The 72089-nt window shown below is 33.3% G+C and overlaps 4 protein-coding genes and 1 long non-coding RNA gene across 6 annotated transcripts in view; 3 read left to right on the top strand and 2 right to left on the bottom strand.

Annotated features, from left to right (window-relative positions):
• Nucleotides 1-34757: 34757 nt before the first annotated feature.
• On the top strand, nucleotides 34758-38422 carry HMT-1 (Homocysteine S-methyltransferase family protein). Its single transcript, XM_039037299.2, has 7 exons — nucleotides 34758-35221; nucleotides 35327-35383; nucleotides 36324-36529; nucleotides 36631-36760; nucleotides 37490-37693; nucleotides 37774-37845; nucleotides 37947-38422. Exons 1-7 carry the CDS (start codon nucleotides 35051-35053, stop codon nucleotides 38091-38093), a joined length of 987 nt encoding a protein of 328 aa, XP_038893227.1. The 5' UTR covers nucleotides 34758-35050; the 3' UTR covers nucleotides 38094-38422.
• Nucleotides 38423-39093: 671 nt separating this feature from the next.
• Nucleotides 39094-40850, top strand: LOC120082077 (zinc finger protein CONSTANS-LIKE 16-like). The gene is made up of 2 exons (XM_039037298.2): nucleotides 39094-40306; nucleotides 40426-40850. The coding sequence occupies exons 1-2, from the start codon at nucleotides 39362-39364 to the stop codon at nucleotides 40684-40686; spliced, it is 1206 nt and encodes a 401-aa protein (XP_038893226.1). The 5' UTR covers nucleotides 39094-39361; the 3' UTR covers nucleotides 40687-40850.
• Nucleotides 40851-45662: 4812 nt separating this feature from the next.
• On the bottom strand, nucleotides 45663-47316 carry LOC120082012 (LOB domain-containing protein 40-like). The gene is made up of 2 exons (XM_039037219.2): nucleotides 47047-47316; nucleotides 45663-46141 (listed from the first exon to the last, which is right to left on the bottom strand). Exons 1-2 carry the CDS (start codon nucleotides 47234-47236, stop codon nucleotides 45717-45719), a joined length of 615 nt encoding a protein of 204 aa, XP_038893147.1. The 5' UTR covers nucleotides 47237-47316; the 3' UTR covers nucleotides 45663-45716.
• Nucleotides 47317-54643: 7327 nt separating this feature from the next.
• Nucleotides 54644-59427, bottom strand: LOC120081288 (uncharacterized). 2 transcript variants are annotated; one of them, XR_016530604.1, is made up of 3 exons: nucleotides 59236-59427; nucleotides 55442-59145; nucleotides 54644-55332 (listed from the first exon to the last, which is right to left on the bottom strand). It is a non-coding gene; the product is annotated as an uncharacterized LOC120081288 (long non-coding RNA). The 2 variants fall into 2 exon arrangements; XR_016530603.1 differs by having other exon boundaries at nucleotides 54644-58011; nucleotides 58110-59145.
• An 11638-nt stretch (nucleotides 59428-71065) lies between these two features.
• Nucleotides 71066-72089, top strand: part of LOC120081663 (ribulose bisphosphate carboxylase small subunit, chloroplastic-like) — a 1098-nt gene continuing 74 nt past the window's right edge. The window contains exons 1-3 of the mRNA XM_039036712.2: nucleotides 71066-71346; nucleotides 71439-71573; nucleotides 71670-72089. The exon at nucleotides 71670-72089 is cut by the window's right edge and continues 74 nt beyond it. Of these exons, the coding sequence (XP_038892640.1) occupies nucleotides 71167-71346; nucleotides 71439-71573; nucleotides 71670-71909 (555 nt within the window). The 5' untranslated portion in view covers nucleotides 71066-71166 and the 3' untranslated portion in view covers nucleotides 71910-72089. The remainder of the gene's footprint in view (nucleotides 71347-71438; nucleotides 71574-71669) is intronic.

Raw genomic sequence — 72089 nt, 5'->3', positions numbered from 1 at the left:
ACGCATGCGGTGACTTGATTTTCTGCAAAACAGACTTGAAACAGTCTATTCTACCATCACAATGGTATCAGTGGGTGACGACAATTTATAATTCTCGCATTTCTTAGCCAATTTCCATACCATCGACGCAACTTTTCTTTTTTTTTTTTAGCCGCAATATCTAAATAAAACAGTATAAATAACTTGTATTTCTACAAGTTATCACACCCCCAAATTTAGATATATGCTTGTCCTCAAGCATATCTTCTACTAAGGCAATATTGATCAATTCTTATCCTAAATTTTGTGTCAATTGGTTGCTCCGAATGCTCCACTTAGGCAACATTACTCAACAACACAATTTCCTTCTATCCTTGATAATTCCTAACAAAGCCCTACTTTATTCTTCTATACAACAAATTTCTACTCAAAAATGTTTTTCTAGTTTTAAAAGGAATGTTTACCTCTTCTTGCAAAAACAACTTGATGTGTCTGGATGCGGTGGTCAAATTTGCGTCATTCATTTAGAGACTGTTGATCATGGTTACACCCGTCGTTTTGGCTTGTTCCCATGGGTGTCATGCGAACATCCGACTACGGTTATGTGCCAATCTCACTTTAACTCTTGAATTTCAGCTAAGTATAACTTTTACTGGTCAGAGGAGTTGTCTCTTATATTCTTTTATTTTTCTTCTTCTCATTTTTTTATCTTTTCATATTGCGCCGTTCTTGGAAACCCACCTTCGTTTTGGCTTGCTCCCACGGGTGTCATGCGAATATCCAACTACGAACAGGTTTCTTTCACGACTTAACTCTTATCATGTTGGGATTTTTTTGGGATTTCCCTTGCGCTGACATTGGAGTTTTGTATGAAAACAATTTTTTTTTTATGGAAATGAACGCATTTTTCTTAATGACCGCATCTACTTGATCGCATCTGCTCAGACTTCCCCACCCCCAAATTTAGAGATGCACAAGGTTCTCATTGCGTTGTTTGGACAGAATAGACAAATACTTAGACAAAATTTTGAAAAGAAGGTTTGAGCAGAATTTTGAAGGATAAAAGGTAAAATAGTGCTATAGCCACGAATTAACTAAGTGTTAGTCAGAAAATACAAAGTGTGGGAAATGCTACTAAGTGTATGCATATTAGTCATCATGGCAGTGCAATAAATAACACAAAATAAAAGATCAAGAATATCGTAAATAATGACAAAGGATGATAAAGAAGAGGCTAAGGCATAGGGAAAGAATTGCTACTTAGTTGTATTAAAAATTAACTAAGTATACAAAGAAATACAAATAATACAATACAAAGTTTTTATCATGTACAAAGAATCAAAGAATTAGCTTCTATACAAAGAAAACAATGAATGAAGTAAAAATAAAAGAATGACCGCAATAAAAAAATTGTAAAGTTATTGAGGAGGAAGAGGTTCTAGTGGAGAATTCTGAGGAGGTATGCGAGGAGCTTCTTCGAAATTTAGTCGCTGCTACAAATACGGAGGCACCATGGTACCATGAAGATAGGCTGTCAAGAAGTTGAAATATTCATGGTTACGCTCTACTACTTACCTTTGGTTCAGGTGGATCATATAGATGTTGTGTTGAATATTGATCATCACTTGCCTTGTCATAGCAGCATTGCTTTGCAAGTCTTCGACTCGCTCATTTACCTCATTTATTCTCTGGCAGAAAAAGTCTTGTTGTTAGGAGAAAAGGGACCGCATATCTGCTAGTTCAACAGCTAAGGAGGCGATGGTGGGTTGTGCCTGCAATGTTTCGCCATCATCGTTTTGGGGTTGGGCAGAAGTGCCTTCACCCAAATCGCGTGGTTCATCACCCTGCTTCGGGGAAAGAGTGAATTTCATCTGGTGTAAGTGAGTTCCCAGCTCCCAGATCAGACAAGTCCCCAAAAAGGTAAGCATGTTGAGTTGGCAATCTGACCACTCTCACCCATACTAATCAAAGGACCGCCCTCAAAAGCAGGAGTTCCCAAAATACTCAGGATTGAGGTCGCTATGGTCGTTTAGGTGAGATGTAATTCTCCAGTATCAACGGCACTATATACAGAGTCTAGTCATCTCGTGGTTCGATCTTATACAAACTCTTTGTATAGGACACCCACGCTCGCATGTCTCCACATGAGTGGTCAGGATCTACCATCTATAATAGTTTACAACACTTACAAACCTCTACAAAGCGGGTTATATCCATAGTGTCACCAGGATCAAATATGCCACCTTAATCCTTATACTACAGACCTATCTAAGTTATCACTTAAGGCATGATCCACTTGTATATCACATATATATGCTTAAGTTTACATAAGATAATCATGGAGCTTTGTTTATTGGATATGAGTAAATGCCATAATGAAATAACAGTTATTTTATTCATAAAACAATGTGTATAATTACAAACAACGAGACTCTGGGAGAATTAGGACAGCAATCCCAACAGTTATTAGGTATAATGTATACCCTAGTTTATTGTATTAGTGTACATTACTGTATTGTAATTGCTATATCTACTAGTTTGTACACCTCACTAGCTTTAGGACAAGTGGAAGATTGTTGGGGATTATGCCCTAAATCTCGTGGTTTGTAATGTATAAATGAAATTCATTTATTTAATAAAATAAGGAGTTATTATACTTGACATTTAGAATTGTATAACTCAATCTGAAAAACAAGATCTGAGATTATTTAATGTAACTTAAACATGTATGTGGTTGACATACAAGTGGATCGTGTTTAAGTAATAACCTAAATGGTCTGTGGTATATGAATAAGGTTTGGTGTCTTATTTTGGTAACACTACGGATACGACCCATTTTGTAATTGTTATAATAGTTGTAAAGTGTTACAAACGATTTGATCCTAATCGTTTATCTGGAGACATGTGAGTAAGGGTGTCCTAAATAAAGAGTTTGTATAAGACTGGACTGCGAAATGATTAGTCTTTCTTTATAACACCGTTACTTGAAAAAACTTATCCATTGATTTGTATAGGTGAAAATGGTCAGATTCACCAATTCAATATGTTTACCATCTTGGGGATTTCAGATTGGGGAGTTGGGAATACAGCTACACATAATGGAATTCAATCCTACCCGTCTTAAAAGAAAGTAGATGATTTTCTCCTTTAAGGGCTGATTCCCAGTCTTGAATAATGAGATGTCTATTGGGTTGTGTGTCCTAAAACTCGCAGTTTGTAAAGTTAAACACATTCTATTATCAATAAAGATGTTATTCAACATTTCTTTAATAAAGTTGTTATTGAGTCTTTAAATTGCATTCATAAAGTCAAAATCCAATAAACTAAGATCCATGGCTATTACATGAATACTTGAACTTTGTGTAGAAACATAAAGATGGTTCAAGTTTGAGTAAATAGCCAAAATGGTCTATAGTATACGAATAAGGATGGGTGCCTTATTCTGATAACACTATTGGATGCGGCCTACTCGGTAGCAGTTCAAGTTGTTGTAAAGGTGCTACAAACGAAGTAATCCTGATTTGTTCATGTATTGACATGAGGAGTGTGGGTGTCCTATGCAATGAGTTTGCATAAGATCAAATCAATAAATAAGTCACTCTTACTTTATAACGCTGTTTACTGTTTAAGACTGACTATTTTGCTTAGATGACCTAGATAACTCGATCTTAATTCTGAGCTAACTATGAACTTCTATTTATTCGAGATTATCCTTGGATTTAAATAGGTGAAGGTTGGCTCAACAGCACCAGCTCAATAAGCCTCCCATTTCAGGGGTAAGGCCGGGTAGATAGCTGGGGACATAGGGTGCAAGACGGAATTCACGCCTACCCGATTTATGGATAGGAGAAAGGTTGTTCTCTTAAGTACTGAATTCAGATATTGAATAAGGGGGGCCCTACCCTCTCATTGGCCCGAGAGGGATCCGGTTTAGTGATTGGATCATAAACCAATTGTTCATTAGAGGATTAGTAGGAACTCAAAGAATAAGACGTAATATCAGGGGTAAAACAACATATTGACCCAGCCGTTATTAAGAACAACCTGTGAAGGATCGACTTACTGGTTATGGTTAAATCATGTGGACACAAATATATCTATAGTGAGAAGAGTGCAACTATCGAGCTATAGTAGTGTGACTTGATAGTTAACGGATACTGATTAATTTAGACTAAAGAATTTTAGCCAATTAATCTTAAATTGTTGGAGCTCATGATTTGTAAATCCATAAGGTCCCTCTACTAGCTCGTAAAATATGAACACCTTGAATTAATAAACTTGGTGAATTTGGAATGATATCAATTTGAAATGTTCTAATTGAAATTGGGGTTTAAATTTAAATAAGTTCAAATTCAAATTAGGGTTTGTATAATTATATTTGATATAATTAATGTTTAATTTGTTGAAACTAAACAAAATTGAAGAGTTTATAATATTTAAATATTGATTTAAATATCAATTACATGAATAGGATTCATGTCTAAAATAGGTGTGTGATTAATTTAATATTTGATATTAAATTAATTAATTAATTAAATTTATTTAATTAATTAAAAATCAAATTAATTTTCAATTTCAATTCAATTTGAGAAATTAGATTTTGAAATTTAGAATTTGATTAATTATGAATTAATAAAAATTGGTTATAATTAATTTAGAATTAATTTAAAATGGAAATTAAGTTTTTGAAAATTGGAAATTTGGAAATTGGGGATTTAGTGGGTTTTTCCCACTTTTCTCCAAGTATGAGGTGTTTCTCATGCAAATTCACACAAATCCCACAATGAGCATGAAGCAGCTGCTGGCAAATGTTGTTGCTGGTGAGTGCCTGCATGGTGAAGGTTAATAAAACACTGAAAATTGAAGAAGAAAGGGAGATTTTTTAGCTGGAAAATAGTTTTTTCAGAGTTTTTCTTCTCCCTCTCCAAAACCCAGATTTCTTACTTAAGAACTCACTCAAACTCATTTGAAGGTGAATTAACGTGAAGAGCAACATGGATTGAAAGATTTCATCAAAGGTATGTGAAACTTGAAACCCACCGTTTGATTTTCTGAAATAATATGCTTTAGAACTCAAATTAAATGTAATTAGAGTGCTTATTGATTATATTTGCTTCCCTTGAATATCCTTTCAACGCCTCACCCTCTCACTAATTAAAGAGGAGTCTAGTTTATAGTTGGACTATAACTAATTGTTTATTAGAGAGATCAGTGGTACTTAAGAAGTTAGATATAACTATAGAGGTAAAACGATAATTTGACTCAACTGTAATACAAGCAATTCGTGAATGATCAACTTACTGTTGATTGGTTATATCTATGGACACAAAAATATATCTATTGTGCGAAGAGTGCAGTTGTTGGTCTTTGGAGTAATCGATAGTTAATGAATATTGATTAATTAATTAAAGAGTTTAATTAATTAACCTCATGTCGTTAGAGCTTCTAATCTGTAGATCCATTAGGTTCCCTTGTTAACTCATTAAAGATAAAACAAGGGATAAATAGTTTTGGAATAATTTAAATTGTTCAAATTATTTAAGAAAATTTTTATATTAATATGATTAATATAAAGTATAATTTATATATATACATTATAATACATAGTTAATTATGAATATGATTTATAATTAATACTATGTATAAGGGAATTAATATAATATATATTGATGCATTATAGTTAATTATATGTTTTATAATTACTAAGAGAGATAAATATCTAAATGAGATTCAAATTGATATAATGTATATTGATACATTATAATACATAGTTAATTATAAATATGATTTATAATTAATACTATATAGTAAATAAGAGTAATATATTTGAATAAAATTTAAATATTAATTATATGAATGTGATTCGTATAAATACTATAAGTTAAAATTAATATGAATAAGATCCATATTAAAACTATAGGTTATAAGAGAGATTTGCATTTTAATGTGATTAAAATACATATCAAATGGTTGATTAACTAAGAGTTAGTTAATTAATTATATGGTTATATATTATATTATTTATAATATGATATTATTATTTTAAAGTCCACATTACATAGGAATTACTGTTTTTCACGTGAGTGGGGAGTTAAATGTGAAAAAACTCTCTAGAAAATTAAACTCTCTAAAAAACATTCTGGCATTTTACTTTCCTTCTCCCAAAACAAAGGATCCCACAATCCTTATTTCTTGTCGGAAAATAGTAAGGAAGTCTTCTTGGTAGTATCTATTGTTCGTGATCAATATTGTTTGTGAGAAATTTTGTACGAGGGAGATCAAGTTCAAAGTTGTTCGTGACTTGGAAACGAAACACCCAGAAGAGAGTCTTCAAGGGTAAATTTCATACTGATCACTTCTCCTTCTTAAAAGCATGCTTTGATAGAATTGTTTATCCTGTACATTTATGTTCTTCTATATATTGATTTCGAAATTGAAATCCAATTACACGGCGTTCACACGCTTCCATGAGGAATTTGATTCCTTCGATACAGTGGCAACAAATGTATGTGTGCATTTTTTTTTTTTTTTTTATAGGGGACACTAGGACAAAATTAGGCTATAATGTCAATTGAAAACCAACATTAAATATCATTTGCCAACTAACATCATACATTTGTATTTATTTTTTTTCAATGACATGAAAGACTAAATTTCTAGTGAATTTGAGACGGTACTTTTAATTAATTTCCCATTAATTTCCCATTTATTTATTTGAACTTATTCTGTATGGGGTTGATCGGAGGGAGCACATGGGCCGGATGAGCCCTAGGCGCACAGGATAGTGAAAAGCTCTCTTTTCGATATAACAATAAATTAGGGCATCGAGGTATTTTAATGCATAGGGTATAACTCGACGGTATAGTCTATACAACATATCCCACCAAAACGTGCTCAATCAGATCTATGCATCAACAAAACTCTGCACAAAATAATTTAAAAGAAGATGGGAACATTTTTCTTAGAAATGAAATATAATACAAACACCTCCCATTACATAATTCTCTTTTCTCATTATGAAGTCCCACAATTTAATAAGGTCAGTGAACCACTGCACAGACATACACGATAAACTCCAATGTAAATCTTTCTTGAGTCTCTCTCAGAATTATTAATTAACATAACCAAAATCCATTTAAGACACATATTATAGCTTAAAAAATGATACATCAAACATATATGATTAGGACAACTGATCTCTATATATTATCATAATGATATAATATTATTTATTTTATACATAAACTCTCACAACTTTATTTTTAGAATTACTGAGAATGTCTCTCATATCAATGAATTACTCCCCTCACTAAGTAATATGAAATTTAGAAATCACAAAAAAAAAAAAAAAAAAAAAGAGAGAGACAGATGCGAGAAGCATGAAAGCTGAGAGAGAAGAGGCAAATAAAAAGAAAAAGAGATAATCAAGTATTCAGCGTTGAAGTTTGTCACCTAATGCATTCAAATAATTGGAACTTTCTCAACTTTAACAATGCATCTATTTCAAATATTAAATTGTTATAAATTTAAAAATACAAGAATCAAAACATTATCCTACTAAAATTTGGAGACTAAAATGATATTTCTATGAAAGTTCAGAGGCAAAAAAGTTTTTCAACCATATATATTTGGAAGTAAGAATATCGGCTTACAAACATACGAAGAAGGTCATTTTAACTAGTTGACAAATATACATATAAATATTTACATAAAACATAGAAATGATATAATGTAGATAAGAGAAGACGTGTGCTAAACGATATACTTCTTTTTCTTTTATGTGTTATTCTTTAAATGTGTTACTTGTTGGGATTTATACCCTAAAACTCGTAGGTAATAAATGTTATTAATTGACCGTCATCAATAAGGAGTTATAGATGTTAATTCAATAAATGTTATTGTTTGTGTTATTTGTCTATTTTGTCTTAATAACCCTAAATCCAACAAACTAACATCCAAGGCTGCCATATGAGTCTTAAATTGTATATGGAGACATACAGGAATCAATATTCAAGATACAGCCTACAAGGTCTATAGTATAGGGATAAGGTTCGGTACCTTATCCTAGTAACACTATAGATACGATCCACTTTGTATTTGATACAAATACAATGATCCAACATGTTCATATAGTTGACATGCGAGTATAGGTATCATATGCAATGAGTTTACTAAACTGCGAAATAGTAACCACTAGATGTAACACCGTTAACTAGTTAGGTTTCTATTTCAATAGAATGTCTTAGGCAACTTAGTCTTAATCCTGAGTATATTATGAACTCTTATTCACGAGGGATTGTCTTTTGATTTGTATGGGTGAGGGTGGTCACTTCACCAATCTAATATGCCTACCATTTTGGGACAAGACCGCGTGAGGAGCTGGGAACATAATAATACAATATGGAATTCACTTCTTCCCGCCTTAAGGGTAAGTAGATGAGTGTTTCCTTAAGTAGTGTCTTCGAGACTTGAACAAAGGGCCCTATCCTCTCATTGGCCTAAGAAGGTTTTTGTTTATTGGTTGTACCATAAATAGGCTGTTCATTAGAGGAGTACTAGTACTTAAGGAATCAGAGGTAATCCAAGGGTAAAATGGTAATTTGACCCAGTTGGAGTTACGAACACTCATGAAGGACTAACTTGTTATTTGTCTATATCCGTAGACACAGAAATATATCTGTAGTGAGAAGAGTGCAGTTATGGGTCTTTAGTAGAGTGTACCCATAGGTAATGAACATTGATTAACTTGGTTAATGAGTTTAGCCAATTAATTTTATATCATTAGAGTTTTTGATTTACACTTCCACTAAGTCCCCTTGTTAGCTCACTAGAGGATATTTAAGAGAGATGCTTTGAATTGTTCAAATTAATTTGAGGAAACCATATATTAATGTGATTAATATATAATTGATTATGGATATGATCTATAATTCAAATTAAATTAGAAAGTAATATTTGAATAAGATTCAATTAATTAATTCAAGTGAATTAGATTCACAAAGAATTAATTAATAGTGTAATATTGCACATATACATACGATGTTTATGATAATTAAATATATATATTAAATTAGATTTGATAGTTATTTAATTAATGTATAAATTAAATTAAATAAGTGATATTTAATTAATTAATTGTGGAAAAGAAAAATAGGAAAATGATTAGGAAAAAGGCTTGGTCTTTCTCTCTGTAAAGACTTCCCTACGACCCTTTGGGAGACAATGACACAAACAATACACAACGCACAAGCTTTTATTGTGCAAAATTTTTCCTAAGCCACAAAGAGAATCCTCTCTACTCTTCAAAACCTTTTTCTCCTCTCCCTCTCCCAATAATTAGATACCACATATCCCTCTATTGGAATCTAAGAGAATAACGAAGTTACTCCCGTGGTAGTATTCGAGATTATTCAAGAAATCGTTCATGATCAAGATTGTTAGAGGAGTTGTTCGTTGAAACTTCAAGTAGATTGTTCATGAAGATTGGGAATCTACAAAGGTAAGAATGATTCTAATCTTTTCCTAAAGTATACTAATTTATATGTTTATATTCTGTTTTAGTATAATGAATTTGTTTATATAAAAATCGAATTGCGGAATGCAAGGCGTTCTCACTCACAACGTTTTTGCCGTGAGGTTCAATCCCTTCCCTTTACTAACTTTCTATAACACAATCCTATATATAATTGTAGAAGTTACAGCCAAGTTTAAGTACGAAACGGGGGATAGAACTAACGGGTAAAGGACTTCAAAACTTTGGGCATATACATCCACCACGTTTAATTTCTAAATCTCTTTTTAGGTGTAATGTAGAGATTTATAACGAAACATGCATTTATTCATAGCCAAACTGGCATGAGTTATTTCACATTATATCATTTATGAGAGCAGGTATTTTGTTTCATATTTTGTTATGACATATATATATATATATATACCCCACTACCAAGGTGATACGGTATAGGAAATACCATATTTTTCTTGTTCATACTATAAATTTGCTTCATAAATATTCGTGTTTCCTACATTAATGTCAATGGATGTCACCTTATTTTTAGAAGCGTGTTGACGTGATACATAATTAAAAAAAAAAATTGATAATATGGAAAATTGTCTATACTAATCTAATATAGAAAATTTTCTCGTGTGGTGCACAAAAGGGCGCATTGCTAGAGGATTTAATGTATGCGTATATCTATTAATGTCTTCATGAACTTGGCCACTAAATTAGTTGCCCCATTTTGCCTCATATTCAGCGGTTTGGATTTAATGTCTTCAATAAAGTTATTACTAGATCTCAAAGAAATTGATTGTTATTACTAGATCTCAAAGAAATTGGATTTAAATTATTTGCACTTCTTCTTTTTCTCTTTTTTCTGTCTTTTTTTTTTTTTTTTTTTTTTTTTTTTTTTGCTTCTTATACTTATTTTATTTTGTGGCAAAAAATGAGGCACTAGAGATCGTCAAGTTGCGCCACTGCATTGCCTAAACTCTGCTTGATGCATGGTTGCCTGCCGCCATTGGTTAGGTGTCATCATGCATCGCCGGAGTCTCTAGTAGGGATATTCAAAAAATTTGATTATCCGAAAAAATCGATCAATTCAATTCAAATCGTGCATTTTGAGTTGGGTTATCAACTCATTTGGGTTGGGTCGGGTTCAAATAAATGAAAATTTTATTGGTTGGATTCATAGATTCACTTAATATAACTCAAATCAACCCGAATTTATTAATAATTTTAAAATATATTTTTTTTTATTTATAACACAATTATTTATACATATATTGATTTATTTTTAATTAATTCCAATATTTTTTGAATAATTTATTCTTCAACAACTCTTAAAAGTAGCTTCTTTAATTGAAATTGAGTTATTAATCTTAATTTAATATATGAAAATAATTCAATTAGATTTTTACGTATTTATGTTTGACTTCTTTTTAGAAAAAAAAAATCTAAATATTTCGTGGTTGGATTGAATTGGGTTCATTTTTTAATAAAGATTATTTGTATTGAAGAAATTTACAATTCAAATAATTGGGTTGGGTCTAAAAAGTCTTTCAACCCATAAATAACCCTAGTCTTAATGTCAGGAGGTAAGATAGTACGAGGAAATTATTAAAAGGTTGAAATGATTAAGACCTTAAAAACTTATTTAATCAATGATGGTAAAAGAAAAACAACAATCTTCTCATAGTTTACAATTATATTTCATATGGAAGCCTTCATTCTCTTCCCCATATTTCAAAACACGGCTTGAGAGAGACTTTTTCGGTCTTCGTCTTTGGTTAAAAATGTTTAGAAGTATTTAAATAATAATATGTTTAATTAAAGTAGGGCATATGTATGGGAATTATTAATTTATCATATTGGATTACTTTATTAGATTGAACCCTATTATGTGATTTAATTAATTAAGGCTCTAGATTTCTAATTGAATATGAACTTAAGGATAGAAACGCATTTTTAGTTAATTAGGATTTAATGGAAATCCTAATTGAAAGATACCTTACTATACTAAAACAATAAGGATTCAATCCTTCTTGAATCTCATCTAGAGAAAGTCTCACTCACGCATTTAGAGTTTTGGCTAAGGAAAACAATAGCCGTCTTATAATTGTTGTCAATTTTGCAATGGAATCTGATATGTTATTCTTGACAATTTAATATGAATGATCCTAGAGTTATATCTATTCAGTAGTATTTATGTTAACAAGTGGTATCAAAGCATGGATTTCATATTGGATTGTTGGTTTGTTATTCTGATTTAATTTTGGTTTCGGTAAAGATGATTAAGAAAATCATCTTCCTTCCGCCATGATTCCGACGTCAATAAAATCCATGGATGGTTTTGTTTTTTTCTTGTCACCAGAAATTATATATATATATTGGTAAACATTCCTCTTATCTACCATTGGAGTCGTTCATTATTTTTGAGATTGCGTTTCCACTGCCATTCAAACTTTGGAAGGAGGTTTGGTGTTGTTTTGGCTTTTAATACAGTCTGAATTCGATAACCTGTTTTTAATTTGATCGATGAAATTAAGTGCAATTTTGTGGAAGTTTGAGTAGGTTTTGATTTAATGAATTTTGTGAATTTAGATGGTTTTTATTTAATGAATTTTGTGAATTTAGATGGTTTTTATTTGATGATTTTTTTTTCTGTGGATTTAAAGTTAATTAAAAATCTTTATTAACAAACAATCCAATTTTGATGAATCTAATATTTATCGGAATAAACCAATCCGTTTGTTTTTTTGCCGATGTTTCTTGTTTGATCTTGCCGGTAGTTCATGATTTTGATAGTTGATAATTGAGTAAATTTAAATCTAGTTTTTAAATTAATCTTGTTGTGGATTTAAATTTAAATTTGATTGATATTTTGGTGATTTTAAATTTAAATTTGATTAATGATATTTGACGATATTCACATGTTTATATTGCTTTAATTGTATTATATGTATACAATTATTTGGTGAATTTTGGTAAAGACTATTTGGTGTTCTTTTCCCATTATTTTTTATACAATAATATTGTTATATTATTGTGTCTTGTATTTTAGATTGGATTGGTCAAAATAATATATTACTAAAGTAGCCTCAGTTATCTAGATTAATTTAATTATGAAATATAAGAAGTGCATATTCGTGAATTTATGCGGATAATTATCAACCCAAAGAAAGATAATTATTTGGCCAAATTGTGGGTATGCATGTGATAACGAGTATGTGACAATTATAAGTATTGTTCATGTAAAAAAATAGTCAATCCAAAGAAAGACGATTTTTTTACAGGGTTTATTATTAGTACTTTGATTACTACGTTGAGAGTACCATTTACAATTAGTGTTTTGCCCAAAGGCTGACTAGGTATCTTGTTAAAGGGGTCCACCACACCATATATGTGAAGTTATTTTGTTATATTTCAATTGTGGGTATATGTTCCATTGTTTATTGTTTCAGTTGGTCTTACTCAAATATCTGGAAATCTGAGTTCAATACTTAAGTTGAATAGATTGAACTTCAAGATTTGGAAAGAAAACCTCAAGATACTTCTCGGGTGTATGGATTTGGACCTTGCATAAGACCGATAAACCTACTTCTATTAAGGAACAACCAAATACGGCTAATATAGAGAAGTGAAAATGGTCAAATCGCATGTGTCTGATGATCATTAGGCACTCCATTCTGAAGTCTTTTCAGGACTCTATCACGGAAAGTGAAAATGTCAATAAGTTTCTTGCTCAAATTGAGAAATATTTTTCTAAAAATGAACAAGGGGAAGCAAGTAGTCTTTTGACTTCTTTAGCTTCTATGAGGTATAAGGGCAATCACTACTACAGAAATTAGATTACTTGACGTTTTTCCAATGTCAAGTAAAGGGTATACTTGACACTTATAAAAGCGTCAACTATTCAAGTGTCAAGTATAGTGTGATAACTTGACTCCGAAAAACTGTCAAGTAATATGTTTCTTGATACAATTTTCATGTCAAGAAAGATAATACATTTGACATTGGTGGTATGTCAAGTTTATTCGAGTATCAAGTATAGTGTGATACTCTTTGACGTTTTTTATGTGTCTAAGTATATGTCTTTTTGTTTTCAAATTAAATGCCACAATCGATATTCTCATTTTCTGCCTTGTATAAAAACAATACAATTACATCAAATAAATAAACATTATACATTTAAGATCTATCAACTCAATATATTCACTAAAAATCCATATGTTCAACTATGAACACTCCTCACAAATTACAACAATATTTCTCTTTCACATGTACATGCACAAAATAAAATCTCTCAACTATTGCTTTTGTATACAAAACTCAACTTTCAACAAACACAAAAGTGACAAATTGTTTAATAAATAACCTTTCAACAAAGTACATTATTTAATCTATACATTGAGCTTTGAAGTCTAAAGATCGAGAACTAAGGGTCAGGCAAGCCATGTTTGAGCAAGTTAACCTGCAAAATAGAATAAAGGGTGACAACATCAAATTTTAAAATATATAAATAAGTGTTAAAATACAACAACGTAATCCAACCTATGAAAAGTTCAATAATAATGGTTACAAAACGCAAATTCCAGCAACTATGTAACAATTCCAAAAGAGTGTCAAGGCCTTAATACCAATCAAAACATCCAAACATCGTTAACTTTGTTGGACAGTGACTCCAATCCCTTGAAATCTTTGAATTGAACATCAAAAATTGAAAATAACTCAATTATTAGACCAATACTTCAATGAGTAACAAATAAATATTAATACTAACCTCCAAACTTACCAAAACCTTGTCAAGATCGGTCTCAAACCTATTGGACAGCAACTCAACTCCTTCAAACACTTCAAAATCAATCTCATCATCAAACATTCAAACAAGCAAATCATTATAGAAGATGCTACATTAAAACCCAAATCACAAATTCATTCAAATACATCCAAAACACTTACCCGAAGTGTTTGCTCAAAATGATGCTTCACTCGATCCAAAACATTGATTTATTTGTCCAGTCTGAATATACATCAAACCAAAGTTTAATAACAAGTTACTAAAAGTTACCAAAATTTGCCAAAGTCAAAACCTTGCAACCCCGCACAACACACTTCCAATCTTCAAACTCCGCTACAACCTGAATCTATGACCCAAACATAATGGGTTTTTATCAGAACTAACCCAAAATCAAACAATAATCAAGATTATGCATATAAACCTACAAAATTACCAAACCTTGCCCAAATCTGGGCGGGGCTGAAGTGATGGAAGCGGTTAGAGGCGTTTGGCTACAGATCTGGGTGGGGCTGAAGCGATGGAAGCGGTTGGAGGCGTTTGGCTATAGATCTGGGCGGGGCTAAAGCGACGGAATCGTTCGACTACAGATCTGGGCACGGCTGAAGCGACGGAAGCGGTTGGGGGCATTTGGCTACAAATCTGGGCGGGGCTGAAGATTCGCGAACAACGTGCACAGCTGGCCAGCTGGCGCGACTAAGCAGACGACGAAGTAGCTGAGTAGACGATGAGGGAGCTGAGCAGACGATGAGGGAGCTAAGCAGACAATAAGGGAGCTGAGCAGACAACGAGGGAGAGGGCTGGCGCGGCTGAGCAGACGACGGAATGAAAAACTTAATAACAGCAACGCAAACGGAGGCAAGGGGAGAATGAAGGTTGACGATGGCTAGGGCTCTCGGGCGCACAGAAGAAGAAAAAAAAATTGGGGGGAAAGGAAAGGTCGTGAGTGAGATGGTGAAGGAGGAGAGAAAGAATTTTTAATTTGAGAGGAAAATGAAAATGGGTGAGGGAAATATTATTTTATTTGATAATTTTGGTAGGAGGAAAACCAAATTTAAGAGGGAAATGAAAATGGGAGAGGGAGGGAAACAAAAAATAAAGTCTCTACACGATCGTCGAGTAACACTCGACGATCGCCTACAAACACCCCGCGATCACTTACCCGGAACTACACGATCGCTTACAAAATATTACACAATTGCTTACCAGTTTCTATACGATCGCCTACCAAATGCTACATGATCACTGAGTAACACTAGACGATCGCCCACAAACTCCCCGTGATCGCTTACCCGGAACTACACGATTGCTTACAAAACATTACACAATCGCTTACCAGTTTCTATATGACCGCCTACAAATACTATACGATCGCCTACCAAATGCTACACAATCACTGAGTAACACTAGATAATCGTCCACAAACACCCCGCGATCGCTTACCCAGAACTACACGATCGCTTACCAGTTTCTATACAATTGCCTCCAAATGCTATACGATCACTTACCAAATGCTACACGATCACTGAGCTCTGTTACACGATCGCTTAGTAGAAGTAGACGATGAGCGGCACATAATTGAGGCCTATCAAATATTTGAAATATTCCATCAATCTTTGCTTTTTTAACCTTTTTACTTGACACGAAAAAAAAATGTCAAGTAAGAGCTTCTTATACTTGACACGTGAAACGTGTCAAGTAAGACCTTATATTACTTGATACGAAAATCGTGTCAAGTAAAGGTTCGTGTGAAAATATCTGAAATATTCCGTCAATCTCTGCTTTTTTAACCCTTTTACTTGACACGAAAAAAATATCAAGAGCTTCTTATACCTGACACGTGAAACGTGTCAAGTAAGACCTTATATTACTTGACACGAAAATCGTGTCAAGTAAAGGTTTGCATGAAAATATCCAAAATATTTCGTCAATCTCCATTTTTTTAAACCTTTTACTTGACCTTTTTTTGTCCAAATCATATTACTTGACATTTTTTCAACAAAAACGTCAAGTAGTTAAAAACTACATGTGTCAAGTAATGTAGATTTTGTAGTAGTGAATGGAAACATAAGGGAGTACATTATGGAAATGTCCAATCTCGCAAGTAAATTAAAGGCACTTGATATCGAGATAAATGAAAATTTACTCGTACATCTGGTACTTATCTCTCTTCCTGCACAATTCACTCAGTTTAAGATAAGCTAATACTCAAAAGGATATATGGAGTATTAATAAGTGAAGGAACAGTGAGTTCCAAGTGGAAGCAGGATCGTTCCCAATTTTATTTTTTACAGAATATAAATTTATGCATTATACAGAGAAATTACAGCATGCTAATTCAAGAAGGAAAATGAAATTAGGGTTAGAAAAGCCACTTACCTTTGAATATAAAATTCTTCGCATAATCTCTCAATTTGGATCATGAACTCTTCGATCTGGATCTCGATCTCCAAAATTCGAAATCACAAATGGCCAACACCACAAATGAACCTCTTGTATTCTCTTTAGGGATTGAGAATTCAGGAGTTGTGAGTTCTAAATATTTTGGGAAGAGGGAGAGAATTTGAGCGAAAAAAAGAAGGAAAAAAACCCTTTTTTTCTCTATGAAATCTTGGAATATTTTAGAGAGCTCTCTCTAACATTTAGATAGAAAAGGAAGAAAATGATCAGTCGTCAAAACTGAACACCACTAAACTGCACTTTTGGTTGAGAGAGAATTAAGGGGAGGGAGTTATTTAATTAAATTAAAATTAAAATTAAAATTATTTAATTTAATTAATAATTATATATATAATAACTAATATATATATATATATATTATATGTTATATGTTATATCAAATATAACACATAATCTATAGTTTTTATATTGTATCAAATACAATATAACCTATAGTTTTATTTTCTCTCAACAATGCATGGTATTTAATATAAATCATATTTATACTAAGTGTCAATTATATGAATCTCATCCATATAATTAATATTTGAGTCATATTCAAATATTTAATTTCTCTCTACCATTTATGGTATTTAACATAAATTATATTTATATTAAATTTAACTATATGAAATTCATTCATATAATTAGTATTTGAATCATATTCAAATATTTAATTCCTCTCAAAGTAAATTTTATGTTATAATGTATTGAATAAATTATATTAGTTATAACACATTAATTTAATTAATTATATCATATATAGTTAATTCTCTCAATTAATTTGAACAATTCAAGTTAATTCAAAATTAATTCTCAATAATCCATGTTGAGTTACAGAGAGGACCTTATGGACCTGTAACTTGAAGCTCCAATGATACTTGAATAACTAATTAAACTACTTTAATTAAATTATTCAACATTCATTAACTGTTTGACACTCACCTAAAGACCAACAACTGCATTCTTCGTACTTCAGATATAATTCTATGTCCATTAGATATAACCCGTTAATAGCACGATGACCCTTTACAAAATGCTTGTAAGTACAGTTGGGCCAAAATTATCGTTTTTCCCATGTAGTTACATCTAACTCCTTAAGTATGATCGATCCCTCTAATGAATAATAAGTCATAGTCCAACTATGACCAAATCCCTCTCAGGCCAAAAGAGGGTATGGTCACATTGTTCAAGCCCCAAAATCAGCCCTTAAAGGAGCAATTTATCTACTTACCTCAACATTAGGGAAAGGGTGAATTACGTTTTATGTGTCGTGTTCCCAGCTCCCCAATCAGACGAATCCCCAAAATGGTAGGCATATTGAGTTGGCAATCTGGCCACTCTCGTCCATGCAAATCAAAGGATCACTTCCATAGGCAGGAGTTCACAACTCACTCAAGATTCAGGTCATGTCACCTATGGTCATCCTAGTGAAATGTAAGTCTCTACTATTGATGGTGTTATATAATGAGACTAGTCATTTCATGGTTCGGTCTTATACAAACTCTTTATATAGGATACCCCCACTCACATGTCTCCATATAAATGATCAGGATCAGATTATTTGTAGCATTTTGTAATACTTGTACCATCTACAAAGCGAGTCATATCCGTAGTGTCACCAGGATAAGGTACCTAGCTTTATCCATCTACTACAGATCGTTTAGATTATCATTTAAACATGATCCACCTGTATATCTCTACATACATGTTTAAATTACATAAAATAACCTAAGATCTTAGTTTATTGGATTGAGTAAATGCTCATAAAATAAAAATTATTTAATTAATTACAATTTATTTATACAATGTTTACAAACTACGAGAATACAAAAGAGATTTAGGACACCAATCCTAACAATGAGCTTATCTCACAATATGTGCAAGAAGAAGATAGGATTAAGAGAGAAATGACAGAAAGTGCTCATTTGGAAACTGGTTCTCGTGATTAAAAAGAAAAAATAAAATTTGTGGATATTGCAGACGAGACATCTCAGCAAAATAAAAACAAGAAACAGGCTACTAAAAATACTTGTTTTTTCTGCAAAAAAAGAAGGTCACTTCAAAGTCTATGGTGTGCAAATTGAAGAAATCCATCTACGGTCTCAAGCAAGCCTCTCATTAATGGTATCACAAATTCCATGAAGTGATAACCTCCTTTGGTTTTGAGGTGATTATAGTGGAAGATTGTGAATATCACAAATTCAGTGGAAGTAAATCAATGTTTTTGGAGTTATATGTCGATGACATACTCATAGCAAGTAATGATGTAAGTTTATTGCATGACACTAGGAGATTTCTCAAAAAGAATTTTGAGATAAAGGATATTGGCGATACTTCTTTTGTATTAGGAATTGAAATACTATGAGATCGTTCTCGAGATATTTTGAGATTGTCACAAAAGAACTACATTGAAAATATTTTGAGTAGATTTGGCATGAAAGATGGTGTACTCGAAGATACCTTAGTCGCTAAAGGTGATAAATTTCATTTAGATCAATACCCCAAAACTACACTCGAGACTTAGGAGATGTAGAGGGTTCCCTATGCATCGGTTGTTGGAAGTCTAATGTACGCGTCCAAATATTGCATTCATAATTGGAGTGTTAGGAAGAATTTGAGCAACCTGGGGATAGATAATTGGAAAGCAGCCAAACAGTTTATGAGGTATTGATAGAGAACAAAAGAGTATATGCTCACTTATCGGAGATCAGAAGTTTTGGATATCATTGGGTATTCTGATTCCGATTATGTTGGATGCCAAGACACTTTGCGATCCACTTTAGGCTATATCTTCATCTTGGCTGGAAGAGTTGTACCCTGGAAAGTGTTAAACAAACACTTATAGTTTCTTCTACCATGGCTACGAGAGTTTATAGCATGTTATAATGTGTTCAATCATGGAATATGGTTGCGGAATTTTGTCACTGAGTTGCGGATAGTGGTTGGCTAGAAAGACCATTAAAATTATTTTGTGACCATAAGTCGACGGTGATGTATTCCAACTGTTGGGTTGTATGTCCTAAAACTCGTAGTTTTGTAAACAGTAAACATAGTTTATTCAGACAAGTGTTGTTGATTGTTTAATTACTCTAAATCCAATAAACTATGAACCCTTGGCTATTGTTATGAATACTTGGACTTTATGTGGAGACATAAACTAGATCAAGTTCGAGTAAAATAACCTAAACCGTCTATAGTACTTAGATTAGGTTGGGTACCTATTTCTAAAAATACTATCAAATACGACCCGCTTTATGATTGTTACAAATGTTATAAAGTGTCATAAACGATGCGATCAGTTCATTCATGTAGAGATACGTGAATGGGGGTGTTCTACACGATAAGATTGTGTAAGACAGATCATGAAATAATCATTATTATGTATTAACACTGATTACTATAAACATTAATTAATTTCACTTCTTGATGACCTAGATAACTTGATCTGAATCTTGAGCTATCTATGAACTCCTGTTTATTCACGCTTATCCCTTGATCTGCATAGATGAGGGTAACCCCAGCGTCGCTGCTCAATATGTCTCCCATTTCAGGGATAAGACCGGGTAGATGGCTGAGGATATAGAATTTGCAAGATGGAATTCACTCCTACCCATTTTAGGGATAGTAGAAAGGTTGTTCCCTTAAGGGTTGATCCCTAGTTTTGAACAAAGGGCCACATCCTCTCATTGGCCTGAAAGGAAATGGACTTAGTGATTATGATCCTAAATCAATTGTTCATTAGAAGGACAGTGGAACTTAAGGAGAAAAGATGCAACTCAAGGGTATTTGGGTATTTAACCTAGCTGAGGTTACAAATGACCTTTGAAGGATCAACTTATTGATGACGGTTATATCAAATAGACACACAATATCAGTGAGGGGCAACTACAAGCTATAGTAGACAGTCCTGTTAGTTAACGAATGTTGATTAATTAGGTTAAAGAATTTGATTGGTTAGTCTCAGATCGTTGGAGTCCATGATCTGTAGGTCCATCGAGTCTCCTTGCTAGCTCAATATGGACAAAATTGAAGAACTAGGTGAAGTAAGAATTTGAAATGTTCAAATTCGGGTTTTATGAAAAATTGTATTTTATATGAGATATAATTTGCAATTAAATAATTTATTTATTAATTAATTATTTTTTAGAGTATACTTGATCATTAGCATGATTAATGTGATTAATCAAAGCTAGGTGTCATAAACAATTTAATATGTGATATTAAATTTGTTTATTTTATTTAATTGAAATGGTTTAAATTAAATAATTTCTAAAATTTGAAAATTGTATTTCATTTTTTTAATAAAATATATTAGTTAGTGGAAAAATCCAATTGTTGGATTTTCCTACTAACTAAATGGACTTTGAAGTGGCATTTCTCAAGCTTGATACCTAGAGATTACATACTAGTGAAGTTTGAGGTGGAAGATATGCAAAATGGGATTTTGCACATGTTTTCTCTACAAAAGGCTTTATTTTTAAAATTTGCAAGACTAATGCTTCCTTGACTTTTTTCTTCCACCATAAATTTTCTTTACTCTCCTTCTTTCTATAGTGAAATTCCCTTATTTTCACTAACATCACGGTCCCATAATCGTGTTCTTTAATAGAAGAATAACGAGATTTACTATTGGTGGTGTCGATCGAGCTCAGGAGAGGAAGATTGCAGTGGAGTCTTCAAAGGTTGTATTTTCTATCCCTTTTATATGTTTATTCTTGTTTTTGTTGCAATTAGAATGTTATCGATTTCATCTCTTCCGCTGTGCATGCGTTCTTTATGTTCCATCATATGGTACATAGCATGCTTATAACGTTCTATTGCATTTTGGTGGTTGTTATTCATGTGATGAATGTTTGGTTGATTAAAGTGGATAGATTACGGTTTCAACATTAGTTTTCATTTAATTTATTGTTGAAATTTGTAATTGCTCACATGTATATGAGCTTTAATGGTGGCAAAGGGTCTGAATTTGCTAGAGTCGTTAAAGTCTGTAAATTTGCTAGTCATTAAAGTCGTTTTTAGGCTGTAATTGTTCAATTTCGAGAAAGAGGACAGCATCATTTGGGAGAAGAAATCTGTACAGACCCGATTTAAGCCTTCAAACCTAAGTTCTTCCTCCCAAACCCGAGACCGGCGACCCGACCCGATTCGATTCGGTGGAGTCCCTGCACGCGTCAGCTGTCTCTTCACGTCCGCGCCCGGCCCACTTGCTCTGTACCCCGACTCCGTTAATGCCCATTTGCGCGCCTTCCCGTCTGCGACCCAGCCCGTCCACGCGCTTCCACCCGTTGACCGCGCAAGCATGCATTGACCAGCCAATCTAGAAGGTCTGGACCGGTTTAGTTGACCTAGTTGAGCTAGTTTGATCGGTTCAACCTGGTTTTTGGCGTTTTCAAGCCGATCAAGTGGTTTTTTGCTGGTTTGGGTTGGTTCAAAGTGTTTGAAGCCGATTCAAGAGAGCTGCTTGCTGAATTATGTAATAATTTAGTTGTTTATTTGCTTTTAATGCCAAAATCAGTCCACTTTAGTGTTGTTTACTTATTATGCATGTGATGTATAATACTATTTGGTTATGTATGCATAGAGTATGCCATATAGTTTTTAAAAAATTCAACCTTAGGATAAGCATGTGGCATGCATTTGTTATATGTATATAGTATGCATGCTAGGTTTTTATATAAGTGTTATATTAAAGCATATTTGTTTAAGGAAGCATGTTATAGATGAATGTTCTAAGGTTATAAATGTTATAATTTATTTTATAATTGTTATAAAATAACCTAGACTTTTAAAATCTATAACAAAGATAAGATGCATGCTCACCTAGGGTTAACGGATGCAATTTAATCGCCTTTTTAAGAGTTAGAATAGGTCGATTACTTGTAAAACAAGAGTTGTTTACTTACCGGGGTGATCTTATCTAAGGTTTGGGTACTTAAATTAACGGTTTATGGAACACCTTATACCTAGAGATCAAACTAGCGTCTAAGTCAATAACCTTAGTTTTATAAGCATGCATGAGTGGTGTAAGGTAATAAAATTGGTTTATCACCTAGACATCATATGTTAATCCCGGTATAATAGTTATACTAGGAAAAATCACCTAGACTTAGGTTGTTAAATATTAGCCAATTATTAACCAAGTAAATACCCAATCTTTTATAAAATAGAACACTTCAGTGGGAGATTAATAGTATATGAGATATATGATTTCTAACTCTCACATCCCTAAGAGTTCACACTGTGAGATCCATGCTCGGCTTCAAATTGCTATTAGCGGCAACCTCCCTTCGGAAAATGTTTGCATGAGTCAATAACAAGGTGAATAGGGGAAGTAGTTCATAGTAAGTGGGTGAAGGGTGTGTGTCAACACGTCCTACGATCTCTTCCATTAGGTCATACTGTGAGATTCCTATGTTGCACCTGCTGGTTGGCTTTATGCGACCCTTTGATGGTCGTTTAGCGGCGGCTATCCCTTCGGAGGGTTGTAACATAGGATTCGGAACATCGTGAACTTCAGAAATGGATAGGGTTGCTTAGGTCCGATTTTAAACAATTGTTTCTCCTTCGAAGGCTTCTTTAATTCCGATCTCTATAATTCAAAAGTGGCGGGTATACACTTACAAGACTTACTAAGTGTTAGTAATGTTCTTGACTAAATAAACGGTAACTAAGTACTATAAGGATAATAGTTATTCTGGTATTAGTATTTAGTCAAGAAAAATAATAATGAGAATAGGTACATTACTTTTTCTAAATAAATTAGATTAAAAATAGTTAAAATCAATTCTCTAATAATTTGTTTACCTTTTCAACAATGTCAAAATCCATTATACAACTACTAGCTTCTGAAAAACTTAACGGTGATAATTATGGAATTTGGAAATCAAATATAAATACGATACTAGTAATAAATGATCTCCGATTCCTTTTAACGAAGGAGTGTCCTCCATCCCCCTGTCCCAATGCAAACTGAATAGTTCGGGATGCGTATGATAGATGGGTCAGAGCTAATGAGAAGGCTCGGGTTTATATTCTAGCCAGTATATCTAATGTATTGTCTAAGAAACACGAGAAGTTAGCTACTGCAAAAGAGATCCTAGACTTTTTGCAGGGCTTATTTGGACAACAATCTACATTTGTCAACGGACTCTAGATTTACAAATCTTATTGAAAAATAAAGGTTCAGAAGCAGAAGAAAATGTTACTTCCACCTTAAAAGGAAAACCCCATAATGAATCGTCTTCTGGGAGTAAATTTGGCCCTTCTTTCTCCAAGAATCGAGATATTCAAAAGACAAAGAAAACTGGGAAGGGGAAGGCTCCAACTGAACAGAAAGTTGAAAAAGAAAAACTAGGTAAATTAGATTTTCTAGTTATTGAAACATGTATAGTGGAGAATGAAGATTCAACCTTGATACTAGATTCAGAGGCCACTAATCATGTTTGTTTTTCTTCTCAGGAAACTAATTCTTGGAGGCAGCTTGAAAAAGATGAGATTACTCTCCGGGTTGGATCAGGGGAGCGCATCTCAGCTAAAGCAGTGGGAGTTGTTAAGTTAACTTTTGGAAATAGATATTGTATTTAGAAAATGGTCTTTATGTATCTTCTTGTAAAAGAAACTTGATATTTATTTCTTGTTTGTTGGAAGATTTGTACAAAGTAAAATTTTGTCTTAATAGAGCGTTCATTACAAAAAGAGGTATACAAATTTGTTCTGCAAACTTAGAAAGTAACTTATATAAGTTAAAACCATTTAAAGTTGAAGTTATATATAACACAGAAATTTCTAAAATAGTTGAAACTCAAAGAAAAAGGCAACGTATTTCTTAGAGTACCTATCTTTGGCACTTGAGACTTGGTCACATTAATCTCAATAGGATTGAGAGATTGGCTAAAAGTGGACTTCTAAACAAGTTAGAAGATGTCTCTTTACCGTCATGTGAGTCATGTCTTGAAGGAAAAATGACAAAAAGATCTTTTTCTGGAAAAGGTCGTCGAGCCAAAGAAACCTTAGAGCTCGTGTATTCGGACCTCTATGGACCGATGAGTGTTAAAGCATGGGGAGGTTATGAATATTTCATTAGCTTTATAAATGATTCTTTTAGGTACGGTTACATTTATCTAATTCATTTTAAGTCTGAAGCTCTTGAAAAGTTCAAGGAATTTAAGACCGAGGTTGAAAAACAATTAGGTAAATCTATTAAGACACTTCGATCAGATCGATGTGGAGAGTATTTGGACTTGAAATTCCAATACTATATGATAGAACATGGGATTCAGTCACAACTCTGCACCAGGAACGCCTCAGCAGAACGGTGTATCTGAACTGAGAAACAGAACCTTGTTAAACATGGTTCGGTCCATGATGAGTTATGCTCGATTATGAACTCATTCTAGGGGTATGCAGTAGAGACTACAGCTTACATTTTGAATAAAGTTCCCTCTAAGAGTGTTTCAGAAACACCTTATGAGTTATAGATAGAACGTAAAGCTAGTTTACGTCATTTTCAGATCTGGGGTTGCCCGACACACGTGTTGGTGCAAAATCCTAAGAAATTGGAACATCGTCCAAAACTATGCTTGTTTATAAGTTACCCTAAAGGCACGAGAGGTGGTCAGTTTTATGATCCTCAGGATGATAAGGTAATTATATCGACAAATTCCACGTTCCTAGAGGAAGACCACATTCGAGATCATAAACCCCGCAGTAAACTAGTATTGGAAAAGATTTCATATAATGTTATAGACGAATCAACAAAAGTTGTTTATCAGACTTGCTCATCAACAAGAGTTGTAGATAGATTAAGGACGTCTGGTCCATCACATCCTACTCAAGAATGGAGAGAGCCTCGACGTAGTAGAAGGGTTGTGAGACAACCTGATCGCTATTTGGGTTTAACTGAAACCGAAATCAACATACCTGATGATGTCTTAGAGGATCCATTAACATATAAACAAGCAATAGATGATGTTGATCGAGATCAGTAGATCAAAGCCATGGACCTTAAAATAGAGTCTATGTGCTTTAATTCAGTCTGGAAACTTGTTAGATAAACTTGATGAGGTAAGACCTATTGGTTGTAAGTGGATCTACAAGCGTAAAAGAGACCATACAGGGAAGGTACAGACCTATAAAGCCCGGTTAGTAGTAAAGGGTTATATCCAGGTTAAAGGGGTAGACTATGAAGAAACCTTCTCACCTGTTGCTATGATCAAATCAATCAGGACACTCTTGTCCATTGCCACTTTTTATAATTATGAAATTTGGCAAATGAATGTCAAGACTTCCTTTCTAAATGGAGATCTTGAAGAGAGTATTTATATGGTCCAACTAGAAGGGTTCATTAAATATGGTCAGGAGCAAAAGGTTTGCAAACTGAATAGATCTATTTATGGATTGAAACAGGCATCTAGATCTTGGAATATAAGATTTGATACTGTGGTCAAATCTTATGGCTTTAAACAGAACGTTGATGAATTGTGTGTATACAAAAGATCATCAACTCCACTGTAGCATTTCTAGTTTTGTACGTAGATGATATCCTACTTATTGGGAATAATGTAGGATACCTAACTGACATTAAAAATTGGCTAGTAATCCAATTTCAGATGAAATATCTGGGAGAGACGCAGTATGTTCTTGGGATTTAAATAGTTCAAAATCGAAAGAATAGAACGCTAGCCATGTCTCAAACATCTTATATAGACAAGGTGTTGTCTAGGTTCAAGATGCAGGATTCCAAAAGAGGTCTTTTACCTTTTAGGAATGGAATATATTTGTCAAATGAACAATGTCCTAAGACACCTCAAGAAGTTGAGGATATGAGACGGGTTCCCTATGCATCAGCAATCGGAAGTCTGATGTATGCAATATTATGTACTCGTCCAGACATATGCTTTGCAGTAGGGATTATCAGTAGGTATTAGTCCAATCCTAGTTATGAACATTGGATTACTATTAAGAATATCCTTAAGTATCTTATAAGAGCGAGTAACTATATGCTCGTATATGGAAATAAGGATTTGATCCTTACGGGATATACTGACTCCAGTTTTCAGACCGATATAGATTCTAGGAGATCTACTTCGAGATCAGTGTTCATTCTAAATGGAAGAGCAGTAATATGGAGAAGTATTAAGTAGAGTTGCATTGCAGACTCCACAATGGAAGTAGAATGTGTTGTTGCTTATGAAGCAACCAAGGAAGCAGTATTACTTAGGAAGTTCCTAAATGATTTGGAAGTTGTTTCAGACATGTGTCTACCAATCACTTTGTATTGCGATAATAGTAGGACAGTAGCAAACTCTTAAGCACCTAGAAGCCATAAGCGCGGAAAACATATTGAGCGCAAATATCATCTCATCAAAGAGATCCTGGTAAGAGGAGACGTTATTGTGAGACAAATAGCATCTGAGGACAATCTTGCTTATCTGTTTACTAAGGCCCTCTCGGCTAAGATTTTTTTAAGTCACCTGAAGAGTTTAGGACTATAAGTAGATTAAATAGGGTAAGTGGGAGAAATTGTGGGTATGGGATGCCCTAGTTTATTGTATTTAGTTTTCTCTCACAGCAATCAACTTTGTTGTAACCCATTAGCAGTTTTAGTCCAAGTGGGAGTTTGTTGGGTTGTATGTCCTAAAACTCATAGTTTTGTAAACAGTAAACATATATAAAGTTTATTTAGACAAGTGTTTTTTATTGTTTAATAACTCTAAATCCAATAAACTATGAACCCTTGGCTATTGTATGAATACTTGGACTTTATGTAGAGACATAAACTAGATCAAGTTCGAGTAAAATAGCCTAAACCGTCTATAGTACTTGGATTAGGTTGGGTACCTATTTTTAGAGATACTATCAAATACAACCTGTTTTATGATTATTACAAATGTTGTAAAGTGTCATAAACAATGTGATTAGTTCGTTCATGTAGAGATATGTGAGCGGGGGTGTTCTACACAATGAGATTGTGTAAGACAGACCATGAAATAATCACTGTTACGTATTAACATCGATTACTGTAAACAAAAATTAATTTCACTTCTTGATGACCTAGATAACTTAATCTGAATCCTAGGTTGTCCATGAACTCCTGTTTGTTCGCGATTGTCTCTTGATCTGCATAGGTGAGGATAAGCCCAGCGTCGTTGCTCAATATGCCTCCCATTTCAGGGATAAGACTAGGTAGATGGCTAGGGACATAGAATTTGCAAGATGAAATTCACTCCTACCCATTTTAAGGATAGTAGAAAGGTTGTTCCCTTAAGGACTGATCCCGGGTCTTGAACAAGGGGCCCCATCCTCTCGTTGGCCTGAAAAGGAATGGATTTAGTGATTCTAATTCTAAATCAATTGTTCATTAGAGAGACAGTTGTACTTAATGGGAAAAGATGTAACTCAGGGGTATTTCGGTATTTGACCTAGCTGAGGTTACAAACAACAGGTGAAGGATCAACTTATTGATGATGATTATATCAAATGGACACATAATATATCAACAGTGAGGCGAGTGCAACTACAGGCTATAATGGATAGTCCTGTCAATTAATGAATGGTGATTAACTAGGTTAAAGAGTTTAACCAGTTAGTCTCAGATCGTTGGAGTCCATGATCTGTAGGTCCATCGGGTCTCCTTGCTAGCTCAATATGGACAAAATTGAAGAACTAGGTGAAGCAAGAATTTGAAATGTTCAAATTTGGGTTTTAGGGAAAATTGTATTTTATATGAGATATAATTTATAATTAATTAATTTATTAATTAATTATTTATTTTTTAGAGTATACTTGATCATTAGCATGAAAGTGTTTTTTAAACTTGATTAAGGTGATTAAATGAAAGCTATGTGTCATAAACAATTTAATATTGATATTAAATTTATTTATTTTATTTAATTAAAATGGTTTTAATTAAATAATTTCTAAAATTTGAAAATTGTATTTCACTATTTTAATTAAAAAAAAAATTAGTTAGTGGAAAAATCCAATTATTAGATTTTCCCACTAACTAAGTGGACTTTGAAGTGGCATTTCCCAAGTTTGACACCTAGAGATTACATGCTAGTGGAGTTTGAGGTGGAAGACATGCAAAATAGGATTTTGTATGTGTTTTCTCTACAAAAGGCTTTGTTTTTTAAATTTGCAAGACTAATGTTTCCTTTACTTTTGACCTTTTCTTACACCACAAATTTTCTTTACTCTCCTTTTTTCTATAGTGAAATTCCCTTATTTTCACTAACATAACGGTCCCACAACCATGTTCTTCAATCGGAGAATAGCGGGATTTACCGTGGTGGTGTCGATCGAGCTCGGGAGAGGAAGATTGTGGTGGAGTCTTCAAAGGTTGTATTTTCTATCCCTTTTGCATGTTTATTCTTGTTTTTATTGCAATTAGAATATTGTTGATTTCATCACTTCCGCTATGCATGCGTTCTTTATGTTCCATCACTACCAACAACAACAAAAGCAATAAGAAGTCAAATCATGTACACGTGAAGTTTCTGATTGTTAAAGAAAGAGTTCAGAATGGTCAAATTTTGATAGAACACATAAGAACAAACTCTATAGTGGTAGATCCATTGACTACACGTTTACCACCTAAAGTTTTTCATGAGCATGTTGCTCACATAAGTGTTAGTCACTTTTCTGATTTCATGGTTTAGTGAGAGTTTTTTATTGAGGATGTTCTTTGACCTTATTTTGTTTATTTTTAATATAGAATAAAGTTGATGGTTTATGTTTTATTATCTGAACTTATTTATCATGCATGCAATTTAGCATAAAAGTTTTTAAGAATGGTCTCACTAAGGAATTTGGACCAGTTGGGAATAGGCATGATCTAGATCACTTTGCATGTAGTTTCAATGTTATCCATCCATACTTGATCTATGTCATTGAATGTATTGGAATTGGTGATCAAGGAAGGTTTAGTTATAGGGTAGTGACGAAAGCTGCCTTGATTCTATGTTAATACAAGAGATGGACCAGATTGAATTAAAGGGAAATATTATTGAAATAATATGTTTATGCGCGCTTAAGGTTTATGTGATTTAATTATATCAGGTACACAAACATAGCTCAAGTGAGAGATTATTAGACGTATTTAAATAATAATATGCTTAATTAAAGTATGTTCTATGTATGTGGGTTAATAATTTATCACATTAGGTTATTTTATTAGATTTGACCTTATTATATGATCTAATTAATAAAGGCCCTAGATTACTAATTGAGTATAGACTTAATGGGTAGAAACTAATTCCTAGTTAATTAGGGTTTAGTAGGAACCCTAATTGAACTAGTATATAAAGAGACCTTAGGGCTATGGTCCTCTATATACCAAAACAATAAGCACCCAGTCTTTCTTAAATCTAATCTAGAGAAAGATGCCACTTAGGGCAATTGAAGTTTTGGTTGAGGAAGACAATAGCCGCCTTATAATTGTCGTCAATTTTGCAATGGTATCCGGTATGTTATTCTTGACAATTTAGCATGAATGATTCTAGGGTTATATCTATTCAATATAGATCTAAAGTATTTATCTTAGCGGAAAATTCCATTGAGAAAGCAAAATTTAAAAAAATATAGTTAAAACACCCTAGTGAAAAGTGTTTTGTTTTTATTTTAAAAAATCTAATTGAATGACTAATATAAATTTAAAATATTGTGTACGTATAATTAATATTCACAGACTTTCAATGTTTAGATTGAACAATTTTTTTTAATAGTATTAGTAAAAACAGGCCTAAATGATCACATTGAATGGCATTTACTTCCTTGCCGACCAATTGTTGATTAAACCCATAAGGAACTTATTATCAATTAAAGTAAAAGTAAAAGGAAGCATGGATGAAGTATAAGGTCAAGAAAGATATTGATATGCCTAATTTTATTGTACTTTATTCCAAAAAAAATCATATTGAACTCAGAAAAATATGATTTCAATTTCAAGACACAAGTGAGAATTTATTAATTTGTGAAATTTAATTTTCCAATAATTTAATTTCATTTGTTTAATTAAAAAAAGAATGTTTACATCAATTTTAGGGATGAAAGTCAAATTTCTTCATTTTTTGTCCAACAATACATGAAGTTGAAAATTTGAACATCTAACATCTTAATCCAAAGTATACATATCAAGTTGAAGTATACTCACATTGATGAGTTTATATCAATTGTGACCCGTTGAGCCATTTTTAAGTTAGCAAATTTTTTTTAGTACAATAAATATGGAGTATGAAAATTTGAGCTTTCATTTAAAGATATAAATACGTACCAACTATCTCTAAGTTATGGTTGTATTTGCGAAGTAGCGTATCTATAACAAATATATAGGATAATCCTATTATTATCATTCTTTCAGATAAATGGCGCATCCACCCAAACTACGACACTAACTCTTAACTAATGATAGAGATGTTACAATAAGAAAAATTCTCCTTCCATACAAAAAAGTCCCTAAGAGATTATGTCAAAACTGGAATAGAGTGGCAACTTTATTATCCTCTTAAGAGAAACAAAATCGCCTAATTATAAGCCCATGAATTCTTTTCCCTCCACATGGGTTTAAAAATCACTAAATAATCATTGGAGTTAAGAACACTTAGTTGGAACACATGTTGAAATTTGGAAGGTAAAATTTTAGCTAAGTGTCTGAACTATGTTTTGGAGGAAGCATTAATACTTGAAAAAATTTCTAAGTGTTGGGAGCATGTGGTTGACTTAGGAATGGAATATGTGTTGGTTTAGAAGAGAAGAGGAGATGAAAAGTTTGGTCAAGTATTGAGAGAAAAATGTTGGGATTCAAGAGTTGGAAGCATAACTGGAATTGTAGGCTCACTTAGACACATACTAGGGCAAGAAGAACCGTTTTGGGATGTTTAGGTCTAGGTGAACGTATAGGAGAAGAAATGGTTAAGTGTTGGACAATCATGCGTTAAACTATGCACAACTAAGTGAAAACTAGGGTTGGACGCATAGCAAGGAGATAGTGAATGCATACGAGGTCCATGTTGGTGGTGTGTGTGTGTGTGAGGTTTCAAGCTAAATTTGGGCTAGTACAGGCCCGGGATCCGAGTAGGAACTAGGAAACCAAAAGCTTAGGGACAAGGAAAAAAACACTGCTGGCGAACTGTGAGTGATTTATTTTCAAAGGTTTTGATGCATCTATATACATATATGGTATGATATATATGTATGATTTAAAAACTTGGCATGATCTGAAAATGTGATTTCTTGGATTTTAATCACTAGTTTTTCGTAGTTTTACTTAGATTACTATTTTAATTTTGGTTTTGCTTGAAAGTATGTTTTATAATGATTTGACTGAAAACTGGAATTGTACCCTAGAAATGTTAGCATATCTCGTGGACATCTAGCTAGGATTGTGAATATGATCTAGCTAGGATTGTCAGTGTACCCGAGTATGTCTAGCGATAATTTTTTACATGTGCACATTCGGCACATTGTATTGGGTATTGGGATTGTTTCCTCGAACTTGTATTTGGTGGAATGGTTTACTTTGGAAAAGCTTATGAACATGCCAGTATTGTCTTAGTTAACATATTGAGATATTTACGTGTTTATACTCTGATATTGTTGTATGACTGATTGTCTATGCGAATGTTTTCAAAATGAATTTCAAAAGCAAAACCTATCTCTGTATAAAAGCATACTCACTAGGTTTCCTAGCTCATGCTTTTCAAATGCTTTGTTTTTCCTCCAAGTAGCGTAAGAGTGAAGTTTTAGGGTGTTGCTAAGGTCAAGATCTGCTACATTATAGCCATGCTTTTGGATTAAAGTATGCTCTTTATGAGTTATATAACCTAGGAGTTGAATTATCTAAGTTGTGTTTGGACGTTGTATAAACATTATATTGGTTGTAATAAAATAAGTTAGCCAGAGAGTTGTTGCTATGTTATACTTGGCTATAGGGTTGTTTGTAAAACATATGTAAGATGGGTAGTAGATATCGTAAAAGAATAGTATTTGTCGTCTTCACACCTCCTTTCAAGTATAAGAGGTAAGTTCAAGAGGAGGTGTGACACTAACAGAGGATACAATAAAAAGGATTTCACCAACAAAAATACTCAATTCATAAGATCAAACTCCTTAGAATTAAGTAAATTGATAAGAAAGAGCGTAGAAGTCTATGCAAAATAGTAGATTTTGAAGTACAACGAAATTCACTTAATCCTTCTAAAATCGTTTTAACTTAAGAAAAAGAATGGGCCGAACCTTTTTGTTTATAAAATTGCAACCACTTGAGACTGGATTGCCTAGGGAATCTCGGATAAGGCAACCCATTGATGGGTAGGCTGCCGAGCCATTGATAATTTCCCTTTGAACCCATTATTTTGACAGTCTACTTATTTACTACAGGTTGTAGGTGAGACTTAGGTGAATCTACCACATACAACTCAGGGATATTAAATTATTTTACAACTCTACTCTCTTATTCTTTTGCTTTAAATTCTATGCTAAAAAGTCCTTTTTACAACCATTCTTTATATATATATATATACACTTCAAAATCATGATTGGAATCTCTTAGTAGATGATATATGATTAAATTTACCTTTACCCACTAGTTTAAACTTTTGAGTCAATCGATAATTTAAGATGGTATGAGAGCATGTGATCTATAAAAGTCATGTGTTCGAACCCCTGCAATGTAATTTCATCTCCAATTAATATTGATTTCAGTTCAACATATATGCGTGAAAATAATTTTTTTATGTTCTACAGTATATCCATATTTCAAATTCAAAATTTTAAAATGCATAATTATATTAAAAATGATTAAAAAAACAATAACAACAAATGTAGTATTTCATGCCCAATTTTTTAAAAATAAATAGGTAAATATACAATATATAATATATTGTATGATATTACAAAATAATAATTATACAAAAAAAATCAATAGAAAAAAGTTCATAAATTAAGTAGTAATGGTTTATATTCAACTCATTATTTAGTGGATAACTACAATTAATTTTATAATTTTTAAATACATTTTAAAAAATTATTTAGATTTAAATTTAATTTCTAAATCTGCTATCAAATACAAATCTATTTTAAATAAATCTTTGGTTTTCAATATTTTCAAATTGCCTATCAAACAAATCTTTAACTTCTTAATTGAGAATATATAATTCATATGAGTTGAATAATACTTAATAAGAGATTAATTGTGTATATATATATAAAAGTCTTATTCACATTCTAACTTTGAAACAAACGGCAGCTGATCTGACAAATGAAATGAAAGTGAAACTATCATTTTCCTACCAAACCCCCATCTCCTGCGAGGCAGCCTTGATTTTTGGTTGAGTAAATTGATAGCTACTCCTTTTCCTTATGTAAAATAAAAGCATAATATATTCTTTGTGGGTTGGACTTTTTAATTAGCTCACATCTGCCCATTTGATTAATGTAACATGACATTCAATGTGCTTGTTGAGAAATTGCATTACATATTCGATTAATTAAATGAAACATTCACATCTACATAGACATGTTGATATAAATTATAATTTTCACCAAAATTAACTTTCTTGATTAATAATCAAATGAAACATTCACATCTAGATGAGCTTGTAGGTATGATTTAAAAAGGAATAACTCTCTTGCAAATTCCGTATACAAATAAAATATATCATATATACCCTTTTTTCCAAATCAATCATATTGATTTATTGGTGTAGTACCATTTCTTCTTAAATTAATATCCATGATCATTCCTTGGATTTTAAACTAATTTTCAAGTTATTGGAATCAATGTTTAAAATGTCGATAAAAATGTTGATAATGATAAGGATTGATATTGGTAGGAAAACTATAAATTTTTTTAAAAAATAGTAAAGGAATATTTTAAGTTTTATTTAAATAAATTCTCCAAAAATATCTATCGGCTTGGACTTTTTAAAACCTTGAAGGCAAGAATATGAATAAATAATATAAGAGGGCAAATATGAAAATATCGGGACGGTAAGGGTAGAACGAGAATAATAGAAAAGTGAATGGGCTTGAGCCCATGAATTTGAAACAGAAAAGAATGAAAATGGATTTGGGTTTCGATTCTCCACCAACCCCGAGGGCTACAAAACCGGTGATATTGGCGCGCATGACTTTAGAAAGCGACAAACCGACGGCCGGAGAATGTGAGTGAAAAAGGCGTCCATGTTCAGAGACAGAGCAACAATATTCATATTCATATTGACCTTGTCTCTCAATCCTGCCCCCCTCCCTCAATGCCGGTAATTGCGTATTGATTTTCAAACGAAGGAGAAGAAGAAGAAGAGAAACAGCGAGGCAGACAGAACGAGGAGATGGTGATGAAGAAGGCGACCACATTGTTGGATGATCTATTACAGAACGCTGGAGGTTGTGCGGTGATTGATGGAGGTTTCGCCACGCAACTTGAGAAACACGGCGCTGTCATTAACGATCCACTTTGGAGTGCTGTTTGCCTCATTAATGATCCTGACCTAATCAAGAAGGTCCTCTCTTACACTCTCTGTTATTGTTGTTTCTCTTTTCCTCCTTTGTTTTGGTGAATCACGTTTCATTCTCATTGGTGTTTATTGATTGGTTTAAATGTGTAGGTCCATTTGGAGTACTTAAAGGCTGGAGCAGATATTTTGGTTTCTTCATCTTATCAGGTTTGCTATTCGAATGGACCGAGCTTTCTTTGTTCTCTTTTCCACTGCATAAGTGGAAGTCTTTGGTGTGACCGGCTTTGGAGTACCTTTCTTTTAAATGTTTTACTGCTGTTTGTTCAAAACTTGATGATCCGAATTGGATATTTTAATGCTGATGAACAGAATGAATGAGGATCAAACTGATCACTCCTCTTGAATTGAAATTAAAGTACAAAATGAGCATTTCTATCCTGTCATGAAATGATGAACCAAGATGGAACGCTGTTAAATGAATTGGATTAAATTGGAGAATTTCAATAAAGTTAAATGAATTGGATTAAAGTGCTTCCCATGGAGTAACATTTCTAGACATTCAAGTTGTTATAATTAGTGGACCTAAATTATGCTACATTACAGTTTGTAATCGGATGTTGTAATAAGCGACTATACACAGGCAGGGCGACGTTATTTAGTATCTCAAAGGGTAATGTTTGTGTGCTAACTAATTTCTAACCACATGGGTTTAGTTCAATTGCCAAAAGTGCTATAAATCAGATTTTTTTTTTAACGGCATTTAAACTGATATTTAGTTTGTCATGCTATATGGCCATAACATCGTAAAAGAGCTTCATTTTGCCAATGAATTGAAATTCAGTTTTGTATAACTCAGGATTTGTATAGATCAATATATTGAATTTATATGCCTTTTTCAGAATTCTCTCTATTTTTTTGACCCGAAATAAAATTGGAGTGTGAAATACGACATCAGTTTGTGCCTTACAGTTTCTTAAGAATTCCAATAATCTTAAGGAATAAGATTGAAGTATTTTTTTTGCTTTATATCTCCGAAACTTCGTATAGAAATAATTCCTTCTGTTAGAAATTATAAACAGAAAACCAATAAATCAGTATTCAAGCCAGTTAATTACTCTCTCTTGTCACACATTTTATTCTATTACAGGCCACCATTCCTGGGTTTATATCAAAGGGGCTGTCCGTGGAAGAAGGGGAATTGCTTTTAGAAAAGAGTGTTAAATTGGCCATTGAAGCTCGTGATGGTTTCTGGGATTCTGTGAAGAGTATCCCAGGGCATAAGTACCATAGGGCTTTGGTTGCAGCATCCATTGGAAGCTATGGTGCCTATCTTGCTGATGGCTCAGAGTATAGGTGAATCATTCATATGAAATATTGAAATAAAGAGTCATAAGGAATTTGTAAATATATGGAATTGACAATCTGACCTAAACCTCTTTCCCCCCCCCTCCCAGTGGGCATTATGGGCCAGATGTGAATGTGGATAAGCTGAAGGACTTTCATCGACGCAGATTGCAGATTCTTGTTGATGCAAGCCCAGATTTGCTTGCATTTGAGACTATTCCCAATAAACTCGAAGCCCAGGTTTGTGTTATGCCAACTCTTATATCATCTAAATTGTGGTTTAATGATAGACCCACTCTTTCTGCCGCAGTGATGATACCACTGTAAATTATGTTGTTATGCTTTGGTCTGAGTGATAAAGTATTTGAGGAAACAGCTTACCCTGTATTTTATAATCTGTTCTGAATTTATGAGTAGTTCACTTCAAGGGATCAAGGTAATTTGATGACCATCATGGCGTGGTGTGAATGGGGGACCCATGCATCATTAGGTTAGTTTATGAATTGTGTAATTCATGATCAAAATTGTTTTATAATAAAATTTTGATTTCTTTTCAAATAATAATAATAATTATTATTATTATTATGGATATAAATCCTGTTCAAGTCTCTTGATTTAGAAATGATCCCATTTTACACTTCCAATTCCAGATAGAATCCCGAATTTACATATAGTAATGTCCCTCTCTTACCAAAAACAAGTCATTTATGGATATTATCAGGAGGTTCATGCGGATGCAGTGTACTCCCTTTTTCACTCTATTTTAATTCCTAAACCAGAATTCTGATTTAGTTAGTCTTTGTTATGAAATGGAAGAAAAATGTTGAATGTTTCTGATTATTGTCATGAGCATGTCAGGACACTTGTTTCAATTGTTTTTGCATTTTGTTTGGTTTCCTGTCCTCTCTATGATCTTGTTTCCAACCAATCTTACCTTTGTTCCTTCCACTCTGGTCTTAAAAAAAGTAGGCCTGTGTGGAGTTGCTCGAAGAAGAAAACATCCAAATTCCATCTTGGATCTGCTTTAGCTCCATAGATGGTGAGAATGCACCATCTGGAGAGAGCTTCGAGAAGTGCCTCCATGCAATTAATAAAAGTGACAAAGTAAATGCAGTAGGCATAAACTGTACACCTCCTCATTTTATCGAAGCCCTCATTACAAAGTTCAAAGAGGTAGGAAATAAATCTCTTATAGTTGAAATTTGATATTGCTTTCTTGTTCAATGGTTTTGAAACCGAAATGCTCGCTACAGTTAACAAACAAGCACATTGTTGTCTATCCCAATAGTGGCGAGGTATGGGATGGCAGATCCAAGAAATGGCTGGTGAGTCAACTTATTCTTCCTTCTCCCACTCTGATATTTCATGGTTTGTGGGCCTACATTGGGATATTTCCATTACTAATTTAGTGTTCTCGTTTTGTTAGCCATCAAATTGTTTTGGTGATGACAAATTCGAATCATTTAGTTCAAGATGGCGCAATTTGGGAGCAACATTCATTGGAGGCTGTTGTCGTACAACACCGTCTACCATCCGAGCTATATCAAAGGTTTTGAAAGAAAGCTCTCATTAGTGACAATTGATAAGTTGACTGTCTGTAGCTGGATGAGATTGTTGACTGAACGGAAAGATTGTACTAAATCAGGCAAGTTGGTCCTAAAGCGAGAGGCAAGTTGGTCGGTAACTTCAAAATACTTTCTTTGGAATAATTTTTTTAACCTTTTTTTAGTTCTTTTGTAACTACAAGATTGAGGTGTTACAGTATGTACTCCAGATGTACTTGTTACCTTTATAGATTTTACTGTATCAAACTCGAAAGACTAGTTAAAGAAAGTAGGCATTTTCTCCTATTTCTGATATTCAAATAAATTGAGAAAAGAAAACTATTACATTTTCGGAGCATATTTTATATTTTATTTCAAGGAATGATAAAAACTTAGAGAGTTGGTCAATCAGGACAATGCAAACTTTGGATGCTGAGGCAGAACTTGGAAGTTTATGAGCAGGAAAATAAGAACCGACAGAATTCAAATCCCTTACTGGATTAGGAAATCTACATATCAGAAATTTTCCCTATATTCCCAATCTTAGTTGCTTATAAAATAATTGCAAGTGTGCATATATATATATATATAATCTCGACTGATTTGATCAGCTCGAGCTGGGCTGAGAAAATCTTCTTTCTTCTGGGAAAAGATAAAAAGTGGAGGAACAATTGTTTATCCTTAACGTAGACTGAGAAGAAGAAGCCGAAAAGTATGGGATTAGACAGAAGGTAATGGATAATGCAAATTGGGACGGGGGGCCCTAAAACGAGATCTCAACTTTTAGTTGAACCAAAAGTAAAAGTGTCCCTTTCACAGGGAGAAAGGTGAGTGATGGGTTGGTTTCGGACTTTTCCTCATCCCCTCTTAATTAGGGTACCCCACAAATTTAGGCAGCCAATCAGAGAACAAGCCTTTGGATGAACTTTGTTCCTTCAACCAATGAAGAAGTGGATAAGGCCCTTCTAGGGACCCACACAAGCAAGTCCTTTTTTTAGTAAAAAAGTGCCTAAAAGTGCAATTCTTTCCCAGTTGAGACCCTTCTCTGTTGTGAATTTAACTGTAAAAGCGCAGTCTGTGGGGCATGCCCTTGGCCCCTCGATGGTGTCCTGTTAAAATATTTTCTCGTGAACTTTTATAAAAAAAGAAAGACGAACTCGTAGAAAATATCAGACTCGGACTCTATGTACAATGTCCAATTTGAAGCCTGCAAGTTGAGTTTTTAATACAAACTCACATTCTCACCTGAGTTTTCGAGTCTATTGACTCTTCTAACATTTCTGGTTATTTGAATTCAATGACGATGAGGAAAAGTGTGGAGAAAACAGTAGAGGGAGGTAAAACCGCCAGAGCCTGTGATAGCTGTATCAGCAAGCGGGCTCGGTGGTACTGTGCTGCCGATGATGCTTTTCTGTGCCAAGCTTGTGATGCTTCAGTTCACTCTGCCAATTCCTTGGCTCGTAGGCACGAGCGAGTTCGTCTTCAAACTGCCTCTTTCAGACCCTCTTCAGACAACTCCTCTGCTGCCTCATGGCACCAGGGCTTCACCAAAAAGCCACGGTCGCCTCGAATGGGAAAGACTGCTCCGGCAAGGAAGCCATTTGCTCAGGTTCCGGAGGTGAGTGCTAAAGAAGAAACTGAAGATCAAGAACAGCTTCTCCTTCATAGAGTTCCTGTATTGGGAGCCGATTCAAAAGATGGTAATTTGGCTAGTTTTGTTGGGGGAAAAGAAAGTTCAAATGGGTATCTCTCGTACGATATGGATCCTGCTGAATTCGCAGCTGATGTTGAGAGTTTGTTGGGGAACTCGCTTGATAATGAGTGCTTTGATATGGAAGAACTGGGGCTAGCAGCTTCCAAAGAGCACTCAATGACTAATGATGATTATTCTTTAAACAGCCGCGAACTTATTAAGATTGAACCAGATGAGATAGAGGAATTAACTCCGATGCTCAGCGCAGAAGCCGATACAATGAGGGAGCCATTTGAGCTGAACTTTATGGACTTCGGCAGCAATCCAACGACGTGCAGTGAGGAAGACAAGGTGATGATGGAAGTCAGGGCATTGGTGAAGAACGGTGAACTTGAGATGGAAGAGACGAATATTGTTGAAAACAAAAAGAAAGTATCATTGAGTTTGGATAGTGAAGCAGTGATAATAGCTTGGGGGAGCAGAGGAACTCCATGGACGTCCGGTGATCGACCGAATCTCGACCTCGATTATTACTGGCCGGACTACATGGTTTGCTCCCTTCCCTTCTTAATTGTGTCCTATGATATTTAGTAGCTTGTGTTATTGTTTTAAGAATGTATTTCATATAATAAATGCTGTCTCTGAAAGTGAAGTATGTTTTTATGAAGGGTGTGTGTGAGAGTGATTGTTATTATCAAACTTACGGGGAGCTTGGCGGCAGAATTGGCCGACAGGCGGTGGCCGGAGTCGAAGGAGAGAGAGAAGCACGAGTATCGAGATATAGAGAGAAGAGAAGGACGAGATTATTTGCAAAGAAAATAAGATATGAAGTTCGAAAATTGAATGCAGAGAAGAGACCGAGAATGAAAGGAAGGTTTGTGAAGAGATCCTCTTGCTTTCCACCACCACCTTTGCCTTTGTTTAATTAATGATTATTAACATCATATATTATATATATCATTTGTGCGTGTTCGGAATTTAATAGCCAATGTTGATTTTGTACCACTAATTTTATACAATAATGTCTTTTATCCAAAGTTAAGGTCGGTCACTATATTCATCGGAAAATTATAATTGAATTCTCTTTCTCCCACTTTTGATTCCTAGAAATGTCTAATGAAGTTTTGTATGTGAAACCTACACTCAGTGGCCTCTCTGGAAAGATTTAATTGAAAGCTAAACTAACTTAAAATATGTGATAATCAATATCAATCTTGAGATTAGATGTTCGATCATTTGATTTCACATATGGTAAAAAAACAAACAAATAAAATTTTGTTGATATGAAGAACCCATTAAATAATTAAATATTTAAAAAAATCATAACCTAACTTTCAATAATTAATAAAAATGTCAATTTATGTCCCTAAATTTTAAGGATTGTATCAATTAAAATCTTTGATTATTAATTTTATCAATTTAAACCTTTAATTTTCATAAATATATCAATTTACACCTTCTTCTAGTTTGCATTTGGCAAATTTTGTGTGAAATTTATAATTTATATCAATTAAACTTCTAAATTTTCATAAGTGAATAAATTAGGCCTTGTTTTACCATTATATTTGAAAATCATCCATGCATCAATTTTACATGTGTGTAGACTTCTTCAAACGTCGGTTTTACAAAACGAACGATTAGAGTTGATTCATGGACAATTGTCAAAGGAAATTTTAAACTTAAAAATCTAGATTGATTCTTTTTTTAAAGTTTAATAGTTTAATTGATACAAATATAAATATTCGAGACTTAAATTGATATAATTATTAATTCATGATTTTAATTGCTATAAAGTTTAGGAGTTTAAATTGATATTTTATTTTTTCTAAACTAAGCTTTGTTAGATTGTTGAGAATGAATGTATGGTCTTTAAATAGATACGATAAGTGTAAGTGGGCCCATGTAATAAACTTGTAAAGACTTGTACCTCTTTGGAAATTATGTCCCAATATCAATTCTTACGTTTCGTTTTCAAAGAAACAAAAATTCCAATATTATTTCAAATTTAGCGAAATGTGGACCTACCTTTATGTTTGTTCTCTGTATTGCCCTTCTTTTGTTATGTGCATTTTAATTTAGATGGATAAGGCACTCGATACTATTGGTTTCATTCTACTTATTGATTAATGTGGACAAACAAAAAAAACTATTTAGGGGTGTTTGATAAATGGGTATATGTTGTTGGGTTGGGTGGGTATTTATTAACATATTTGTTAAGCCCATAAAGAAAAACTGTGGTTATTAAAACCACATTTTTTACCCACTCAAAACTAATTCTAAAAACCAGTGATATTTTCATTTCTTTCTCTCTTCCCTCATCTTCGCCATTTGGATTATCCCCATATCTGGTTTTTTTTTTATCGTCAAGAGAATGATAACTTTTGCATACGTCACGACATGTAATTTTTGTGTTTGTATTATGACACGGATATTATAAGTATCGAAAAGAACATATATTTTGTGATTTTTTTTTTGAAACGATCACATGTTCAGTTGGTTCATATTATTTTTGTGATCTTATGAAAAATGTTACTGTACTACATCACATTCTCCTCATCATAATCAAATGAAAGGTAATTATCCTATGTATAATTTCAATTCCAAATATACTACTCATATTATATAAAAATAAACTATATGATATGTGAAATAATAATATTAAGTTAGCAAGATTCAATATATATACATACAATATACCAATTAGTAATTGGGATAATTACCTTCAATATATATACATACAATATACCAATTAATTGAGCAACAATATGAAATGTATTTTATTGGTATGTTTTATAGATGCAAGAGAATTAGAATTATTACAGTTTTTGAAAAGAATATATGAAAAATAATCTATTATGTTCTCAAATTGAAAAAAAAATGAAATTGTCCAGTTTATGTCATAAATGATTTGAAAAAATACGTGTATATTTAAAACTTAATCAACAATTGCAAAGCATAAAATTAAAAAAAAAAAAAAAAAAAAAAAAAAAAAAAAAAAAAACAAACAGAAAAAAATAGAACTAATCTCGTTCACAAGAAACTACATCAGATCCCTCAACTCAATTCAACTCAACACAACAAACGCAAATAATAATTACCAACTCAATTCAACTCTGCAAACAAATACATATGATTTAACTCTCCAGATAATAATTACCAACTCGACTCAACTCAACTATCTACTTTTATCCCCCACCAAACACACCCTTATTGAATCTTTTTATCTTTAGGCCCAAACTCTGTTTATCTTTAGGTTTAGTTTGGAGTCGATAGTAATGGACTTTTACAAAAATCACTTGTTAAATAAAGTAAATTGGTGTCTGATAAATTTTAACTTAAATTTGAAAAAGTAGATTATACTGTATGATAAATAAGTAAAAAAAAATCTTATTTTAAATATAATAACTAAAATAAATTTATAAATATTTTTTTTTAAGCCAACGTGAGCGTAACTCAAGTGATATAGTGCTCGTACTATCAATATTGAGGTCAGAGGTTTAGATGGATGTGTTCTGGATATGGTTAATTTGAATTTAACTTTTTGAAACTGTAGATCTAGCTTTTTATAATTTAAAAATGAAGGATAATTATTTTAAATAGTGAAATTATTGAAAAAATAGTTTCAAATATAGTAAAATATTACTGTCTATTACGAATGAATTGGTTCATTTTTTCTATATTTGAAAACTGTCTTAAACAAATTGAATTATTATTTTCAAATGAAACCAGAAGTACGCAGAATTTCATGACATACAAACCTATCATTTTCTCATTTACCATTGTTGAACTAGAAAAAATATATAAAGCAAAAAGTCAACGCTATTATATTCTTGACATTGTTTGGTTCTTCAACCAGAAAATGGATTTCCCTAACATTGTCCAATAATTTTCAGTTATTTGGTTCCTTTCTCATAATTTTAAGTCTTCCATTCCTTTGATTTTAACAATATTTCTTTCTCCCTATTTCTAAAAAACTTTATGCATTTTACGATAGGCAATACCCACATTTGATTTCTCATTAGAAACCAAACCATTTGTTTTTATGTGTTTTAAGCAATGATCAAACCTTGTTGAAGAAAAACTTAGGTAATGTTTACCAAATTATAATGAAAATTGGTGTAATCGGAATGAAATTTTATTGATAGATGAATTGTAATATGCTAGAATAAATCAAAATCAAATAAGGACAGGAAAATATACTCTTTCCCCACTTCAACTTATTGTTGTAAATAATCAAAAAGAGGGGGAAAGCTTGCTTGTTGTAGCCCTCTTTTTGTAGACTAGGCTTGGTAAGCGTAAGCTATTTAAGTAGGCTCGAGAAGGGTAGGCTCGCAGCTTCGCTCAGCGGAAGAGCATTTCGAAACTATTAGTCAAGCGGGAGCGCCCAACCTATGGGCTTTGAAAGGATAGGGGAAGGGAATAAAACAAATGAATTGCTTTTTATCGCGTTACATATGATTATGAATCTGTCACATTTTACCCGTTATCATTACTGTTTAACCCTAACTGTAATAGTAACAATAAAGGTAAAAATAAATGTAGTAAATACATAATTTTCATATTGTTACGGTAGCAATCAGATTTAAACATCTTTTATTCCTCAATTAAGTTACACGATTTGATTACAAATTTCATGACGGATCCCACATCTCATTATGACTATAAAAAAATAGTAAATAACAATAAAAGCAATTAACTGGGATACTTTTTATATTATTATTAATGGATTACTTTTCAACAAGTAAACGTGACCTTAATGCAAAATGAAAGACGGTGAAAGATAAGGATTTTGTTAAAAGAAAAATGAGATTTAATGTCGATCTCAATTGAAATACCGACGGGTATCTGAATTTTGTAGAAATATCAAACGGATATATCAGCCCATAGTTCAGGCCCATCAAGAATTTGAACTCGTTGCCCAATGATTTCATCCCTGGTTCTGGACCCAACCCATCCGGCCCAAAAATGATTTCATCCCTAGTTCGGGCCCATAAGAATTTAGGACAGTTATGCGTATGCCCTTTTTCGGTCTTATTTCATTCAATACAACTTATTTACATTTTTTTTAAGGAGATTTTCAAAATAAATTAATAAACTATTTATATAAAATAGTAAAATTTAATATTTTTTTTGATAGAGATTAATAGAAATCTATCAATATCTATTAATGTTTTTTTTTTTTGCTATTTATGTAAATAGTTTGACATTTTTCAATCTCCTTTTTTTTATTCCCCGTCCATTTAAAAAAAACACACACACAACCTTGAGTTATTCTAGAACTACTAATTTATATACATTATCTGAAAATATCTATAAACCAACTCTTTAGTTATCAAACAAATTTGAATAAATGGTCCAAGTCCAACCAATACTGGTAAATTCAATCGGAGTAGGTTTCGTTATCTACTAATGATATTTTAAACAAACTATGGACCCTCATTTTTTTTCTTTTTTGTTTTTTATAACATGTGACGTAGAAGAGTTGAGCCTCTAACTTCAAAGGTAATATTACAAACACTATGTAAGTCGAGCTACACTTATTTTGACAACTATAGATCCTCTTTATTATCTATTTATATATATACATTATCTACGCTATTACTTTTAAAATAGAGATTAAATATGAAAGTAACCAAAGCTTAAACTCTAGTCGAAAATTAAATATAAAAAAATGTATAGAAATTTATAAAGTCCAAAACTAAAAAGGACGAACGTTCATTAGTTCATTCAGACACTAAAACTATATAAGTTTAGTATTATTATTATTTTTACAATAAAAATTGGAGGGCACAGTAAATGGGAATAACTGCCTTGTGCATGGGATACACATACATAGGCCTCAACTTCTTCACATCAACATCTGTCCACAATCCAATGCTTTTTCCTAATTATATTTTTTTAACTCTTTTTTTTTTTTTTTTTTTTTTTTAATTTTCACCTCCCTTTTATTTTTCTTCCTTTACTGAGCCGATTTAAGAGTCAATTCCAGCTCAACGTTCACTTTCTCAACCCGGTTTCCATTGCTCAGAACCCGGCTCGATCCCTCAAAACTAGACCCAATTCCCAAGTCAGGAGCCGGTCCGATTTTGAGTTTGGTCCGGTTGTCAGGCTTCTTGAACCGGCTCCGAGCCTTGACCTTGAGAAGCTCGCCGGAAGCAGCCAAATTGGGTTCGTTACAAACATGGCGAATGTCGCAGCATTTGAGGGAAAGGTTACCGTTGTTTGACGGCGGCACATCGGGTTCGACGTTCATGGATCCGTTCAACACGGCGTCGACGGCGGCCTGACACCGTTCCCAGTCGCCGGAGTAGAGCAAACCGACAGAACCGTACACAGGATTCACCATCCGACCACACGCCTCGTACAGCAACGACTTGAAAATGGCTTTAAAAAAAACACAACAAGAAGAAGACAATTTCAATTCCATCAACCACTTTTCTTTTATTTCTCATTCTCGCTAAATCATCATTTAAATCTAAATTCTTAAACAAATGAGTTATTATAAATAATCCTACAAACTATTGATCATAGTAATTAAAGAATGAAATAGATTTTTCATGCAGTACAAATTACAATCCTTTAAGATAGGAGGTTCAACTCTCCAAACCATTTATTTGTTGTGTCGTATTAGGAAAAGGAAGAAAAACAGCATCAAAAGTGTTAAAAGTGTTAATACCATTAAATTAAGTTAAAATTTTGAGCCAATTCAGAATTTAACATGGTATAGAACAAAACTTTTATAATATTATTAATTTCTATTTATTGGGTTAAGCACAAAATTTCAAACTTGTAAGTGATTTTCAGAATAAATTTGAATTAATGGGTGGTTTAACAAAGAGTTATGAACCAACCATTCAAACATTTAAGTCAATATTATGATGTATTTAATTATATTAATATTGTAATTGAGAAATAATTTTGTCAAAGAGTTATGAACCAACCATTCAAACATTTAAGTCAATATTATGATGTATTTAATTATATTAATATTGTAATTGAGAAATAATTTTATTTTCGAAATCAACCTTATGAATTTGCTTAACTTCAACCTGCTTTCAAAAGGAGGCAAAAGAGGGGGGAAAAAGCTTCCAACCTCCAAAATAATAATCGTTAAGATATTACACTCTAATTGAATAATAATGAGTAAATAAATAAGAAGTAATCCCATCACCAGCTTGTTGTCCAACTGAGAATCTTTTGATTTTTTTGAGACAAAAAAAAGGAAAATTAATTAAATTATATATAAAAAAATGGAAATAAGATAGATGAATGAAAAAAAGGGAATAAACCAGGGCGGAGGGGTTGGGCGGCGGCGGAGATGAGGTTGAAGAGGCCGGCGCGGCCGTAAAATTTGGCGAGAAAAATGGTGGCGTTGGCTTGAGAATCAGCGGAGGGTATCCATTGAAGACAAGGTCTAATTATACAGTCATCGCTACATCCTTTACGAAGAATACGACACCCATTGCAACTCATTCTCATAATATATATATTTTGCCTTCAAAAACCCAAAAAAGGATATTTTTTCTGAAAGCTGATGGAGAACAAAGCAGAAGAGGGGTACCTATTTATGAATGTAAAGAAACCGAGGGCATTCAAGGAATTTCCACATCAGATCTTGTGTTTAAACTGCAATTTGGCAGCTACTTCAATGGGGCACTTGAATAATATGTAATTTTGGTGATGAGTAAGAAAAAAGAAAATGCCTAAAAGTGATTTGATGGAACTGAAAGTGGATTTTTGTCTTATTAAATATTTAAGATATATAATTGTAATTTGCTGATGGTTTTATGTATGTAATGTAATGTAATGTTATGTTATGCTATGCTATGCTATGCTATGCTATGTTATGCTATGTTATGTATGAGACAAAAGAGAAACAGCAAAGCAACTAGAAGTGTGGAGGGCATGCAGTGGCAGTGGTACTAAAGTATACAAAAAGAGAAATGCAAAGAAAGTACAAAGCTTAATGGGAATGTGATGGCTTCTATAACTACTACTCTTTGCCCCCACAAACCTTTTACACTTTTGACTTTAAGTTTACTTCTCTTTTTATTTTTCTTTATTTTTCTTACTACAATAATATATATATATATATATTACTAGGTAGCCCAATGGTAAATTTATTTTTTTAACTCCTTCTAAACTTAGGTTCAAGCTCCACTCATTACATTTGTAAAGACGAGTGGAGGTTTCGTTTTCCTTAACATATATATCTGATAGATTACTAGTGGTGTTTTGACAATGAAATTCATATAAATACAAAATACTTATCATATAATTTAGGTAGGTGAATCCATATGTATACAATTGTAAGCATGCGAGGTCATGCAATGCCTATAGGCGATCGTAAGCAATCGAGCATTTGTACACATTAGGTTGGTTTATTTAATTAGAAAAAGAAAATAATCCGAAAATTGCAAAATGCAGCCCTTGGAATTTTGAAACCACTAAAGTGCAAATGGTTTTTCAGGAAATGGATGGGTGAAGTTAATTAAGTATTAACTTAAGTGGTTTCCATTTTTTGGGCGAATTACTTTGATTCTCTAATTAATATGGGGATTTTGTTGTCTGATTAAACTTGATATTGTGACGTTGGTAGGAGAAAGCATAACAATCAATTTTTTGTTGGATTTGCTAATTGAAGCATATTATAGCTTCATGCCCTAAATGCATATTTCTATATAATTAGGTTGGGTTTTGGTTTAATTACCTTAGAATTATGTGAACAAACTAAATTTAGAAATTACTTATCACTTAATAAAGTAGAGATGATTTTTATATGGAGTTGTTTTATAAGGAAATAGGTTTTGGTTTCATTATTAGAAATCAAACATTTGGCAAAATAACCAAAAAAAAAAAAACGTATATAGGTTCCACCGACACTAGCGTGATACATGCATAAGCAACCCTAACGTTACATTATTTTAGACCTTTCTTTTGAAAAGTAAAGATGAGATCACTTTTTAACGTTACATTACTTTTAGAGTTGTCCGCACCTTAGTTGATGGTCTAGTATCCATATTTTTTTTAGTAATACTTGGGTGCTAAGCTTATGAAGCACAGACACGGACACGGATACGAGATACAGATACAATAAGATACGGCGATACACCAATATCTAAAAAACTAGGATATTGATATGTTGAAAATATATTTTTTAAATTAAAAAAAATCTATGATATAGATAAATTTAGCATACAAGTTAATGACAATAGTACAAAATACAATATGAAAAGCAACATTAAGATATTGAAGTACAATAGTCAATAAAATGCAATAGAAAAGTATCTCATATTGATCAAAGAAGAAGAAAAAGATTAGAGGAAAAAGTATGAAGATAAACGAAAAACTTATTCGTTAAATTGTCGAAAATATTCAAGTGGGTTATATTTCAGTGGACTTTGTGAGAACTCAAATGTGAAGATGAAGATTAGATGATTCTAGAGTTTGGTCTTTTATTTATTTATTTATTCTTTTAGTTTTGGACTCAAGTAAGAAGATTTTTAAATAGGTTACCTTGTTTTAGATTGGGAAAGATTAGATGAGTTAATTATCTTTTTTTTTTTTCCTTTTGAAAAAGGTAAGCTTAATAATAGATATGTCAAATCACATGTCAAATACGTATTTAAAAAATATCTAGAAGTATCGATATCTAATACGTGTCTGATATGGATTCTTTGTCTTACATGAAATATCTATGTTTCATAGCATCCAAGCATTGAGTCTTTTCTAGAGTTGTCTTCACTCTCATCACAAATAAAAAAATAAAAAATAGAATTAAAATACTTCAAAAAAGAAATAAGAAGAATTTACCACACGATAAATTATGATCGGATAATTTCGTGAAATGCAAAAATATGGGTGCTACTTAAGCAATTTTAATGTTCATACTTTTTTATGTATTTTTTTCATATATTTTATATGAGTCCTGATCATGACACAAGTATAGGTGTAGCTATATCATCTTCAAATGTAGCATTTTAATCGTTTTGAACATTTAGTTTTATCTTGTAAAGCTAGCAGCAAAATTATGACTATGGATTTCTATATATCCACGATAACCTTGGTATCAAAAAAGAATTTTTTTTAACCTCTTTCTTCCATTTTTGATAAATCACCTTAAAAGGGATTTTTTTTTTCCTTCATAAATTTTAAAATTAAAAATATAGTTAATTTCAATAAAGATGCCTATGAGTCAATAATTCTCTATCTCCATTATCACTCCCCCCTTGTTCAATTAAGACTTTCAGTTAATCATACCAAATTATATAATTAAAAATTTGATTAAATAAGAATAATAATAATAATAATAAGCTAAAAGACCAAAGAAACAAAGATAGTGAATATTCATTTAGTTTATAGAGTTTTTTTTTTTTTTTTTTTTAACATCTTCTCATTCCCCATCTAAAGGGAGATTCTCAATGTTCATGGAAAAAGTGAACATGCACATAAATGTTGTTTGGAAAAGCCTATTTCATCAATTTTGGGCCGTTAGTTGGTCCAATAATCGATCAAATGGGCCAGTAATATGGTCCATTGGTCTATGAATGGGTGGGTGAGATGGTCCAGTAATTCATCAGTGGGCCTGTGGGCTGGTCCACTAGCCTATCAATGGGCCGGCTACCCAAACCTCACGGTCCAAAGCTTTCTAAATCGGAAAAAGGTGATTCATACTCATACCTAGCATATTTTGGAATATATCAATATACTATACCTTGAAATACTATATTTAATATTCAACATTCCAACCAATATTAAATTTACATTCCTACCCATCATATTTCATAAATACACGTCAACATACAAAATTAATGATTTAACCATATTCATTGACATTCTTATCTATTCCTTGAATTTCAATTAAGAAAGTTCTTTTTTTTTTTTAAAAAAAAAAAAAAAAAAAAAAAAAAAAGAAAGTAAAATTTTAAAACATGAATGCAGAGACTGGGTGTTATCAGTTAGTTGATAAAAACTAGAAGACATTTATGTGTCTTTTATTATACAATAGTTTACTCATAATATGATATTAATTTTCTTAAAATAGAAGTGGTAGTTGAAATGAGAAGAAAGTAATTAAAATGTGGAGAAAGAGAGAGAGAAAGAGAGAAAGATGGTGTAAGTTGATTCCAAAATCCAAATTGCAAACAGACAAAGAAACACAAGCCGCTTGCAAAACTGCAGCTTTTCTCAACTTCTTCTTCGCGCAATACGCGCCGTATTCTCATATCTCGGTTTCTCTGTTTTTTTTTTTTTTCTTTTTCCTTTCTTTCTCCTTCTTCAACTTATAATTTCTTTTTTTTTTTTTTCAAATGGATTTGAAATAATTTTTCAAGTGTTTAATTAAAATTTTAAAAAAAATTTTATAAAATATGTTGGTATTTAATGATTACCTCTCTCTGATTCTTCACCTCCATTATATTGTCGTGGCTACTACTGCCCTCTGATACTACTCCTATCAACCACTGTTGACAACCAACTCTAACCACCACTATTGTCGTCCAACTTCAACACTACTTCTGAAAGATATTTTTTTTTTCTAAGTCATTCATTCACAAGGCATTTAATCTCTCAAACAAAATAGATTTTTCATAATTTTCTATGTTAAAATAGATCATTTCTAACACAGTTTCAATTTAAACGACAATTTTGTTTTTTTTAAAAGAATCTAATAAAAACAATAATATTTCATGTTTAAAAATATAACTAAAATGTTCAATACTCATTATTTTTAAATGTTAAAATTTCAAATATTACTATTACAACAACATACTCTTCAACTTAAATATTACTAACATTTATAACCTTAAATATGGTAGGGTGGTGATAGAGACTAAGAATACTATCCTCACTACCTCTCTCATTCTCATGTAATTGAGAATTTCGTGCCTCGTTTAAGATAAATCTTAACGGATTAAATGGATATCTCTAAATAAATTCACCAAAATGAAAATATAAAAATAGGAACGAATGGAATCATTTGAAATGTCACCATTTTATAGTACTAATGGTTTGTACTCACTCCTACATTTGTGTTTTTTCTTTTAATTGCTGGGCCTCCCAAGTCCCAATATTTTGTTTTTCTTTTATCCCTTTTTATGTTAATTAAATTATACCACATACCAACAACCCCAAAGATCTCCATATCTCCATTTTCCTAAACCAAACAAACACTAAAATCCAACTTCCAATCTACTTCTTACTTCTTCCCCCCAACTATTTATATCTCTCCTTTTAACCTTACCTTTGTCCCCTTCAAACCCTTCCCTTTTTTTCATGAATTCCTCTCTCCAAAATCCTTTAAAAAATTCAATTCAATTATTTTTCAATCCAAAATTTGTTTTTTCTTCACTAAGAGGATGATGAAGTGAATGCTGCAGCATAATTCGAATTCCGAACTAAACGGCATCTCATTTATTTGGGTTGGGCCTGTTGATTCGGTGATGAAGGCCCAGTAGGCCCAACTAGGAGACAGCTTCAGCCTTCGGCTACACAACCGAAATGGACGAAGAATAATAAACAGATATTTCTGCAAATGCCAGATCATTCAGATTCGACATTGAAATGACATATTACACACCAGAGATTAATTTTAATTTTAATTTAATACAACCTTTTTTTTTCCCCACTTTTTTTACCTTCTCTCTTCGGATTCAGTTACGGACAATGGATTGGCCTTTTTTGAAATTGAACCCTCCAAATTTTTGTACAGACACAAGACCGACCTTCTGGCCTCTACTTCTTTCTTTTTTTGCAGTACAAAATTTGGTATTTCCATTCATGTCCAAAAAAAAAAAAAAAAGAAAAGAAAAGAAAAGAAACCCAGAAAAACATGAAGAAAGAAGTTGCTTGACATTCTACACATTGTTTTCTGTACTGGAATGAATTAAAAAGAAGGAATTTATGATTTCATATATAACAAAGTGAAGTACCAAAATAACCCCGGTTTTCTCTGTTGCATCAGAGAAAAACGCGTTATAATGTAACAAAAAAGAGAAAAAATGAAAGAGAAAAACGGGGGTATTTTGGACGAAGAAAAATAGTGACAAGGAGTGTAAAATTGAATTATTAATTCTACTAATTATGAAGAGGATCCGGACAACTGGGTATTTTCCTTTTGCTGTCTTCGAATCCTTCATCATGGTGGTGGCGATCGAAGGCTCTGCCGTTGAAGTATTTTTGGAGAAGTTCATTTCTGGCGGTGTCTTTTTCTTCGCCGGTGAGTGATTTATCCGCCGTATGCGGCGGCGGCGGAGGAAAAACTCGTGATGCTCTAGCTTGGCAGTGACAACAAACCCAAATCTGTGACACCCACAGGATCAAAATTAGTATAGCAAAAGCAGGGGAGGAGGAGGAAGTGGCGATTCTTCTGGTAAACATGGCTTGCCGGCGGCCAGAAGGGGAAAAAAATCCACATAAAAAGAAAGAATGAAACTTGAAATATTTCAATAGCTCTCAAATCCCTCCTCTATCTAGGTCAACACGTATAAATGTCATAGTAAATTGAGTTTGGTGTAAAAAGAAGAAAACAGAGCTATTTCTTTCTCTATATATTTTTTTTTTTCTCTCTTCAGATGGATTTGAGGCTTAAGTTTGAGATATAAGAGCAAAGAAAAGACGGCTATAATGGGACTCGGAGAGAAGAGAGAAAGAGAGTCGATAGTGGCCCACGTGATGAGGGAATAGCAGGCTGAAATGGTCCACCTTCGTATAATATGATAATGGGAAGTTAGGTTTGACTCCTGTTTTCCCTATTTATTACTTCAATTTCATCACTCTACAACTTAACAATAACAAAAGAAAAAACCTGGTAATTTAGCATGGTTTTGCGCCCCGTATTTCAAAATCCTAACTATGTCGGTGACATTTTAAAATTTTTTTTAAATGACCAAGATTCCAATAATGTGAGACATTGAAGCCACGTAAGGTTTTGCCATTGGACGCCTCGAGTAATCAGAAGACAATTACAGGAGAACTCTTTCTTCCTTGATGAATGAATTGGCATCTCTATGATTTTTGATGATACAACAGTCATGTGAGTTCTTTGGGAGCTCCCAATTGGTCTCATTTCTACCAAACATTTTAATTTATGGCCTATATAAAATATTATAAAACTGAAGCCTTTTGTACTATTTGATAGTATCAAAATATAAGATTATAATTAAAGGAGAATTTGCCAAGCTATCTGCCTTGAATTATTTTTGTAGAAAAGAGTTGTTGAACGTTCCCTCTTCTCCATAGAGGGGGCCACATAAAAGTGCCATTCTCAAAATTTTCAAAAACATGTTTTGAAATGGGAAGACTTTTGATTTTGAAGTAGTAATTATTATAACTTGTAGGTTTCGAAGAAAAGGAAAAGGAAAAAGAAAAACCCTTGCACACCCTACTAGTATGATTCATTGTTATGTCGATTAAGCAGAGTAGATTAGCAGGGTTAAAGATAATTAATTACGCATGCGTTGTGTTAATTACTATCTACTTTTTTAAACGACAGGTTATTAATGAAATTGTTTATTGGGTTACGTAAAGAGATGGACTCCTGACTGGAAAATAAAGAAAAGAAGAGAAATGGAGATGGGTAGCGCTGGATTGAAAAGGAAAACATTTCTACTATCCATGGCAGAGGAGGGAGGGAGGGTAGGCATGAGATGAATAAAGAACAGAACATCCAAAAGGAAAGGGACCCATTTATCAATTTCAGAAAGCCTATCTTGAATTCTGAGCCCCATGCAGGCATTAAAGTTGAGCAACTTTTGCTTCCTATTTAGACTTTGTACTCTTCTTCTGTCCTATGACCTTTAATCCTCTTGGGGTGTCTTTTATTACATTTGCCTTTTTTTTCCTTTTGGCCCTTTGCTCTCATCTCATCACTCTTCTTCTTCTGCAAGAGAAAAAGCAATTTGTAATAAAAAGGGTAAAAACAGAAAAGCAAATGACTTGGTCAATATTGGATTTTCAACTTCTTCAGACTTGACAGCTTCTAAAATTCCAAATACATTCTTTTCTTTCTTTTCCTATTCACATGAAATTACATATACAAGGTAACGAGCTTAATTTTCTTTTATACTGAACCAAAACTACACGCTGCCTCTGACTCCAAAAAGTAGCAAACTGGCTGAAATATTCTTTGCTTAAATTTTAATCAACATATTCCCTCCAACCACCACCAACAAAGTTAGCCTCTCCTTTGGTAATCAATATATGACAGACTACTGTAGTTATATTGCAATGTAAATGATAGATTTCGTTGATGTATTACAGCCTTCTGAATTTGGCTTAATTACCACTTCAAAAGCTCTTGGGAACACCATCAATTTACACGCGACCTGATCATACTTCATTAATATAGCGCTGTATCATATATCATTAGGGACACAATGTCTACAAATTCAATTAAAGCACCAACAGAGATATGAATCATTAATATACTCAGGAGTGGAGATGATACGATGGATTCTAAGCATAGATTGCCACATTCTGACCACTGGATTTGTACGACTTGCGTTAGAAGATAAATTTGCCACTGTAACCTTTGTGAAGTACGTGTAATAGTAGATTTTTCAGAAGCATAGCTGCAACTGCAATTGCAACCATGAACCAAGCCCCCATCAATAAAAACACCTTTCTGCAGTAAATCGCTGTCTGGCACTTGGTAGATTAGATACGAATAATTTATTGTATCTGTACCTGCAATTACTCAAGCTTCTACAACCAGATAAGTCATCCTGAAAGAAGAATTCAATACAAAACTCGAACTTCTTCACGAGTTGGTTGAAGTTTGTATTCAACGACTGACTTCAATGGTGCACCCAAAAGATTCTCAACTCTCAGGGAGGTTTTAATTTCCTCAAGTGTTAGCTTGACAACGTCACCAGGATGAAGTAAAACGAAGTATGTATCAGAGATTAATTTTTTTCAAGGAAAAGGATTCTGCCAAAAGATATGCCCATTGTAGCATTCCATAAGTAGTGATATTCACTTGCGATGAGAGTTAAGGAAGAAACCATTACATCACGGATAGCAACATCAGAAATTCAGAATCTTACGTAAAATGGGTCCTGTTTGCCTTTTCATGTTTATACCTGGGTGCCCCGAATCAGATACGAATATATGAAACTGATGCTGTGCCCAAACTTAAAAGGAAATATTGGAAGTTTCAACCCGAGTGATTTTGTAGATATATTTATTTTGCAAGCAATTGATAAAATTAACATTTCGTCAGTTAAAACCGAACGGAACTTTATTATACTTGGAGGGGGCCATATCACACGGAAGAATTTATCATCACTCCCCAAAAATTTCAATATGGAAGATGCCTTTATTAATTTATATAAAATCTTCGAATTTTTACAAGTTTGGGCATCGTTTCTAAACCATGGTTACAGCTGATTATAGAAGTTTGAGGAAGATGGAAGGCCTAACTTGTACATACACACAGGAACAGAGACAAAAAGAGGGGACATTTATCCTTTAATATCACTCTTCTAATCACGTGATACTGTCCAGGCCATCAGCCTCTCTAACAAAGGCAGGGTCACATATGAAGCACAGTGGGGGGCCTTCCTAGTACAACTCTCGAACCGAACAGAGAAGCAACAAAAGAAATCAGATAACAAAATGCCAATTGAAACACTTTTGCTTACCAAAACTTTAAGTTCAACTTTAACTGTCAATTTTCTGAAGAACCCTTGAACGATCTTAAATCATTGAGGGTTGATTATCTTATTAGGACACTTTTGCTCCATCCAAAGCCGGAGTATTGTGTTTATTTATTTGTAATAAGGAAAGATTATACCGTTTACCTTCTTATCAATACCAGCACCTAGATCCACAAGGATCGACCCAATGAATTCCTGGGTCCTGAGGTTCAAGCCCAAAAGCATACCCCCATTATACAAAGAAAATATTCATTAGAACGTAGCGTACTATTAAAGCCAAACCTAAACTCAAGATGGACTCACCACTACGCAGGTGCTCTTCCCAGTCACAAAATTGGAATTCCTTGGTGGTGCTAAATCAATCGCCTAACCAAAAGATGGTATCCAAATTTTTTTGCATTTTTAAGTAATGAGAGATCTTATTCTTTCCCAACTTCCTTTTAACTGAATGAGTGAGTTTGGAGACAATTTCCTCATTCTCCTAAGAAAGAAGACGATGATGTAATGTAACTAGTTAAGACTCACTTATAATGAGTAGGTTCCAAATTAATTTTAGCGCAAACTATTCTAAAGGACCAGGCCTCTCCTCTGCATTTTCTTTTCTTGGAATTGTGAAAATTAAGAGACTGGTGGAAGATGTTGGATTTAACATGCTATTCCTCATACCTACGGAAAGAAAAACGAGGAAAGAAAAAAGAGTTCCATGGGAAGCCATCAACATTAACAAGGATATGGCAAGATGAAAGGCAATTGCCCATCAGTTATATTTTTGTTTTTCCTTTTCTTTTTCTGCTTCGTATTGGGACAAATTGGATTTCTTAAAAGAAATCTTTTCATCAAGATCAGAGAGAAAGGATTAGTAGGTGAGAATCCTCCACAAAAGATATTGTATTTTTCCTCATGCATCAGAGTGATTTACAGCGCTTTTAAAAATAGAGAGAAGAAAACGCTAACAGCCATGACAAACTAATACAACTTGAGCAACAGAGTCCTTAACGATAAAACTAATCTTCATTCAGAATCAGATGGGTTACATAATAGTAGGTTCTAAGTTTTTGGAAAAAGATGCCAACAGGTCTGTGTATTCTTTGCGCGAGTTTTCTCCTAATCCTTTCTATCTGATCTATGAGCTTCAGTTTACTCAAAGGCAGACACGACAGTAGTAAAAGTTAACACAGGTTTTGAGTGTTTAATAAGCTGATCTTCGTGTCCCAGTTACATTTATAAGCAACAATTAAGTGATTTGGGGAAGGAAATTTAAAATAATAATAAATAAATTATTTAAGAATGATGAGGAAATTATCAAAGAAGCCTAGAAATCTATTAGATCGCCTAGAGAAGGAAGCTACAAAAAGCTTGCAATTAGGCACAAACATAATAAACTTTCCATGCGGAAATCTAGTTAGATAAACGTCAAACGTGGCCTAACTTTCACGCCTCCACCAAAACTCTCTTGTCAACAAAAATTCTCGTATTCCTCTCTTTCATTTGAACATCCCAAAATTTGCCAAAGTTGGTGTGATCTAGTCTAATTCGGTCTCAATTTGTGTCTGAACCAAGAGCCACATCAATGAAATTGAAAGAACGGCCTTCAGAATCCTGAAACATGACTCAACTAAGACCACATTTCTAAAAGTTCTGCCTAAATTTTCATAAATAAAGAAGTCTGTTGGCACGTGAAAAAAAAAAAAATTAACCCCGAGTGTTAATGTTGGTGATGGATATACAAAGGTCAAAGACCAGGTCCATTATTAGCTCAATTCTCATCTGCACGAGGAAAAAGAGTGCTTGATCATTTATTACTAATTACGAATAACGATAAATAGAGATCTTCGATAAATAGAGTGCCAGCAAGTGCCTGAACAGAAAAGAGTCGGCGAGATTTAATTGATTAATTGTAGTAGTGAGTTGGCCTAGTTTATTACATCTACACTCCACCTAAACACTAGAGTGTATAAATGAGTCCTATTCAAACGTTGTCTCTATTATTTCAATTATGTAGTCATATATTACAGGGAAACTAGTTAATAGAATGAAGATTTCTATCACTGTAATCTTTCTCCTTTTCTCCCTACCACAAAGTCGGCTGATCCAAATATTTGTATAGAGAAGTTCGAGAATGTTAAGCTAGTTATGGTTCCCGTTTCCCTAGGTCAGGTGATCTCTACAGCAGCGATTTGTGTATACTGGGATATCCTCGCACACTGACATGATTCCGTTAAAGAATTGTAAAGGACTACTAACAAATTTAGACACGAGTCGTTATCCAAGGCTCCTGCTCTTACAAAACATGAAGAATTTGGTACAAGCGAAACATATTCTCAACATACGTTACTCAAAATTTAATTTATTAAACCGAAGCTTAATAAACTAATGCGGTCACAAACACTATATGATGAACTCCAAGACTAACTATATCACAAAATTCAAAACGTGAAACATCTAGAATGAATATTGCACGAATATAAACTTGAAACCGATCGTTCTCATATATATTAAATCAACAGGAAACCTACGATAAACTTTAGATTAGAGTAAATTTAACAAGAAATTCACAGACAGACAATGCTATTCTAAAACAGAGAATGAGAACATTTCGTTAGAGTAAATAAAATGGAGAATGTGCTACTTACACGGTTTTCAATCCTTTGACGTCGTTTTAGTTCAAAGGTTAAGTGAAGGACATGAGTGCGGAAAGCAGTTCTCCTTGAGTGGACCAGTAATGGCGAACCACTACGTAAAAGGTAAGACAGGTAAGCGAGTGAGAAATGTGAAGCAGGATAACAATGCTATCACCTAGCAACTTTTGGATTAGAACTGTACCTTCAACGAAGAAACGGAAACAGCGAATGCTGTAGAAAACGAAAGCGATAGAGAAATTGTAGTCCGATTCCGAATTGCAGAGCCTGCTTTGTTTCGGGAGCTTCGGAAGTCCAATAAGTTTGGACCCTTCAATGGCGTTCGTCGTTTCAACTGGACCAGGCGTGACCCCATCATTTCAAATAGACCCGAATATACATTTTGGCCCACATTTTTAAATAATATCGTTTGAAATGAATAGAGCTTCTTTTTTTTTTTTTTCTCTTTTTCCTTTTTTTTTTTTTTTCCTTTTTAAATAGAAGGTTTGATTTCATACGTTTCTTGAGGATGAATCATCAATTATAAAAAATTCTTTTGAAAGGATCATCCGTATAAAGAACTCAAATTAAGAGGTGTGGACTTTTTTTTTTTTTTTTTTTTGAGTTTATAAAAGTGGATGAAATGATGTAATGCATATTTGAATTGTATAAAGAGATAAATTCTGAAAATTTAACTTATATAATCTATATGTAATGATCCGACTTGCTAAGACATCTCATACTTACTATATGCATGCATAAATACTTACATTGAGAATGAGAAAATTGGACAATTTTATTAAATAAAGAATTCAACAAAATTTCAATTCAAGACTTCGTATGTTTGACTCAAGGTGCCACTAAAACATAAATTTTTTTAAGGGTTATTTTCAAATATAGGAAAGTGAACCAAAATACTTACAAATAATGGTCTCATATATGCACTAATCGGAGAAGGATTGGAATCAAGGGTTAATTCTTCTCATCCTTTTCTCTAAGTATATTGTAATTTATAAATATTTATCCTATTCTTCTCATAATTCCTCCCATTGAAATGGAACAACAAGAACGCAAGATCTCCCTCGAACTAGAAAAAAATCTCTCATGAACAAACAAGTCATAAACAAGGGACACCACCACTTAGATTCCTTGCTATTCTCAAAACAAAAATCAAGGACTTGTGGGCTCCTTAATTTGGTAGGGAGAGATTTGTGTGAGAAAGGTTTGGGGAAGAATATCAAATTCACATAGAGATCTCTTCTCTTTGCTTGTCTGTCATTTATGCGTTGGAAAAATATTAATAAAAAAACAACACTTCTCATATTCTTTTATGTGAGAGTGAGTTGGTTAGAGAATGAGTTACTCTCCTCCACCAACTCACAATAACTCCGGCTCCCACCCGGAGTTATTATTTTAAATTTAAATAATTTATATATTAAATTAAAATTTATTATATAAATAAATAAATAAATATTGATTAATTAATAAATTAAATATCATATATTTAATTTAATTTGAATCATATTCAAATAATATCCTCTCACATAACATATAGTTTTAATACGAATCTCATTCATATTAATTATAGCCTATAGTTGTAGTTCTAATATTAGGGATTTTTATTATTATAGATATTTTGTTATATTTTCTTTTTATGGTATTTTCTATACTTTCCTTCCTTGGTCACTATTGTATACTTGTACATATTCATATTTTAGTGAATGAATAGAGAATTCTAATTCCCTCAAACGTAAGAGTTCTTACATAGAACCAGAGCTCTAGAAAATTAGTTTAGTTTAGTTTTTTTTTTTTTTTGTTGTTGTTGTAAACTTTAGGGTTTGAGGATTTATAACCTGTTTATATTATATCTAGGATTTTGTGGAGGGGTGGGTTCATCGTCGTCTACCGAAAAAAAGGTGTGTCATTTTTCTTCGCTATTTTTCGACACCGCCTAGTCCATCAAGGAGCCTAACCACTTATCTACAAAACCCCAAAGTCCCACATCCATCTGACCAGTGTGTGAGGCTCACCCGCGACCACCACCCTCCGCCATCGATCAATGCATCGGTGCATGTAGGCACATGCACTGCCGGTTTTTTCTCGTTTTCTGTGGATGTCATCGATGTTGCTTCCTTTCTTTGGTGATGTGCTTGTTTGGCCTATATACTCATTGGTTGTGATTCATTAAAGGAAAATAAAATCTCTTTGGTAAATTAAGGTTTGTTTCTCTTTTGTCCAATGTTTTTTTTTTAGGTAATGGCTGACAAAAACCAATAGTCATATATGAGATGATCCTATAATGTCAAAAATAACTAAACACAAGTTGAATAGATCAAATTACCGTTCATGGAGCCAGATGTTTGCAACTTTATTAGGAGCATTGAGATGGAATATCACATCACAGAAGAGTCATTGACTAATGCTACTAAAAAAATTAGTGGCGCGAGGATTCAATAATGCTTCTCAAATCAAGAATTCTATTGACCGTGAAATGTTGAGTTAGTAAATCACTGCGAACTAGTCGATGAATTATTAGAATATTTAGATTTTCTTTATTCTAGGAAAGAGAACATTAATAGAGCATTTATTGTTTATTAGACTCTATATCAACCCGATCAAGAGAGAAATCTCTTACAAGTTACTTTATGGAGTTGAAAAATACATGTGCGAAATTCAATACCTCGATGCCAATTAGCACTGATCTAAAAGTTCTAATGGCTCAACGTGAAAAGTTGTTTATGATGCATTTCTTAGTTGGTCTTGGACCTAAATATGAGATGGCCAAAAATCAAGTGTTGTCAAGCTCAAACATCTCTCATTGGAATAAGCTTCTACTCGAATACTCCGTACAGAAAAGCCACAAGCAGTTATGCAATCTGATTCTAGTCGTGCTTTAATTGGGCGAACAAATGATTATAGATGTAACAAGGGTGTTATAGTTCCTAGCTACAAAGGTTATCCCAATAACCAATGATCAAATTTAGGAGATGTTGTTTGTTATTACTATCGTAAACCTAGCCATACAAAATGTGAATGCATAAGATTGTTGAATAAGGGTCAGAGGGTTCCATCTGCACATGTCATTTCTACTCTTGAAAATCTTGACAAATCAATTACATTTTTGCAGATAAGTTTTCTAAATTCCAACAGTATCTAGAGTCATTGATGAGATCATCTTCTACTCCCATTACTGCCATCGCAAAAACGGGTAACATTCTAAATGCCTTTTTTCCTCCACTTTAAAATAGATCATTCAATCTGGTGTACAGACTATATGACAGGTAATCCCAGTTATTCTCTAACATTTGTACATCTATCTATTCACTTAATGTCACTCAATGGAACCTCCACTCTTGTTTTAGGATTAGGAACTGCTCATCTTACTGAATCAATTTCTTTGTCATTAGTTTTAAATTTACCATATTTCTCTTTTAATTTTATTTTGGTCAGTAAACTCACTTGTGATTTTCATTGTCATATCTTTTTTTTTTTCCTGGTTATTGCTTATTTTAGGATCTTACGAAGAAGCAGAATATTGATAAAGGGTGTGGATTTTGAGGTATTTACATCTTTGAACCACAAATGCCTATGGCCATCACATGCTCTAGTGTGTCGTCTCCTTTTGAAGAACATTGTGGTTTGGGTCATCCGTCTATCTATGTGTTGAAGAGTCTTCGTCCCCAGCCTCAACATTTGTCTTCTTTAGATTGTGAGTCATGTTAATTTACTAAGTTTCATCATTTGAGTTTGTATCCTTGAGTCAATAAACGAGTAGTACTCCATTTGAATTACTCCAGTCTGATATTCGGAGTCCATGTCTTATTGAGTCTAAAGAGAAGTTTTAGTACTTTATTATATTTGTCAATGACCATTCTCGTGTAGTGTAGTTATATTTAATAAAAAAATCGTTATAAGTTACTTTCTCATTTTCGTAACTTTCATGCTAAAATTCAAACTCAATTTAATGGTGCTTTAAAATCTTATAGAGTGACAATGTTAAAGAATATTTCTCTCATGCACTCAAGTATTATTTAGATGCCTATGGTATTCTTCATCAATCTTCTTGTGTCGATACTCCATCTCAAAATAGAGTTACAAAACGAAAACATCATCGTCTTCTTGAGACAGCCAGAGCCTTGATGTTCCAGATGCATGTTCCAAAATTCTTTTGGGTCGATCTTGTTTCCTCAACTTGTTTCTTAGTAAATCACATGCCCTCTTCCATTCTTAAGGGTGAGATAACTTTTTGTACTTTATGCCCCAAACAACATACGCCGTTCCTCCCAAAATATTTAGTTATATCTGCTTTGTTTGGGATGTTTGGCCTCAACGTGCCAAGATGGATCCAAAGTCCTTAAAATGTATTTTCTTTGGTTATTCCCGTGTTCAAAAGGGGTATCGGTGCTATTGTCCCAATCTAAGTAAATATCTTGTCTCTCCCGATGTCACATTTTTTTTTAACATTTCTCATTCTTTTCCTCACCTTTTTTCTTTTCGAATAAAAATCATGAGAGCATAAGAAGTTAGAGGATGATTTCCTTGTTCACACAATTGTTTCCCTTTATGATCCTCTTCCTGATTCATCTCTACCTGTGACTACCTATATTCTTCCACCCATCAATAAGGTCTTCATAAACAATAACCTCCTTTAGTTCCATGTCCTGTACCATAGGCTTCTTCATCTCCTTCAGTTTCATGCCTTATACCAGAGTCTTCTCCGTCATTGTATCTCGAAACGGGTGATGATCTTCTTATTGCTCTTCGTAAAGGTAAACGTAAGTGCGCTCATCCTACTTCCTCTTTTGTTTCATATAATCATTTGTTGTCTTCTACATGTTCATTCATTGCATCCTTAGAGTTTGTATCCATCCTGAAAACTGTTCATGAAGCTTTGTCTCATCCTGGTTGGTGTATTGCAATGGTGGATGAGATGACTGCCTTATATGACAATTGTACTTGGGATTTAGTTTCTCTCCCTGCAGGAAAGAAAACAATGTAGGGATAAAAACCCTAACGTAGTAGAAGAACCAAGATCCAACTCAAAATTAATTAGAATCCAAAATATCAATACACTAGCAACACATACAGAATAAAACAAAGATTAAAAAAAGAAAAACTCAACCTATTGGATAAATTAGGTTAAGCATGCATTGCCTTTTTGGGATTTTAATCTTACAAAGAATTAAAAATGTCACTTTCGTCGACGACTCAGATGAAAAGACCAAATCTCATTGGGATGGAATACACGAACACCACCACTTGGGAACCTCCATATTCTCTGAGAAATTGGGGTTAATGGTTTGTAGGAACCAATCTCAAATTGGGAAAGTAAAATCACAAGGATTATGTGATTTTTCTTGAGAAAATTTTGATAGAGTTTTTCACTAGAACATTTTTGTGATAAATTTGTGATCCCATCTATTTGTTTTCATCTCCCATCTCCTATTTTTAGGCGTAAGAGACTGATAGTTAAAGCATAGGAAGTGATCCACATTCTTTTTTATAGCTCCCACATATGGGATTTTTTTTTATAAAAAAAATAATAAATTAAATTAAATTAATAATAATTCATTTAATTAATTAATTTAATTAATTATTAATTAAATCCATATAAATCATATTTAAATGAACATCTCTCACATAACCTATAATATTAACTCAATTAATTAAATTAAATTAAATTATTAATTAGTATTCTAATTATTTAATTACTAAATTAAATATCACATCTTTAATTTAACCTACATTTGAATCATTAATTGTATTTCTCTCATAACCTGTAGTTTTAATGTTCATCTAATACACATTAATTTTAACCTATAATTTTAACATGAATTAAATTCATATTAAATTAATATTTGAACTTTTTCAAATATTTAATTCTCTCATAAATTACTTTTATATCATATCCAAAATTAAATATATTATAAAGTTTAATTAAAATATAAAATTTATATTATAATGTATCATTATGCATTATACTATTTCCATGAGTGAATTTGAACATTTCAAACTCTATTCAAGACATAATTAGCTCAATACCCTTTACGAGCTATGAATGGGACTTAATGGACTCACAAATCAGAAGCTCCAACAATATGAGATTAATTGGCTAAACTCATTAACCACATTAAACAATATTCGTTAACTGTTGGTATGCTCCAGTAAAAACCCACAACTGCACTTTTCTCATTGCAGATATATTTTTGTGCCCACAAATATAGACCAATAACAACAAATTAGTCATTCACAAATGTTTGTAACATCAGTTGGGTCAAAATTATCATTTTACCTATGAGTTACCTCTGTATCCTTAATACCAGTGTTCCTCTAATGAACAACCTATTAATGGTCCAACCATTAAATAGAAACCCCTCTCGGGCTAGTGAGATAGTAGGACCCTTTGTTCAAGTCCCAGAGACACCAATCAAGGGGGAATAGTTATCTACTTACCCTATAGTCGGGAAGGAGTGAAATTCATCTTGTATTATTATGTTCCTAACTCCCCACTCGGTTTTGTCCCCAAAATGGTTGGCATATTGAGTCGGAGAACTGGTCATTCTCACTCAAATCACATGTCACCTACACGAACACGTCGGATAGGATACCCCACTCACATGTCACCTACACGAACATATTGGATCATTGCGTTTGTATCAAACACAAAGTGAATCGTATCCATGGTGTTACTAGGATAAAGACTCATAAGACAATCTAGGATGTTAGTTTATTGGATTTAGGGTTATTAAGACAAAAAAAAATACAATATAATTAATAACACCCATTGAAATAACATCGATAACACTTTATTGATGACAGTCAATTATTTATATTTTCTATCTACGAGTTTTATGGCATAAAAACTAATAGGCTATCGGTTGCAAATAGCTGTTTACGGTTAAAGTCAATCCTGATGGTTATGTCGCTCGATTAAAAGCACACCTTGCAGATAAAGGCTATGCACAAACTTATAACGTTGACTATGATGATACTTTTTCTCTAGTAGTAAAAATGGCATCCGTGAGGTTGTTTATTTTATTAGTTTCAATTAATAATTGGCCTTTACACCAATTTGATATTGAAAATGCATTACTTGATGGTGATCTTCAAGAAGAAGTGTATATGGAGCAACCACCAAGATTTGTTGCTCAAGGGGAGAATGGAAAGGTGTGTCGCCTTCACAAATCTTTGTATGGATTAAAGCAGAGTCTGCGGGCTTAGCTTGGTAAATTTAGTCAGGTGATTGAAAGCTTTGAAATGTAGAAGAGCACACCAGATCATTCGGTCTTTTTTAAGATATTTGAGAGTGGTGTCATTTTGTTAGTCGTATATGTTAATGATATTGTGACTACTGGTGATGATGCTTTAGGTACCCAGTACCTAAAGACCTTTCTTCACAGTCAATTCCATACAAAAGATTTTGGCATGTTGAATACTTCTTAGGAATTGAGGTAATAAGAAGCAAGAAATGAATAATATTATCATAGAGAAAATATGTACTTGACTTATTGACTGAAACAAAGAAGCTACGAGCTAAACCATGTAGTACCCCAATGATGTCCAACTTACAACTCACAAAATATGGAGAATTGCTAAAATATCCTGAAAGATATAGGAGGTTAGTGGAAAACTTAATTACCTTATAGTGACTCGACCCGACATAGTCTGTTAGGTGAGTATTGTGAATCAGTATATGCCATGTCCTACAGTTGATCATTAGGCTGCATTAGAATATATTTTTTGTTATCTGAAAGCTGCTTGCAGGTGTGGTTTATTATATAAGGATTATGGTCATACTACTATTCAATGTTTTTCAGAAGCTGATTGGGCAGGATCTATAGTAGACAGAAAATCAAATTCAGGATATTGTAATTTTGTTAGTGGTAACTTGATTTTTTGGAAGAATAAGAAGCAAAATGTGGTGTCACGTTCAAGTGCAGAATCAGAATATAGAGCAATGGAATAATTTATGTGTGAATTGATTTGGATATATCAACTTTTTGTTGAGTTGGGATTTGAAATCACCACACCGATAAAATTGTGGTGTGGTAATGAAGCAACGTGTCATATCCCATCTAATCCAGTATTCTATGGAAGGACTAAACATATTGACGTTGATTATAATTTTGTATGTGAGAAAATTAAAAAAAATTGGTATCTACAGGATATGTGAAGACTGAAGAACGATTGAAAGATATCTCTAAGAAAGCATTGAATGGAACACATATAGATTATCTATGTAACAAGTTGGCCGTGATTAATATATATACTCCAACTTGAGGGAGAGTGTTATAGTTCTAATATTCGGGATTTTTATAACTGTAAATATCTTTGTTATATTTTCTTTTTTGGTCTTTTCTATGCTCTCCTTCTTTGGTCACTCTTGTACACTTGTATATATTCATATCTTTAGTAAATTGAATAAAGAATTTTGATTCTCTCAAACCTAAGAGTTCTACAGTTTTAGTATGAATCTTATTCATATAATTAATATTTGAATCTTATTTAAATATTTCTCTCACATGCTATAAAGTATAATTTTGAATCTCATTCAAAATTAACTTTATGTTATAATGTATCTATATACATTATATTAATTGTATCTTATACAATTAATTTCCTTAATTAATTTGGACAATTCAAATTAATCCAAACTTAATTGATTCTTGTTTTACCCTAATGAGCTAATAAGAGGACCTTATGGACATACAGATTAAAAGCTCCAATGATACGAGATAATTAAACTCTTTAATTAAATTAATCAACATTTATTAACTGCAGATAACTCTACTAAAGACCCATAGCCGCACCTTCGAATTGTAGATATATTTTTGTATCTATGGATATAACCAATCAACAGTAAGTTGACCTTTCACGAATTGCCCGTAGCTACAGCTTGGTCAAATTATCGTTTTACCCCTATAGTTACATATAACACCTTAAGTACCACTTATATCTCTAATAAATAAACAATTTATTGTTCAACTATGAACTAATCCTCTGGCCAGTGAGAAGGTGAGGCTTCAATGTTGAAAACTCGGAATCAACCCTCAAGGGAGAAATTCATCTACTTACCTTAAAGACGGGAGAATCAAATTTCATCTTGTGTAACTATATTCTCAACTCCTTACTCAGACACATCTCCAAAATGGTAGGGCTTATTGAGTCGGCGAATCTTGCCACTCTCAAAGAGATCAAATGATTGCCCTCATAGACAGAAGTTCATAACTCACTTAGGATTAAGGTCGAGTCACTTATGGTCATCTTATGAAATGTTAATCTCTTCAATTAACGGCGTTATAAAGAGAGATTAATCATTTTGCGGTCAAATTTTATATAAACTCTTTGTATAGGATACCTTCACTCGCATGTCTGCACTTGAATGATTATGATCGAATCGTTTGTAACATTTTACAACTCTTGTAATAATTACAAAGTGGGTCATATCTGTAATATCACCAAGATAAGACAGCTAACCTTATTTATATACTACATACCATTTAGGTTATTATTTGAACATGATTCACTCGTATGTCTATCACATATTGTTTAAGTTTCATAAAACAACCTTGGATCTTTCTTTAATAGATAATAGCATATAAAATAATCAACCATTATTTCAAATAATATATTAACTATGAGGCTTTAGGGCATACATCCCAACACCCCTCATCTCTAAGATTATCATTGTTTTTCACTTTAATTTCTTTAGTTGAACCTACCTCTTATCATGAGGCAAGTACCAATCCTTTATGATAGTAAGCAATGAGGGTGGAACTTCGAGCTCTTGAAAAGACACACATCTGGGACTATGTTGATTTACCACCTCATAAAAGATCCATTGGATGCAAGTAAATCTATAAAATAAAGACACATTATGATGTTTTATTAAGCAATATAAAGCTCACTTATAGCAAAATGATACTCTTAAGAATATAGTATAGATAACTAAGAGATTTTTGCTCTTGTTGCTCAGATCACATCTATTCGAAGTCTATTAGCAGTTGTTGCTACCAAACAGTGCCCCCTTCTCCATATGGATGTCAAAAATGCATTCTTTAATGGGATATTATCAAAGGAAGTATACGTGAAGTCACCTTCGGGTACTTCTCTCCCACCCCTAAAAGTGTGTCTTTTACGTCGTGCATCATATAGTTTGAAATAAGCCCCACGAGCTTGGTTTGCCACCTTCAATTCTACCATCTCTCAACTTGGATTTAATTCAAGTCCTCGTGATACAACACTCTTTAAGCGACAAACACCTCATGGTATTGTTCTTCTTCTTTTATATGTTGATGATATGATTATTACTGGTGATGATCCTCAGACTATATCAGACTTGCAACATTATCTTGGTGAACACTTTGAGATGAAAGACCTAGGAGCTCTCGATTAATTTCTTGATCTTGAGGTCTCAATGCATTCTGAAGGTTACTTGTTGTCTCGAGTAAAATATGCCTTTGACCTTTTAGCCCGTTTAGGCATCATTGACTCCATTACAGCACCACCACCTCTTGATCCCAATATTCACTTAACCTCTTGAAGATGTCAGACTGTATCGGCAACTTGTCGGCTCTGACAGTGACTCGTCCTAACATTATGTATGTTGTTCATATTATTAATCAGTTCATGGCTGCTCTATGGACCATTCATTTTACCGTTGTTCTTCGCATCCTTCGTTATACCAAGGATACTTTAGGACATGGACTACATTTCTTTTCTTAGTCACCCCTAGTGTTATCTGGATACTTTGATGCTACTACCATGGTGACCACTTCTGCCTAGGTGATTCCATCATTTCTTGATGGAGTAAGAAACAAAGTTTTGTCTCCCATTCCAACATTGAATCTGAATATCATGTTCTTGCTTATGCCACCTCATAACTTTTGGGGTTTCACTGGCTTCTTGTTGATATGGGAGTACCTTAACAATCTGCCACTATACTTCATTGTGACAATCACATTGCTATCAAGATTGCTCATAACGACGTCTTCCATGGGGTACTAAGCATATTGAAAATGATTGTGCATTATCATCTCCTGAACGATATCTTTACAAAGACTTTACCATCCGGTCGCTTCAGTCAATTGATTACCAAACTCAAGTTGGTTGCTATTCAACCACCTTGAGTTTGAGGGAGGGTGTGAACATAATATGTGTAATTAGGAGAAATTAGATCCTTTAATTTTGTCTTTCCTTATTTGTGTAATTTTTGTATATTTAACTCCCATTCTATTGTGTAAAGAATATATCATTATTAATAAACATATTCAACATTGATATATATACTGGGATAGTATCGAGAAGAATAAGTGGAAAAATAAAAGTATTAGATAGCATAGCACAACACTGCATAAACAATTTCAAAATATACCTTTGTGGTTTTTATATGCGAAAATGGGCCTGTTTGTTTCCAAAGGAGGGCGAGTATGGGCCTTAAAATTCAAAGCCCAGCGGTAATGTAGATCTTGGCCATCTTCCATAATGTCAGTGGTCCACTAAGTTATCGACGTGGCCAGTATCATTGATTAGTCTGGATTTAGTTTAATTTAAACCCACTCCATGAATTATCTTCACATTAAACAGAGACGAAACTGTAACAGTTGGAGCTCGTACATTCATCGTCCATCTCAAAGGAAAATAGAATTGCACCAAAAGGATGATGTCAAACACCTCCAAAGTAAACAGCAATTAGTGTGAAGGTTTGGATTAATTAAGTAAATTAAGAGTGGAGGCGCAACGTAACAAGGAATAATGTGAGGACAAAAGGAATGGAGCGGGGAGGAGGGAACGGCGGTGTGGGAAGAAAAATGTCAGCCCCATTCCGTTGATAGAGATAAGGTAATGGGTTGTTGCCACGTGTCAAAAGGAAATGGTGGTAGGAAGTGATAAGGTTTGAGATCCCAACTATGTGATCATAAATCCAAGTTTTTTACCAATTAAAATTACAACCACTAAATGGGTTTGTGTGTGGATAAAATAGGCATAGTAAAGGCCTTATAAATACACCACCATTTCACAGTGCAATACCTCTCAGACCAAACAGCAAGAGCTTTCAAGTACTCTACTAGCTAGCTTCTAGTAAATCCCTCTAACCCTTCAAAAAAAAAAAAAAAAGGCAAGGGAAAGGGCATCAATGGCTTCCTCCATTGTCTCATCCGCCGCTGTTGCCTCTGTGAACAGAGCCTCCCCTGCTCAAGCTAGCATGGTAGCACCCTTCACTGGCCTCAAATCCGCCGCTGCCTTCCCTATCACTCGCAAGAACAACGACATCACCACTTTGGCCAGCAATGGTGGAAGAGTTCAGTGCATGAAGGTAATTAAATTAAATTAACTTCAAATTCTAATTCCCATTTCTTGGTTTAATGAATAAATTCTAACAAAAGTTTTTTTTTGTGGAATTGAAAGGTGTGGCCACCACTTGGATTGAAGAAGTTCGAGACTCTGTCTTACCTGCCTGATCTGGATGAAGCCCAATTGGCTAAGGAAGTAGAGTACCTTCTGAGGAAGGGATGGGTTCCTTGCCTTGAATTTGACATCCATGTAATGGTTTTTGGTGTTTTTGATTTTATGGGATTGAAATGGGAAGGGAAAAAGAATTAATATGAAAAAAATTGTATGAATTTGTGAATTTTGCAGGATGGATTCGTGTACCGTGAGAACCACAGGTCACCAGGATACTACGATGGACGCTACTGGACCATGTGGAAGCTGCCTATGTTTGGTTGCACTGATGCGGCTCAGGTGATTAAGGAGATCAACGAAGCTAAGAAGGAATACCCCGACGCATTCATCAGGGTTATTGGTTTCGACAACGTGCGTCAAGTCCAGTGCATCAGTTTCATCGTCTACAAGCCCCCCAAATTCTACTCTAGCTAGATCAATGCGTGGCTTTCTTGAGGCGAATTCCATTATTTGCCTTTTTTCAGCTCGCTTCATCAGTTGGGTTTCAACCAAATTTCCCATTTTTTTACTCTTTTTTTTTCCCTTTTTCTTTTACGTTTTGGTCTGTCTTCTTCAATCCCTATGTTTATTTTCCTCGACTTTCCAATTCGAATT

This window comes from Benincasa hispida, chromosome 7 (assembly GCF_027475165.1).
Source record: "Benincasa hispida cultivar pf3 chromosome 7, pf3_genome.v1.1, whole genome shotgun sequence".
NCBI classification, from domain to species: Eukaryota; Viridiplantae; Streptophyta; class Magnoliopsida; order Cucurbitales; family Cucurbitaceae; genus Benincasa; species Benincasa hispida.
This window is presented reverse-complemented; position numbering and strand designations above follow the sequence as displayed.

What these genes read in the sequence shown, in the direction of transcription:
- LOC120082012 (XM_039037219.2), bottom strand. Translation starts at nt 47,236, where the DNA reads ATGAGAATGAGTTGCAATGGGTGTCGTATTCTTCGTAAAGGATGTAGC. An exon ending in CGCCCAACCCCTCCGCCCTG is followed by an intron (nt 46,142 to 47,046) that starts GTTTATTCCCTT and finishes TTTTTTTTAAAG; the next exon opens with CCATTTTCAAGTCGTTGCTG.
- LOC120082077 (XM_039037298.2), top strand. Translation starts at nt 39,362, where the DNA reads ATGACGATGAGGAAAAGTGTGGAGAAAACAGTAGAGGGAGGTAAAACC. An exon ending in ATTACTGGCCGGACTACATG is followed by an intron (nt 40,307 to 40,425) that starts GTTTGCTCCCTT and finishes GTTTTTATGAAG; the next exon opens with GGTGTGTGTGAGAGTGATTG.
- HMT-1 (XM_039037299.2), top strand. Translation starts at nt 35,051, where the DNA reads ATGGTGATGAAGAAGGCGACCACATTGTTGGATGATCTATTACAGAAC. An exon ending in ATCCTGACCTAATCAAGAAG is followed by an intron (nt 35,222 to 35,326) that starts GTCCTCTCTTAC and finishes TTAAATGTGTAG; the next exon opens with GTCCATTTGGAGTACTTAAA. An exon ending in TCATTACAAAGTTCAAAGAG is followed by an intron (nt 37,694 to 37,773) that starts GTAGGAAATAAA and finishes TGCTCGCTACAG; the next exon opens with TTAACAAACAAGCACATTGT.